Source organism: Oncorhynchus mykiss, chromosome 2, assembly GCF_013265735.2.
Source record: "Oncorhynchus mykiss isolate Arlee chromosome 2, USDA_OmykA_1.1, whole genome shotgun sequence".
Taxonomy (NCBI): domain Eukaryota; kingdom Metazoa; phylum Chordata; class Actinopteri; order Salmoniformes; family Salmonidae; genus Oncorhynchus; species Oncorhynchus mykiss.
The window spans coordinates 29,147,155-29,219,243 of record NC_048566.1 but is presented as its reverse complement, the minus strand read 5'-3'; the positions used below and the strand labels follow the sequence as shown (position 1 = coordinate 29,219,243).

The following is a 72,089-nucleotide window of genomic DNA, read 5'->3' as shown; positions in this document are numbered from 1 at the left end:
ATAGAAACAGCACATTTGATGGTAATCATTCCAAATGTTGACAAAACATGCTAGACAAAGTGGGATCTTTTTTTGAGTCTAAATAAATAATGTGAGAAATGGCGGTGGAAACGCCTTTATGTGCAAATATCGATACAATAACCATCACAATGGTGTGTGGTCCTCTCATTACGACTAGGGAAAAGCATGCAGTTTATTAGGCTACAGATGCAATATGTTATAATGAACTAACTGGTGGTGAAAGTGCATGGTGATGAGCTTGATGCTCCTTTCCAAGAAGTATTGAAGATCTTATTCTGGTAATATGATGTTCGATGTGTTTGGCTGCCGTTTGACTCTTTTGTCCATGATAATCTCATCATGTAGGCTATACCCTAGCTGGGATTTTCTACAAGGAATTTGCCTCCTGAAAAAAAGCTTCTCCCAAGTGGGTGTGTCATCTACTTCCATTGCCTGTTGCACTGCTACTTGGATTCCACCTGGCGATCTGTTCACAGTCTGCCCTGGCCTGTCTCCCCCTGTCTGGTACAGGTACCCCCGCCACACTCTCTCCCCCGAGTTTTCTCTCGCCTCCAGCACAAACTCACTGTTAGCCCCAAGACGTTACATATATTTTTTTTGTGCTTTATGCTATTTGCCTCATGGCTCCTGTGTGCTTTGTTGACTATGAACTTGCTTGTTTACCCAACCGTGGGACAGAATAAGTTTGTTCCCACACTCGGGACTCTGACTCTCTATTGGTAACACAGACTCTTGGCCTCCCATCCTATTCTAACCACCTCTCGCCAGCTCTGTATTCATGTTACCTGTTGAAATTGTTGTAAAATATGATCTTGTTGCCATCTGATGCACATTCAGATGTCATGAATCAACACTGCAGAGCTCTCCCTGTCCTCTGTCGTACCCTGATTGTATTACTGCTGATGATATCTGGAAATGTGCATGTACACCCTGGCCCATCTATTGTTGCTAACCCAATTCTGACCCACAATCCTGACTTGTGCTCTGATATCTGCTTTGGTGATTTTTGCTTTCGTAAAAGCCTGGGTTTTCAGCATGTTAACACTAGAAGCTTATTACCTAAAATTGATCAATTGAAAGTGTGGGTTCACAGCTCCAATCCAGGTGTGTTGGTCTTTACTGAGACGTGGTCAAGAAAGAGTGTTTTGAACAGTGATGTTAACCTTTCTGGTTAAAATCATTTTCGGCTAGACAGATCTTCCAAAGCTGGTGGAGTGGCAATCTTAACCAAGGAACACCTTCAGTGCTTGTTTGTCTCCACCATGTCTGTCCCCAAACAATTTAATTTGCTGGTTTTAAGCATAAAATGTTCAAATAGCTATTTTATTTTACTGTTGCTGGGTGTTATCGTCCACCATCAGCACCGGCCTGTACCCTAAATGCCCTAAGTTCTCTCCTGGCCCCTTACACTAAGTCTGAATTTGTCCTGCTAGGTGACCTAAACTGGGACATGCTTAAACCACCTGACCAAGTCCTAAAGCAATAGGACTACCTAAATCTTTCTCAGATTATTACCAATCCCACAAGGTATGACTCCAAACACCCAGAAAAGGCTACTCTCCTTGATGTTATCCTCACAAATAATCCTGATAGGTATATGTCTGGTGTATTCTGTAATGACCTTAGCGATCACTGTTTTACATCCTGTGTTTGTAATAGGTGCTCAGTGAAACGACCTGTCCTGATTTGTCATAGACCCTTGCTAAAAAACTTTCATGAGCAAGCCTTCCTTCATGACCTGGCCTCTGTAAATTGGTATAGAATCAGCTTGATCCCCTCTGTCGAACACGCCCCCATAAAGAAAATGAGAATTAAAAGGAGGTTCAGACCCTGGTTCGACAGTGATCTGGCAAAGTTACTCCACCTCAAGAATTACATTTGGCGAAAGGCTTGGCACAAGCATACTCAGGCTGACTGGTTTTCGTTCAGGCAAATGATAAATAAGTGCACTCAGGCTATACAGAAGGCCAAAGTTAGCTACTTTAATTTAAGGAACAGTTCTCTTTCTGTGGGTCTAACCCAAGAAAATGGTTAAGACCTGGATAATAAACCCTCCTCCTCACAGCTGCCCATGTCCCTTAATGTTGATGATGTGGTTGTTACTGACAAGGAGCACATGGCTGAGCTCTTTAAATCACCACTTCATTAAGTCAGGATGCCTATTTTACTCAGCCATGTCTCCTTTCCTGTCCAACATTTCCTCATCTCCTACGCCTTCTAATGCGACCAGTCCCGATGCTCCTCCCTCTTTTCCCCTGCCCTGCTACAAAGTTTCTCCCTGCAGGCAGTCACTGAGGAGCTAAAGGAGCTCCTTAAACTTGACCCCCCAAAAACATCTGGGTCAGATGGTTTAGATCCTTTCTTATTTAGGGTTGTGGCCCCTATCATCACCAAGCCTATCTCTGACCTTTTTAACCTGTCTCTCCTCTCTGGGGAGGTCCCCATTGCTTGGAAGGCAGCCACTCTGCGTCCTTTATTAAAAGGGGGAGATCAAGCTGATCCTAAATGTTATACGGCAATTTCTATTTTGCCCTGTTAATCAAAAGTGTTGGAAAAACTTGTCAATAATCAACTGACTGGCTTTCTTGATGTCTATAGTATTCTCTCTGGTATGCAATCTGGTTTCCGCTCAGTTTATGGATGTGTCCCTGCAACCTTAAATGTCCTAAATGATGTCACCATTGCCCTTGAATCTAAGCAATGTTGTGCTCCTATTTTTATTGACTTGGCCAAATCTTTTGATACAGTAGAACAGTGGATCCCAAACTTTTTATAGTCTCGTACCCCCTTCAAACATTCAACCTCCAGCTGCATACCTCCTCTAGCACTCTCAAATGTTGTTTTTTTGCCATCATTGTAAGCCTGCCACACACACTATATGATACATTAACTGTCACAAACCGGGTCATTTTGCTAGAGATTGTGAGGCACCGCTCAAACACTGCAATAAAGTAGGCCATAATCACCGAGATTGTAAACAGATTGTAAACAGGTTGAGTCAGAGCATCTGACAGTAACTATCGGGGTAATTGAAGACAAACATAAAGGAGGCCTTAAGGGGAAGGGACCTAAGAGAGAAGGGAAAAATGGACAGGATCAGACGATAGAACATATTTCAATTGCGATGAGACAGGACATTTCGCCCGGGAGTGTAAGGCTCCCTGTAAACATTGTGACCGAATAGGACACAACCACCAAAATTGCAAACATAAGGGGAAGGACAGGCGCGACAATCGGGGGAGAAAGAGAGAGGCAGAGACACGAGAGCGAGATTAATGTAAATGCTGATTTAGAATTCCTCACAATCAAATGTAGACCGCATTATCTACCAAGAGAATTCTCTTCGATTATAATCACAGCCGTATATATCCCCCCCCAAGCAGACACATCGATGGCTCTGAACAAACTTTATTTAACTCTTTGCAAACTGGAAACAATTTATCCGGAGGCTGCATTCATTGTAGCTGGTGATTTTAACAAGGCTAATCTGAAAACAAGACTCCCCAAATTTTATCAGCATATCGATTGCGCAACCAGGGGAGGAAAGACCTTGGATCATTGTTACTCTAACTTCCGCGAGGCATATAAGGCCCTGCCCCGCCCCCCTTTCGGAAAAGCTGACCACGACTCCATTTTGTTGATCCCTGCCTACAGACAGAAACTAAAACAAGAGGCTCCCACGCTGAGGTCTGTCCAACGCTGGTCCGACCAAGCTGACTCCACACTCCAAGACTGCTTCCATCACGTGGACTGGGAGATGTTTCGTATTGCGTCAGATAACAACATTGATGAATACGCTGATTCGGTGTGCGAGTTCATTAGAACTTGCGTTGAAGATGTCGTTCCCATAGCAACGATTAAAACATTCCCTAACCAGAAACCGTGGATTGATGGCAGCATTCGTGTGAAACTGAAAGCGCGAACCACTGCTTTTAATCAGGGCAAGGTGTCTGGTAACATGACCGAATACAAACAGTGCAGCTATTCCCTCCGCAAGGCTATCAAACAAGCTAAGCGCCAGTACAGAGACAAAGTAGAATCTCAATTCAACGGCTCAGACACAAGAGGCATGTGGCAGGGTCTACAGTCAATCACGGACTACAGGAAGAAATCCAGCCCAGTCACGGACCAGGATGTCTTGCTCCCAGGCAGACTAAATAACTTTTTTGCCCGCTTTGAGGACAATACAGTGCCACTGACACGGCCTGCAACGAAAACATGCGGTCTCTCCTTCACTGCAGCCGAGGTGAGTAAGACATTTAAACGTGTTAACCCTCGCAAGGCTGCAGGCCCAGACGGCATCCCCAGCCGCGCCCTCAGAGCATGCGCAGACCAGCTGGCCGGTGTGTTTACGGACATATTCAATCAATCCCTATACCAGTCTGCTGTTCCCACATGCTTCAAGAGGGCCACCATTGTTCCTGTTCCCAAGAAAGCTAAGGTAACTGAGCTAAACGACTACCGCCCCGTAGCACTCACTTCCGTCATCATGAAGTGCTTTGAGAGACTAGTCAAGGACCATATCACCTCCACCCTACCTGACACCCTAGACCCACTCCAATTTGCTTACCGCCCAAATAGGTCCACAGACGATGCAATCTCAACCACACTGCACACTGCCCTAACCCATCTGGACAAGAGGAATACCTATGTGAGAATGCTGTTCATCGACTACAGCTCGGCATTCAACACCATAGTACCCTCCAAGCTCGTCATCAAGCTCGAGACCCTGGGTCTCGACCCCGCCCTGTGCAACTGGGTACTGGACTTCCTGACGGGCCGCCCCCAGGTGGTGAGGGTAGGCAACAACATCTCCTCCCCGCTGATCCTCAACACTGGGGCCCCACAAGGGTGCGTTCTGAGCCCTCTCCTGTACTCCCTGTTCACCCACGACTGCGTGGCCACGCACGCCTCCAACTCAATCATCAAGTTTGCGGACGACACAACAGTGGTAGGCTTGATTACCAACAACGATGAGACGACCTACAGGGAGGAGGTGAGGGCCCTCGGAGTGTGGTGTCAGGAAAATAACCTCACACTCAACGTCAACAAAACTAAGGAGATGATTGTGGACTTCAGGAAACAGCAGAGGGAACACCCCCCTATCCACATCGATGGAACAGTAGTGGAGAGGGTAGCAAGTTTTAAGTTCCTCGGCATACACATCACAGACAAACTGAATTGGTCCACTCACACAGACAGCATCGTGAAGAAGGCGCAGCAGCGCCTCTTCAACCTCAGGAGGCTGAAGAAATTCGGCTTGTCACCAAAAGCACTCACAAACTTCTACAGATGCACAATCGAGAGCATCCTGGCGGGCTGTATCACCGCCTGGTATGGCAACTGCACCGCCCTCAACCGTAAGGCTCTCCAGAGGGTAGTGAGGTCTGCACAACGCATCACCGGGGGCAAACTACCTGCCCTCCAGGACACCTACACCACCCGATGTCACAGGAAGGCCATAAAGATCATCAAGGACATCAACCACCCGAGCCACTGCCTGTTCACCCCGCTATCATCCAGAAGGCGAGGTCAGTACAGGTGCATCAAAGCTGGGACCGAGAGACTGAAAAACAGCTTCTATCTCAAGGCCATCAGACTGTTAAACAGCCACCACTAACACTGACACTGACTCAACTCCAGCCACTTTAATAATGGGAATTGATGGGAAATGACGTAAATATATCACTAGCCACTTTAAACAATGCTACCTTATATAAATGTTACTTACCCTACATTATTCATCTCATATGCATACGTATATACTGTACTCTATATCATCGACGGTATCCTTATGTAATACATGTATCACTAGCCACTTTATACTATACTATGCCACTTTGTTTACATACTCATCTCATATGTACATACTGTACTCGATACCATCTACTGTATCTTGCCTATGCTGCTCTGTACCATCACTCATTCATATATCCTTATGTACATATTCTTTATCCCCTTACACTGTGTACAAGACAGTAGTTTTGGAATTGTTAGTTAGATTACTTGTTATTACTGCATTGTCGGAACTAGAAGCACAAGCATTTCGCTACACTCGCACTAACATCTGCTAACCATGTGTATGTGACAAATAAAATTTGATTTGATTTGATTTGATTTGATTTGCTCGCTGGGGAAACGCTTGGACCTTTAAATTAGGGTTATTTTCTGGTAATTGTCTCGGTAGTACGTGCCAGAGTTAACGACTACAGACAATTATAATAATAGGGTCATCTGCGTCTCCATCATTTCAGTAGTGTTGGTGGTCCAGCGGTTGAATTCTTGCCTACAACGTGGGAGAATTGGGTTCGAATCCCAGCCTATGCACCAATAAACTAAAATTCATTCTGATTGTAATACAACTATTGATATGTTTTGCCTGGAAGGTTACATTTAGTGTTTGTTTAAGATATAAACTGAAGGTTTTAATAGCATCTCTAGGGGCGCTATTTCATTTTTGGATAAAAAACGTTCCCGTTTTAAGCGCGATATTTTGTCACGAAAAGATGCTCGACTATGCATATACATTGACAGTTTTGGAAAGAAAACACTCTGAAGTTTCAGAATCTGCAAAGATTTTGTCTGTAAGTGCCCCAGAACTCATTCTACAGGCAAAACCAAGATGATACTTATGGAGTTAATTTGGAAAAAAGTTTGCGTTTTGAGGACTGAATTTTCGTTTTTTTTTGGTAGCCAAATGTGATGTACAAAACGCTATTTCTAATACACAAAGAATCTTTTTGGAAGAACTGAGCATCTGCTATCTAACTGAGAGTCTCCTCATTGAAAACATCAGAAGTTCTTCAAAGGTAAATGATTTTATTTGAAGGCTTTTATGTTTTTGTTGAAATGTTGCGTGCTGGATGCTAACGCTAATGCTAACACTAAATGCTACGCTAGCTAGCTACTTTTACACAAATGATTGTTTTCCTATGGTTGAGAAGCATATTTTGAAAATCTGAGATGACAGTGTTGTTTACAAAAGGCTAAGCTTGAGAGATGGCCCTGACCAAACCAAAAATAGAGACATTAAATAGGAACTAAGGTCAGGACGTGACACTGATGTCGGATAAAAGTTTTGTGATAGTTTCTGGTTATTGTTTTTTTGGTTTGATTGTTTAGGTAACACCAGTGAATTGGAACAGGAAGTTAAGGTATTCTAACATTATAATCTGTTTCCATTACGTGGAACAATGTCAGGTCAGTAAAGGGGATTGCAGGTCGAGTTAATTTTATTTTACAGTGCACATTAATCACAGTTGTGTGGGTCTAATGGCAAGTTATTCCTATCAAGCATTTTGAGAAACTGTTTGCAGACAGACTGAATGGGTTTTAATGTTGCAAAGCAAGCTTGGGCCGACAGAGATGGCCGCCTCGCTTCGCGTTCCTAGGAAACTATGCAGTTTTTTGTTTTTTTACGTGTTATTTCTTACATTAGTACCCCAGGTCATCTTAGGTTTCATTACATACAGTCGAGAAGAACTACTGAATATAAGATCAGCGTCAACTCACCATCAGTACGACCAAGAATATGTTTTTCGTGACGCAGATCCTGTGTTCTGCCTTACAAACAGGACATTGGAGCGGATCCCATGCAGCGACCCAAAAAAACGACTCAGAAAAAGAGGGAAACGAGGCGGTCTTCTGGTCAGACTCCGGAGACGGGCACACCGTGCACCACTCCCTAGCATTCTTCTTGCCAATGTCCAGTCTCTTGACAACAAGGTTGATGAAATCCGAGCAAGGGTAGCATTCCAGAGGGACATCAGAGACTGTAACGTTCTTTGCTTCACGGAAACGTGGCTCACTGGAGAGACGCAATCCGAGGCGGTGCAGCCAACGGGTTTCTCCACGCATTGCGCAGACAGAAACAAACATCTTTCTGGTAAGAAGAGGGGGGGGGGGGCGTATGCCTTATGGCTAACGTGACATGGAGTGATGAAAGAAACATACAGGAACTCAAATCCCTCTGGTCACCTGATTTAGAATTCCTCACAATCAAATGTAGACCGCATTATCTACCAAGAGAATTCTCTTCGATTATAATCACAGCCGTATATATCCCCCCCCAGGCAGACACATCGATGGCTCTGAATGAACTTTATTTGACTCAGGCAAACTGGAAACCATTTATCCGGAGCCTGCATTCATTGTAGCTGGGGATTTTAACAAGGCTAATCTGAAAACAAGACTCCCTAAATTTTATCAGCATATCGATTGCGCAACCAGGGGTGGAAAGACCTTGGATCATTGTTACTCTAACTTCCGCAACGCATATAAGGCCCTGCCCCGGCAGGCCCTCCCAGGCAGACTAAATAACTTTTTTGCCCGCTTTGAGGACAATACAGTGCCACTGACACGGCCTGCAACGACAACATGCGGTCTCTCCTTCACTGCAGCCGAGGTGAGTAAGACATTTAAACGTGTTAACCCTCGCAAGGCTGCAGGCCCAGACGGCATCCCCAGCCGCGCCCTCAGAGTATGCGCAGACCAGCTGGCCGGTGTGTTTACGGACATATTCAATCAATCCCTATACCAGTCTGCTGTTCCCACATGCTTCAAGAGGGCCACCATTGTTCCTGTTCCCAAGAAAGCTAAGGTAACTGAGTTAAACGACTACCGCCCCGTAGCACTCACTTCCGTCATCATGAAGTGCTTTGAGAGACTAGTCAAGGACCATATCACCTCCACCCTACCTTACACCCTAGACCCACTCCAATTTGCTTACCGCCCAAATAGGTCCACAGACGATGCAATCTCAACCACACTGCCCTAACCCATCTGGACAAGAGGAATACCTATGTGAGAATGCTGTTCATTGACTACAACTCGGCATTCAACACCATAGTACCCTCCAAGCTCGTCATCAAGCTCGAGACCCTGGGTCTCGACCCCGCCCTGTGCAACTGGGTACTGGACTTCCTGACGGGCCGCCCCCAGGTGGTGAGGGTAGGCAACAACATCTCCTCCCCGCTGATCCTCAACACTGGGGCCCCACAAGGGTGCGTTCTGAGCCCTCTCCTGTACTCCCTGTTCACCCATGACTGCGTGGCCACGAACGCCTCCAACTCAATCATCAAGTTTGCGGACGACACAAGAGTGGTAGGCTTGATTACCAACAACGACGAGACGGCCTACAGGGAGGAGGTGAGGGCCCTCGGAGTGTGGTGTCAGGAAAATAACCTCACACTCAACGTCAACAAAACTAAGGAGATGATTGTGGACTTCAGGAAACAGCAGAGGGAACACCCCCCTATCCACATCGATGGAACAGTAGTGGAGAGGGTAGCAAGTTTTAAGTTCCTCGGTATACACATCACAGACAAACTGAATTGGTCCACTCACACAGACAGCATTGTGAAGAAGGCGCAGCAGCGCCTCTTCAACCTCAGGAGGCTGAAGAAATTCGGCTTGTCACCAAAAGCACTCACAAACTTCTACAGATGCACAATCGAGAGCATCCTGGCGGGCTGTATCACCGCCTGGTACGGCAACTGCTCCGCCCTCAACCGTAAGGCTCTCCAGAGGGTAGTGAGGTCTGCACAACGCATCACCGGGGGCAAACTACCTGCCCTCCAGGACACCCACACCACCCGATGTCACAGGATGGCCATAAAGATCATCAAGGACATCAACCACCCGAGCCACTGCCTGTTCACCCCGCTATCATCCAGAAGGCGAGGTCAGTACAGGTGCATCAAAGCTGGGACCGAGAGACTGAAAAACAGCTTCTATCTCAAGGCCATCAGACTGTTAAACAGCCACCACTAACATTGCGTTGCTGCTGCCAACACACTGACACTGACTCAACTCCAGCCACTTTAATAATGGGAATTGATGGGAAATTATGTAAATATATCACTAGCCACTTTAAACAATGCTACCTTATATAATGTTACTTACCCTACATTATTCATCTCATATGCATACGTATATACTGTACTCTATATCATCGACTGTATCCTTATGTAATACATGTATCACTAGCCACTTTAACTATGCCACTTTGTTTACATACTCATCTCATATGTATATACTGTACTCGATACCATCTACTGTATCTTGCCTATGCTGCTCTGTACCATCACTCATTCATATGTCCTTATGTACATATTATTTATCCCCTTTCACTGTGTACAAAACAGTAGTTTTGGAATTGTTAGTTAGATTACTTGTTATTACTGCATTGTCGGAACTAGAAGCTCAAGCATTTCGCTACACTCGCATTAACATCTGCTAACCATGTGTATGTGACAAATAAAATTTGATTTGATTTGATTTTATAGTAGGGGAATTTCATAGATTTAAAGTACAGTATTGTAACCAAGGGTTCAATTAAGTACACATCACCATTGAGGAAATTTAAAACTAATGATTGGAGGGAGTACAATGGAATTATCATTATTATTATGTTTTATTTGTAGTCAACGTTTGGGTTTCTGAATCGGGGTAGTATAATGAAGGCTGAACAAGTGTTTTTTTCTGGGAGAAGGAGTGCTTCATTGTCTCTCTTCGGAAATGTTTTCTGGGGGCTGTAATCTTGAAGGGAGCGAGTTTAGATAGAGGCATGTTTCTACCAAATTGAAAAGGCCTGGAAATGTTTTGTTTGTTTTTAGCCTTTTGGTTTGAGGAGATTTCCATTTTTTCCTAGAGACACGATATCTTAAAGGGGTACACACACATATGGAATATTAGAAGTTTTATTTTCTGAGTTTTAATTAAACACGTGAATTATTTTGATAAAGGGAATGTTCTGGGAATCTAGGATACAACATGTAGAAAATGTTTGATGTTTTTTCTTTAATTTGTATTATATAGTAAGAAACACTACTGTGAAAGGGTGGTATGACTTTTGACCTCTATCGTGGCTTTCCTTTGTGGTCTGATCAGCCTCATGGGAGGGCCATTTGGATAATGAATTTAAGGTAATTTGTGATACTGATTTTAAGGTCATTTGTGTAATTGATAATGAATGAATGAGTTTATAGTTCTTTGACATATTTCTAATTTGGCCCGATGAGAAGAAAGAAATGGCATAGCCTTAGATTAATGGTAGACTTGTGTTAAGTATTTATAACCTAATCCAAGCCAACAGGACAGGGATATATGACATCTGTGGTGATTCAGGATCATTGAGAGCATCGAGATAACCTTAATCAAACTATGTAATAACATTAGAGATTGCCACCATAGACAGGTGATTTTTCTAAAAATCCATGAGTTCAGACAGGGTGACAGTGAGACATTTAGTTAATATTTGGAAACAACCCATATTTGATACTGACTGTTATTAGAAAGAACGACGGACAGATAGAAGAAAGGGCAGACAGAGAAGCTCTCCCTGCACTGCTGAGACCTTGATGGTTGGGGAGTAGCCTGAGGAGAGAAGATAGAAGTGACACAGAATGGGTAGATAACAGTTACTGACTGGAGACAAAAGGGGAATGAAAGCTTAGTTGGTTTCAGGAAATAAGGTGTTAGACACTGAACCATTGCCTAGAAATGATTCGGCACAACAGACCGAAATTGTAGCATTGACTAGTGCCTGCGAAATAAGAAAGAAGAGAAAGGTTACTATTTACACAGGCAAGCACATAGGCATTTAAAACCATAAAAAGCAGCACAGATAAATCTTAAAGAAGATAAGACACTTGACAGAGAATTGTTACAGGATAGCCATGAATGAACGCCCCAGGGAGAATTGGACATGTGGAAAATGAAAGGGGCGATCCTACTAGATAATGTCAGACATAAGGATAATTTACTAATCTTACCTGTCATTGTTTAGATATGCAGCATATTGATACATGGGCAGAGCCAGGTATCAACCGGATGGAGGGTACAGTTAATTAGACAACACTTTGGAGCATACGGAAATATTTGTGCACAGAATAAGCACCAGGGTAGACAGAAAGCAGGTTAGAGGAAGGATGGTAGAGCAGGTTAGGAAACACTGCAGGTTAGGAAAGAAGTTGTGGCCTATGTGATAATGAACTACTAATTGTATTTTATTTTTTATAATTGATAAATATAGCAAATGGGTAGAAGCGTTCCCAACTTACTTGGCGGACACGATTTGGTAACTAAAATATTAGGTCAAGATATTAGCCCTAGAGTTGGTTTACTAGGATCTATGTCTTTAAATAATGGATGACATTTTAGCTAATCAGGTTGAACAAATAGCAGGCCAGAGTTAGGGACCAGAACAAATAGACATAGAAGTTGAAGATATACTAGCAGAACACATGAGAAGACTGTTTGTTAACCAAACCCGTACGTCCAAGATTTTGTGTCCAACAGGTGAATTACAGGAGAAGGTGATTCACTCAATCCATAAACTATATAATACACTGATGAGTGACTTACAGAATAAGGAGTCGAAGAAGATCAAGATGTAGGATTTAAGGTAAACATTAAACAATTCCCTAGGAAAGAAAATACCTTTACAGGGATTGGGTGGGCCAGATTGAAGTACTCGGCCAACCCACCTCTGTTCCCTTTAACTCCTGAGGAGCATCAGTGTTATAGATACAAGAATGGCACCGAGAACTTAGATGATTTTAATGGCTTATATTCTTAGAAATGAGGGAGTAAGACCAATCTGAACGAGTGGACCCTAACGTGACGCAAAGTTTTTTCAGGCGCATGTGCATTTCTTGTTTACCTTTTATATTGACGACTTTATTGTCCGATTGAAATATTATAGATCATTTAGGCTAAAAAAAAACAACCTGAGGATTGATTATAAACATCGTTTGACATGTTTCTATGAAATTTACGGATGCAATTTGGATTTTTTTGTCTGATTGTTTTGACTGAGTTTGAGCCTGTGGATTTCTGAAGAAAACGCGTTAACAAAACGGAGGTTTTAGGATATAAAGAGACTTCATCGAACAAAAGGAACATTTATTGAGTAAATGAATGTCTTCTGATTGTCACCATATGAAGATCATCAAAGGTAAGGGATTAATTTGATCTCTACTTCTGAGTTTTGTAACGCTTCTGCTTGGCTGGTTACTGTTTGTAATAATTTGTCAACTGGGCTATGTTTTGGGCTAGGTATGTTCCGGGCTAGATATGCTTTCGCCGAAAAGCATTTTTATAAATACGACACTGTGGTTGGTTTAACAAGAAGTTAATCTTTAAACCTATGTAAAATATGTTTTGTTTTCAGAATTTTCATAATCAGCATTTCTGTAATTGAATTTGGCACTCTGCAACCTCACTGGATGTTGGCCAGATGGGACGCTAGCGTCCCACATACCCTAGAGAGGTTAACCTCATATCTGATTTAGGGTGGGCTCGAACCAGAAAAGGATGCATATGACAGAAACTACCAAAAAGGGTGGTTAGGAACTTGCGCCCCGGTGTTATTGGTCCAATCAGTTCGAGTTAGTCATCAGAGGCCAGTTATAGGAGGCTAAAGTAGGCACAGGAGGAGTTTTGACCAGGATGGGAGTAGCTTTGTCTAGATGGATGCTATTGGCATCCTCAGGGAAGTTACAGATTAATACAAAGCTATGAATTAAATAGGTGAAGACTTTACCACTACATTATTTTGGTGGTTGACAATATATAAAAATGTGGATTGGATTAATGACATCTATATTATAATCAACAGAGATTCGTGAATGATACTGGGGATGCAGGAAAGGGGTTCTCTGACCAATTATCCGCCACCTCCCTCATGACCTGGTAAAATAGACTGACTCTCGATATGTTAATTGGCAGAAAAGGGCGGGGTAGGTAGAATGATTGGGGTTCATTGCTGTACGTTTATTTTATGATAACACAGCTCCAGATGGATCAGTGACCAAGGCCCTGGCTGGTTTAACCACATTAGCTCACGAATTAGCAGAGAACTCTGGGGTGGATAACGCTCTAACAAAGTGGTTTGACAGTGTACTATGGAAATGGAAACATTTCATAATCACTGTGTTGTGGGCAACTTTCACCTGTATGAGTGTTTTGGTTCTTTGTGGATGTTGTTTGATTCCATGTATGAGAGGTTTGATCACCAGGACTCTGGAGAGGTCAATGACGCAACAGATGGTGGGGTACGGACCGATTCCGAGCACTGGTCAGTGGGATGACGAATACAGGCCTCCAGGCCTAGGAGATGGCTCTGTTTCTTTTAACTACGAGGAGCCAATGTTGGATGAGACAATTTCTTATGTTTAGACTGTTTTTTTATGAAGATGGGATTTTTATTACAAACAGGAAACGTTATAATTGAATATAGGCCTATAACAGTCATTGATGAATATCGAATATACATACATGTATTGGTTTGAAATATTCTTGAAACCAAGACATATTCTTGTGTATTAGTGTGTATTATTTAGTCAACCTCTTGGAACCACCCATCCCAGATCCGGGATAATTGTCATCAACTATGCTAAATAGCATAGTGCAACGGTCAAATAATCTTACTAGAAAATATTCATATTCATGAAATCACAAGTGAAATATAGTGAAACACAGCTTAGCCTTTTGTTAATCACCCTGTCGTCTCAGATTTTGAAATTATGCTTTACAGCGAAAACAATACAAGCGTTTGTGTAAGTTTATCGATATATCAACAAAACATTATGTACACCTAGCGGCAGGTAACTTGGTCACGAAAATCAGAAAAGCAATCAAATTAATCGTTTACCTTTGATGAGCTTCGGATGTTTTCACTCACGAGACTCCCAGTTAGACAGCAAATGTTCCTTTTGTTCCAAAAATATATTTTTTATATCCAAATACCTCCGTTAGTTTGATGCGTTATGCCTAGGAATCCACTGGAAATAGCGGTCACGACAACGCAGACAAAAATTCCAAATTATATCCATAATATCGACAGAAACATGTCAGACGTTTTTTATAATCAATTCTCAAGGTGTTTTTCAAATATCTATTCGATAATATATCAACCGAGACAGGTGGCTTTTCACTCGGACCGGGAAGAAAAAATGGCTACCTCTCTGTTTTGCACAAAAGTCACACTGAGAGCCAACAACTGACCACTTACGCAATTTGGACGTTTACGCTCATTCTTCAAAATAAAGACCTGAAACTACGTCTAAAGGCTGTAGACACCTTAGGGAAGCCACATAAAAAGCAATCTGGTTGATATCCCTTTCAATGGGCAATAGGGATGCATAGAAAGACCGGGGTTTCAAAATAATAGTCACTTCCTGATTGGATTTTTCTCAGGATTTCGCCTGCAATATCAGTTCTGTTATACTCACAGACAATATTTTTACAGTTTTGGAAACTTTAGAGTGTTTTCTATCCTAATCTGCATTATTATATGCATATTCTAGCACCTGGTCCTGAGAAATAGGCAGTTTACTTTGGGAACGTTATTTTTCCAAAAATAAAAATAGTGCCCCCTAGCTTCAAGAGGTTTTAAGGGTTGATTGTTAAAGTTAAGCATTAGGGGGCGCTATAAAAATTTGGGATGAAAAACGTTCCCGTTTTAAACAAGATATTTTGTCACAAAAAGATGCTTGACTATGCATATAATTGACAGCTTTGGAAAGAAAACACTCTGACGTTTCCAAAACTGCAAAGATATTGTCTGTGAGTAACACAGAACTGATGTTACAGGCGAAACCCAGATAAAAATCCAACCAGGAAGTGTCGCATTTTTTGAAACCGCATCATGCCAATGACTCCTTATATGGCTGTGAATGAGCTACGAATGAGCTTACGTGTTCCACGTATTCCCCAAGGTGTCTACAGCATTGTGACGTCTTTTTACGCATTTCCATTGAAGAATAGCCGTAAGGGAGCATATTTAGCAAGTGGTCACATGGTGTCTCCCGCAGAAAATCTTGCGTAAAATACTGAGTTAGCCATTTTTCCAATCGCTTCTTATGAGAAACCAATTGCCTCAACGGATATATTATCGAATATATATGTTAAAAACACCTTGAGGATGGATCCTAAACAACGTTTGCCGTGTTTCTGTCGATAGTATGTAGCTAATTTTGAAAAAAGTTTGGCGTTGTAGTGGTAGCATTTTCCGGTCGATTTCCCAGCCAAGCATGATGAACAAACGGGAGCTATTTCGCCTACAAAAATAATATTTTTGGAAAAAAGGAACATTTGCGATCTAACTGGGAGTCTCCTGAGTGAAAGCATCCGAAGTTCTTCAAAGGTAAATGATTTAATTTGGTTGCTTTTCTTATTTTGGTGAACATGTTGCCTGCTGCCAGAAGAGCCTAGCATAGCATTATGCCATGATAAACTTACACAAATGCTTGTCTAGCGTTGGCTGTAACGCATATTTTTAAATTCTGAGATGACAGTGTTGTTAAATGTTGAAAGATAATGATGAAATAATTCCACTCTGAAACCTTATAACTGTATGAAATTGATTAGAATCATACAATTATTATCTGATGGTTTTGTGTAGTTTTAGTCAGCAGGTAACTCTCACATGAACGCGTGTCACGAGGCCATGGCACTCTTCCAGACAGCTGGCTCAATCCCCTCTCATTCAGCCCCCCTTCACAGTAGAAGCGTGAAACAAGGTTCTAAAGACTGTTGACATCTAGTGGAAGCCTTAGGAAAATGACCCCACAGGCACTGTATATTGGAATGGCAATGAGTTGAAAAACTACAAACCTCAGATTTCCCACTTCCTGGTTGGATTTTTCTCAGGTTTTTGCCTGCCATATGAGTTCTGTTATACTCACAGACATCATTCAAACAGTTTTGGAAACTTCAGAGTGTTTTCTATCCAATTATAATAATAATATGCATATATTAGCATCTGGAACAGAGTAGGAGGCAGTTCACTCTGGGCACGCTATTCATCCAAAAGTGAAAATGCTGCCCCCTATCCCAAAAAGGTTATTAAGGAACAGCATTTTTTCTGGCCACTCTTCCATAAAGGCCAGCTCTGTGGAGTGTACGGCTTAAAGTGGTCCTATGGACAGATACTCCAATCTCCGCTGTGGAGCTTTGCAGCTCCTTTAGGGTTATCTTTGGTCTCTTTGTTGCCTCTCTGATTAATGCCCTCCTTGCCTGGTCTGTGAGTTTGGTGGGCGGCCCTCTCTTGGCAGGTTTGTTGTGGCGCGATATTCTTTCCATTTTTTAAATAATGGATTTAAATGGTGCTCCGTGGGATGTTCAAAGATTCAGATATTTTTTTATAACCCAACCCTGATCTGTACTTCTCCACAGCTTTGTCCCTGACCTGTTTGGAGAGCTCCTTGGTCTTCATGGTGCTGCTTTCTTGGTGGTGCCCCTTGCTTAGTGGTATTGCAGACTCTGGGGCTTTTCAGAACAGGTGTCTATATACTGAGATCACGTGACACTTAGATTGCACACAGGTGGACTTTATTTAATTAATTATGTGACTTCTTAAAGGTGATTGGTTGCACCACATCCTATTTAGAGACTTCATAGCAAAGGGGGTGAATACATATGCACCTCTCTACTGTTAGAAAGCCGGATCAACTCAGAATACCTAAGAGTGAATTAAACTATTTTGAAAAAGCAATTAAGGGAATAAACTGGAATGATCTCTTGTCCTATACAGACGTGGAAGCTGATAGTCAGGTTTTTCTATCCACAATCCAGACTACAATAAATGGCTTCCTAAAGAAAATCAAATCCAAACCTGGCCAAAAGAGCACTCTTCCTTGGCTAAATGGAGAAATCTGGAAATTGATGAAAGAACGAGATTATGCTCTAAAAATAGCCCTAAAATCTTAATTAGAGCATGACAGACGTAGGTTTACCATGTTGAGAAATAAGGTGATGAAAGAAATCAGACAGGCCAAGGCAAACTTTTTTATTAACATAATTGGTGAAGCAAAGGGAAATTCTAAATTGATATGGGAGAATCTAAAAAAAAATTTAAAAAAAAAAAGTTAACAGGGAAAGACCATAGTAACACTGCAAAAAGACTAGAAATCATGGTGAATAACAATCTAACACAGGATGCAGTTGAAATAGCAATAGCCTTCAATTCCTACTTTATTGACTCTGTCAGGGTACTGACACAGAACCCCTCCACTTGTTTCTTGGGCTCAGTGCTAGTGAATGACACTCAACCTGTCTTCATCATAAGGGAGGTTTCTGAGTCAAAGGTGAACAAGGTGATTAGCTCACTAAAGAACTCTAAAGCCAAAGATGTGTTTGGGATGGACTCTACCTTTCTTAAAAACTACAAAGAGTCACTCATTGGCCCCATTACTAAGGTCACCAACACATCTATTGGTCTCGGTGTGTTTCCAAGGGTATGGAAGTCGGCCATAATAACGGCCATCTTTAAATCAGGCGACCCTGCTGACGTGAGTAACTACAGGCCCATTAGTATACTACCTGTGGTGTCAAAGGTTGTTGAAAAGTGTGTAGCAGAACAACTGATTGCCCACCTCAACAACAGCCCCTTCACATTACACTCCATGCAGTTTGGCTTCAGAGCGAAACACTCCACAGAAACGGCCAACTGCTTTCTTCTGGAAAATGTGAAGTCCAAGATGGACAAAGGGGGTGCTGTTGGGGCTGTGTTTCTGGACCTAAGGAAGGCTTTTGATACTGTTAACCATGAGATTCTCATCACAAAATTGTCCAAGTTCAACTTTTCCCCTGATACCTTGAGATGGATGAAATCATACCTTGAAGGCAGAACTCAGTGTGTCAGAGTGAGCAATGAGCTGTCGCCCACTCGTAGCTATGATGTGGGCGTGCCCCAAGGGTCAATACTGGGGCCCCTCCTGTTCAGCCTGTACATTAATGATCTGCCTTCTGTCTGTACTGGGTCTGAAGTTCAAATGTATGCAGATGATACAGTGATATATGTGCATGCAAAGAGCAAACAACAAGCTGCACAAGAACTCACTACTGTAATGGTCCAGGTTACAAAGTGGCTCAGTGATCTCAATGTGAAAAAAACTGTTTGCATGTTCTTCACAAAGAGGGCAACAGATGCTACTGAGCCAGATGTCTATGTGTCAGGGGAGAAGCTCCAGGTGGTATCCGATTTTAAGTACCCTGGCATCATACTTGATTCCAACCTCTCTTTCAAAAAGCATGTGAAAAAGGTCATTCAAATAACCAAATTCAACCTAGCTAATTTCCGATTTATACGAAATTGTTTGACTACAGAGGTAGCAAAATTGTACTTCAAATCTATGATACTCCCCCACTTAACATACTGCTTGACTAGTTGGGCCCAAGCTTGCTGTACAACATTAAAACCTATTCAGTCTGTCTACAAACAGGCTCTCAAAGTGCTTGATAGGAAGCCCAATAGCCATCATCATTGTCACATCCTTAGAAAGCATGAGCTCTTGAGTTGGGAAAATCTTGTGCAATACACCGACGCATGTCTTGTATTCAAGATCCTTAATGGCCTGGCTCCCCCTCCACTCAATATTTTTGTTAAACAGAAAACCCAGACATATGGCAGCAGATCCACAAGGTCTGCCATGAGAGGTGACTGTATAGTTCCCCTAAGGAAAAGCACCTTTAGTAAATCTGCATTCTCTGTGAGAGCTTCCCATGTCTGGAATACACTGCCACATAACTGCACCACATATCACACTTTCACAAAATGCTTGAAGACATGGCTAAAGGTCAATCAGATTTGTGAACATGGTCCCTAGCTGTGTGTTGCCGCTTTCCATGTTGTCTGTTGTCTGTAGCTTGTGAGCTGTGGAAACACTTTGTTGCTTTTATGAATTTTGTCTTGCTGCTTTTTATTTTATGTTGCTCTGTCTGTATGCTACGTCTTGCTTGTCCTATGTTGCTCTGTCTGTATGCTATGTCTTGCTTGTCCTATGTTGCTCTGTCTGTATGCTGCGTCTTGCTTGTCCTATGTTGCTCTGTCTGTATGCTATGTCTTGCTTGTCCTATGTTGCTATGTCTTGCTTGTCCTATGTTGCTATGTCTTGCTTGTTCTATGCTGCTATTGTCTATATTGTAATTGTTTTTAATAACCTGCCCAGGGACTGCGGTTGAAAATTAGCCGGCTGGCTAAAACCGGCACTTTTACTGAAACGTTGATTAATGTGCACTGTCCCTGTAAAAATAAAAAATAAACTCAAACTCAAACTCAACCTTTCCGTTTTTTTTTTTTTGCATTTTTTAAAAACTTCTAATGGCCGGGGGCAGTATTGAGTAGCTTGGATGATTAACCTTTTGAGGGCATGGCAGATTTACGCCCCCTTTGGAGAAATTGGGTACCCCTAGTAAACTGAAAAAAAATATATAAAAAATTGCTAATATATGCATATAATAATTATTATTGGATAGAAAACACTCTAAAGCTTCTAAAACCGTTGGAATTATGTCTGTAAGTATAGCAGAACTCACAGGGCATGCATTCTTCCAAACTAGTTTTTGTGGCCATGAAAGTTGGAGCAACTTTGACGTCATGCCCCCACCCTTCCCGACCACTTATGGATCTGGGGACACTTTCCATCTCTTCCACTAGATGTCCTCTTTCTTTGGAGCATTCAATCGTTCAAATCGCGCGAGAATTGGCCCTATAGGAGTGATTGGAGTAAGTGTCGCGATAAAAAAACCTGTGCGTTAGGGCGCGAATTGGTCACAGCCATTCCTTTGTTCCAGCACTCCTGGGAAGAGCAAACGATGCCCGGTTGAATTGAAGTTTGTTTTGCACGTCTAAAACATCATAAAGCTTGCTTCTGCACTTAGTTTGACCTGTTTAGTCGACATATAATGTGTAATTTTGAAGTTTTGATGCGCAACTTATCCGGACCGGAGGACGTTTTGGGTGCATTTCAGCTGATGTTATTAGCAGTAGCTAATACAAAGACGCAAGACTTGAAACCAAACGATGTATTGGGTAAGTATGAACCCTTCCAGAACATTCTGAACGAAGACCATCGAAGGTAAGGGAATATTTATGCTTAAATCTGTGTTTCTGTTGACTCCAACATTACGTGGAAATGTAGCTTGGAACTGAGCGCTGCCTCAGCATATGAAATAGTGTGCGATTTCTGTAACGTTAAAAATAAATCTAACACAGCGGTTGCATAAAGAAGCAGTGTATCTTTCTAACTATATGTAGAACATGTATATTTAGCCAAAGTTTATGATGTCTATTTACGTTATCTTGCCGAGCTACCTAGGTTTCCTGCGGGCATTTTTGAGTAATTTCTGAACATGAGTACACTGTAAATGGACATTTATGGATATATATGGCATATTATTGAAAAAAAAAAAATGTACTGTGTAACATGTCCTATCACTGTCATCTGATGAAGATTTTCAAAAGGTTAGTGAGCGATTTATTTTTTAATCCTGCTTTTATAATTTTATATTTTCTGGGACAAAATGGCTGCCGCTTGTCTTTGTTTCGGTGGTGGTCTAATATAAATGTGTGGTGTGTTTTCGCCGTAAAACATTTTAAAAATCTGACATGCTGGGTAGATGAACAAGGTGTTTATCTTTCATTTGAGCTATTGGACTTGTTAATGTGTGGAGGTTAAATATTTTTAAGAATATTTTTGCGTTCCATGCGCCACCGTTTGAGCTGAACGGGGGGGAGGGTGTTCCTCCAGAGGAACTCCTGGCATCAACAGGTTGCCCAGAGGTGCCCAGAGTAAACTCAGTCCCAGTAGCTAATATATGCATATTATTAGTACATTTGGATAGAAAACACTCTGACATTTCTCAAACTGTTTGAATGATGTCTGTGAGTATAACATAACTCATATGGCAGGCAAAAACCTGAGAAAAAACAGGAAGTGGGAAATCTGAGGTTGGTCGATTTTCAACTCAGCCCCTATTGAATACCCAGTGGGATATTGGTCAAGTTTCACTTCCTAAGGCTTCCACTAGATGTCAACCGTCTTTAGAAACTTGTTTGATGCTTCTACTGTGAAGTGGGGCCGAATGAGAGCTGAATGAGTCAGGTCTCTGGCAGTGTGCCACAGGCTGGTCACGTGCATTTCACATGAGAAGTAGCTGCGTTTCTTTGCATTTCTGAAGACAAAGGAATTCTCCGGTTGGAACATTATTGATGATTTATGTTCCTAAAGATTGATCCTAAAGATTGATTCCACACATCGTTTGACCTGTTTCTAAAGGACTGTAACAGAACTTTTTGACATTTCCTCTGCAACTAGTGAACGTGCTTCGTGAGTTTTGATTTGTTTACCAAACACGTTAACAAAAGTAGCTATTTGGACATAAATGACGGACATTGTTGAACAAATCAAACATTTATTGTGTAACTAGGATTCCTGGGAGTGCATTCTGATGAAGATCATCAAAGGTAAGTGAATATTTATGTGTTATTTCTAACTTCTGTTGACTCCAACATGGTGGATATATGTAAATGTTTTCTGAGCGCCATTCTCAGATTATTGCATGGTGTGCTTTTTCCGTAAAGCTTTTTTGTAATCTGACACAGCGGTTGCATTAAGGAGAAGTGGATCTATAATTCCACACATAACACTTATAACTCTTATCAATGTTTATGAGTATTTCTGTAAATTGATGTGGCTATGCAAAATCACTGGATGTTTTTGGAACTACTGAACATAATGCGCCAATGTAAACCAATGTAAACCCCCCTGGAGATGTATGAAACAGACACAAAATATACATTTAAAAACGTTTATATGTCTCTGAAACCTGTGTTTCATCCGGGGATAACTGTACAGTCAGTCAAAGAAGAGAGAGGATGTACAGTAAGAGAGAATATGAGAGAGTGATAGAGAGAGCTTTCACCAGTGAAAACTAGTGTCTGGTTTGTGTACTGTTGAAAATATATGTATTAAAATGCTACAATGTTTACAGTGTAATATAAAAATAAATACGACTGCATATCAATTAAATGTTATTGTTGGGTTTTGATCCCAGAAACATGGCAAACGATGATTGAATGGTAGCCAACCTCTGAGGGTACAATAGCAAAGAAATTAGAGTTCATGCCTCAAAGACAAAGCTGTCATCACACTGAGGGTGTTATTGTGTGTGTGTGTGTGTGTGTGTGTCCTCTAAGGTATCAGTGGTTGGCTGTCTTTAGGGTTCCTCTGATCTGCCCCCCTCTCCCAGCCCTGTCGTATGCGGGTGATGGTTCGGTCCACACAGGGGGTTATGAGCAGCAGCTTGAGTAGCAGCACCACAGAGGGAAGCACCAGACACAGCATGTAGCCCGGTGGGGTGTACCACTTGTAGGTGGAGGAACTCAGGAATCTGTTCCAGCCGTACAGGTAGGTGTGCGCCGTACAAAACAGCAGAGTCAGGTGACCCAGCTTGGACTGGTGGGGGAGAAAAGAACACATGAACCACACACACACACACACGTGCCAGGTACGTGCACAGATAGAGGTCTAAGGGAGCTTGAGCACCTGCACTTTTGACCTCCCATTATGAATTTCACTTTGTTTACATTTTAGTCTATTGCCAATCAAACTAGCTAATTTCTAATTGTTTTCATTTTGGAAAGTTTCCCCTCCCTAGCCATTTCCGGCTATCAATCAAGTTAAAGTTGCTAGCAATCTTAGTTGGCATGCCTGCTGGCAAGGTTGGTAGACTTGAAAAAAGCAAGCATTACTAAATGTACTGAATAAGACTCACATTCCTTTCAAGCTTTTACCCAAATTTTAGCATAGATGCAGAGAATAATATTTTGTTTATTTAAAAAAAGAACCACCACCCCTGGAATTAAGCATGATGATTCTGGCTCTAGATTACAGGAAAAAGCTGCTTCAGGTGTTTGACAAACACAAAATGCTCCAACGTCCGGATGCGGGGCCTAGCCGTCACCCAGCTATCCTCACGCATCTTCTGCCCTTTCAAATGTTTTGGGGTGCATGCCGCCCCTGCGAGCGCACACACACGTGAATTCTCCTGGCCTGTTCTAATATATTCTTCCTAAATTACATTTGATGAATAACTTAACATTTAAATCACTGCTTCAATTTGAGGGAAATTAATGAATTAGAGAATGAGCCGGAGTTTCTCGTGACCCAGTTACATTATGAATGAGTGTGTGTGTTCCCTGTAGTGATGGGAATACAGCTTCATATCCCCAGCACATAACCTCTGGCTTGTCTGCTGAAAATTAGATTACTTTCCTGGAGTTTTATTGCATTCTGGCCTGGATGTTGGCTCTGCACCCCGCATGAATACGCTAATAGGGGAAATACTGAAGGGGGTAAGTGTACAAATTAGGGCTGGGAATTGCCAGGGACCTCATGATACAACATTATCACAATACTTAGGTGCGATACGGTATGTATTACAATTTTCACAATGTTATAACTATTGTGATTCGATACTTAAATTTTATTGCGATTTGATGTTCCAAACATATTGTTCATTATATGTCTGCTGCAGAAAGACAAGAGCGAGCATGAGAAAAATTGTTTTTTATCAGTCATGGAAATAATAAAACATTGTCTCACTATTTCAAAAGAAGATGGAGAACAAACTATAGGATGAAAAATACCAGAGGTACAGCCGACTAGCGCTAGCTAACGCTACCTAGGCAAATCGATACTTGGAGTCAAGGTATCAACATAATATTGTCCAAAATATTGTGATATACAGTGGGGCAAAAAAGTATTTAGTCAGCCACCAATTGTGCAAGTTCTCCCACTTAAAAAGATGAGAGGCCTGTAATTTTCTTCATAGGTACACTTCAACTATGACAGACAAAATGAGAAAAAAAAATCCAGAAAATTACATCGTAGGATTTACAAACAAGCAAGATTTCTGGCTCTCTCAGACCTGTAACTTCTTTAAGAGGCTCCTCTGTCCTCCACTCTTTACCTGTATTAATGGCACCTGTTTGAACTTATCAGTATAAAAGACACCTGTCCACAACCTCAAACAGTCACACTCCAAACTCCACTATGGCCAAGACCAAAGAGCTGTCAAAGGACACCAGAAACAAAATTGTAGACCTGCACCAGGCTGGGAAAACTGTATCTGCAATAGGTAAGCAGCTTGGTTTGAAGAAATCAACTGTGGGAGCAATTATTAGGAAATGGAAGACATACAAGACCATTGATAATCTCCCTCGATCTGGGGCTCCACGCAAGATCTCACCCCGTGGGGTCAAAATGATCACAAGAACGGTGAGCAAAAATCCCAGAACCACACGGGGGGATCTAGTGAATGACCAGCAGAGAGCTGAGACCAAAGTAACAAAGCCTACCATCAGTAACACACTACGCCGCCAGGGACTCAAATCCTGCAGTGCCAGACGTGTCCCCCTGCTTAAGCCAGTACATGTCCAGGCCCGTCTGAAGTTTGCTAGAGAGCATTTGGATGATCCAGAAGAAGATTGGGATAATGTCATATGGTCAGATGAAACCAAAATATAACTTTTTGTAAAAACTCAACTCGTCGTGTTTGGAGGACAAAGAATGCTGAGTTGCATCCAAAGAACACCATACGTACTGTGAAGCATGGGGGTGGAAACATCATGCTTTGGGGCTGTTTTTCTGCAAAGGGACCAGGACGACTGATCCGTGTAAAGGAAAGAATGAATGGGGCCATGTATCGTGAGATTTTGAGTGAAATACTCCTTTCATCAGCAAGGGCATTGAAGATGAAACGTGGCTGGGTCTTTCAACATGACAATGATCCTAAACACACCGCCCGGGCAACGAAGGAGTGGCTTCGTAAGAAGCATTTCAAGGTCCTGGAGTGGCCTAGCCAGTCTCCAGACCTCAACCCAATAGAAAATCTTTGGAGGGAGTTGAAAGTCCGTGTTGCCCAGCAACAGCCCCAAAACATCACTGCTCTAGAGGAGATCTGCATGGAGGAATCGGCCAAAATACCAGCAACAGTGTGTGAAAACCTTGTGAAGACTTACAGAAATCGTTTGACCTCTGTCACTGCCAACGAAGGGTATATAACAAAGTATTGAGATAAACTTTTGTTGTTGACCAAATACTTATTTTCTAACATAATTTGCAAATAAATTAATTAAATATCCTACAATGTGATTTTCTGGATTTTTTTTCTCATTTTGTCTGTCATGGTTGAAGTGTACCTGTGATGAAAATTACAGGCCTCTCTCATCGTTTTAAGTGGGAGAACTTGCACAATTGGTGGCTGACTAAATACTTTTTTCCCCCACTGTATGACTATCGATTTTATTCCCCCACTGCTAGTAAAAATGGGCAGAAAATGAGTGCCTCACAAGTGTGTCTGGCCTAAACATTCAGTGTGACCAGTCCTGGTGATCCCACCTGTATGAAGCTGAACTCCCTCCAGCTGAGAGCGTTACTGACGGAGGGAAGAGATGTGATTCCTAACAGAACGTACAGGCCAAATCCCAGAATCCCCAGGGATAAGTAGGAGTCACCACGCCAGGCCGTCGTCGTGTCAAACTCAGTGGTCCTGTTCTCTCTGATCTGAGAGAGAGAGAGGCGTGTTTATAATCAAAACCAGTGCCTGAATATTGCTATATACTGTAGGCGTGTGTCCAATGTACAGATGTAGGATCTTAATATGACCAGTATTGTCCCAGAAAAATAATCCTGCAGCGACAGCATTCAAACATTTACTCCGTTCCCACTTTTCTGCCAATGTAATGTTACTTGATTGGTGGTTAGGCTATTAGCTGGCCAAAATTAGTCTACCTGAAAAATGCAACACTGTTAAGACATGCTCCAGTTTCATGGCGACTAAGAAAATATTTTATAAACCTCCTGCTTTAGGCTAGATGTCTCAATATGTAGTTCATACATTCATATTCTATGAGCAGAATTACTTTCGTACCTCAATTATTAATGAAATACTTGAAAAGTGACCGTTTTCTTGAAGCTGTGCATCGCCATTTTCCCTACATTTCCCCCATATGGGCTAGCCACTTAGCAATTTGAGTTTGAGCAAAAGAGCTTCAGCCCCTCACATTTGAGTGACAGCTAGCAAGAGGCCCGCCCAGCATTAACCAATGAGGTTGCAGGGATTGCCCAACAGCTCAGTGGCCACAGCAGATACAGAGAAAGCAAGGACTTGGTATCACGTAGCACTCGTTTTCACCACTTTTGGCTCGTGAGTGCTGCTTTCAGAACTACTGGCCAAAAGGTATACAAAAGTTCCAGAGAATCTCTTTAAAATAAATTCACACTAATACATGGTTATAAAAATGCTGCAGCACAGGAAAATTCTCAGCGTCAACAGTGTTCAAATTAAGGTCTTAAATCTGGACACAATTTTGTCTATCCAATGTTCACTGTTTTGAAAGTGTTTAATTTGGCCTTAAAGCTAGGTAGGTGTTCTTACCACAGAGACAGTGCGTTCAGTGGCCTTGAACCTCACATAGTACCTGGGAAGAAAATCAATACTTTCTTTACTAAAATCCAACGGAAGACACAGTTCACTGTGTGTGTGTGTGTGTGTGTGTGTGTGTGTGTGTGTGTGTGTGTGTGTGTGTTCAACTGACCGTATGGGTATGATCAGTGTATAGAGCACGTGCAGAAAGGCGAACCCCAGTGCCAGAAGACCCAGTTGTTTCCTGCACAGCATCCAGCGGTCCAGCCAATCAGGGAAGCGCCTGATGTTAAACATACATAAACACTAATAATCAACATAAATACAGTACATATATACAAAAGTACACTCATTCAAGGGTTTTTCATTATTACTATTTTCTACATTGTAGAATATAGTGAAGACATCAAAACTATGAAATAACACATATGGATTCATGTCATAACCAAAAAAGTGTTCAATACATTTTCAAATAACCACCCTTTGCCTTGATGACAGCTTTGCACACTTGGCATTTCTCAACCAGCTTCATGAGGTAGTCACCTGGAATGCATTTCAATTAACAGTTGTGCCTTATTCAAAGTTAATTTGTGGAATTTCTTTCCTTCTTAATGCATTTGAGCCAACCAGTTTTTGGTAAAAGACCAAGTCCATATTATGGAAAGAACAGCTCAAATAAGCAAAGACAAACAACAGTCCAGCATTACTTTAAGACATGACGGTCAGTTAATCCAGAAAATGTCAAGAACTTTGAAAGTTTCTTCAAGTGCAGTCGTAAAAACCATCAAGCGCTATGATGAAACTGGCTCTCATGAGGACCACCACAGGAATGGAAGACCCAGAGTTACCTCTGCTGCAGAGGATAAATTCATTAGAGTTACCAGCCTCATAATTGCAGCCCAAATAAATGCTTCAGAGTTCAAATAACAGACACATCTAAACCAACTGTTCAGAGGAGACTGTATGAATCAGGCCTTCATGGTTGAATTGCTGCAAAGAAACGACTGCTAAAGGACACTAATAAGAAGAGACTTGATTGGGCCAAGAAACACGAGCAATGGACAATAGACCAGTGGAACTTTGTTGTTTGGTCTTGAGTCCAAATTAGAGATTTTTGTTTCTAACCGCTGTGTTTTTGTGAGACGCAGTGTGGTTGAACGGATGATCTCTGCATGTGTGTTTCTCACCGTAAAGCATAGAGGAGGAGGTGATATAGTGTGGGGGTGTTTTGCTGGTGACACTGTCTGCGAATTATTTAGAATTCATGGCACACTTAACAAACACGGCTACCACAGCATTCTGCAGCGATACACCATCCCATCTGGTTTGGGTTTAGTGGGACTATCATTTTTTAAATTTAAATTTTCACCTTTATTTAACCAGGTAGGCCAGTTGAGGACAAATTCTCATTTACAACTGCGACCTGGCCAAGATAACACAAAGCAGTGCGACACAAACAACAACACAGAGTTACACATTGAATAAACAAATGTACAGTCAAAAACACAATAGAGAAGAAAAAAAATCTATATACAGTGTGTACAAATGAGGTAAGATTAGGGAGGTAAGGCAATAAATAGGCCATAATGAAGTAATTACAATTTAGCAATTAAACACTGGAGTGATGGATGTGCAGAAGATGAATGTGCAAGTAGAGATACTGGGGTGAAAAGGAGCAGGACAATGACCCAACACACCTCCAGGCTGTGTAAGGGCTATTTTACCAAGAATGAGAGTGATGGAGTCCTGTCTCAGATGACCTGGCCTCCACAATCCCTCGACCACAACCAAATTGAGATAGTTTGGTCTGAGTTGGACCGCAGTGTGAAGGAAAAGGAGCCAACAAGTGCTCAGGCTTTGTGGGAACTCCTTCAAGACTGTTGGAAAAGCATTCTAAGAGAGAATTCCAAGAGTGTGCAAAGCTGTCAACAAGGCAAAGGGTGGCTTTTTGAAAAATCTCAAATATAAAATACATTTTGATTTGTTTAACAGTTTTTTGGTTACTACATTATTCCATATGTGTTATTTCATAGTTTTGATGTCTTCACTGTTATTCTACAATGTAGAAAATAGCAAAAATAAAGAAAAACCCTTCAATGAGAAGGTGTTTTAAAACATTTGGCAGGCAGTGTATGTGGACACCACTTCAAATTAGTGGATTCGGCTATTTCAGACACACCCTTTGCTAACAGGTGTATAAAATCGAGCACACAGCTATGCAATCTATGTAGACAAACATTGACAGTAGAATGGTCTTACTGAAGATCTCAGTGACCTTCAATGTGGCACATCATAGGATGCAACATTTCCAACAAGTCAGTTCATAAAATGTCTGCCTTGCTAGAGCTACCCTGCTCAACTTTAAGTGCTGTTATTGTGAAGTGGAAATGTCTAGGAACAACAATGGCTTCGCCGCGATGTGGTAGACCACACAAGCTCACAGATCGGGACTGCCGAGTGCTGAAACGCATCGTGCGTAAAGCCCGTCTGTCCTCGGTTGCAACACTCACTACAGAGTTCCAAACTGCCTCTGGAAACAACATCAGCAAAATAAGTGTTCGTTTGGAGCTTCATGAAATTGGTTTCAATGGCGAGCAGCCGCACACAAGCCTAAGATCACCATGTGCAAATCCAAGCGTTGGCTGGAGTGGTGTAAAGCTCGCCAACATTGGACTCTGGAGCAGTGGAAACGCATTCTCTGGAAGTCCAACGGACAAATCTGGGTTTGGCGGATGCCAGGAGAATGCTACCTGCCTGACTGCATAGTGCCAACTGCAAAGTTTGATGGAGGAGGAATAATGGTTTGGGGCTGTTTTTCATGGTTCAGTCAAGGCTTAGTTCCAGCGAAGGGAAATCTTAACTCTACAGCATACAATTACATTCTAGATGATTCTGTGCTTCCAATGTTGTGGCAACAGTTTGAGGAAGGCCCTTTGCTGTTTCAGCATGACAATGCCCCAGTGCACAAAGCGAGGTCCATTCAAAAATGGTTTGTCAAGATTGGTGTGGAAGTTCTTGACTGGCCTGCAAAGGGCCCTGGTCTTAACCCCATGGAACACCTTTGGGATAAATGGGAACTCCGACTGCTAGCCAGACCTAATCGCCCAACATCAGTGCCCAACCTCACTAATGCTCTTGTGGCTGAATGGAAGCAAGCCACTGCAGCAATGTTCCAACATCTAATGGAAATTCTTCCCAGAAGATTGGAGGCTGTTAAAATAGCATAAGGGGGACCAAGTCCATATTAATGCCCATGATTTTGGAATGAGATGTTCGTCAAGCTGGTTTCCACATACTTTTGGTCATGTAGTGTACATACAGTTGAAGTCGGAAGTTTACATACACCTTAGCCAAATACTTTTAAACTCAGTTTTTCACAATTCCTGACATTTAATCCTAGTAAACATTCCCTGTTTTAGGTCAGTTAAGATCACCACTTTATTTTAAGAATGTCAGAATAACAGTAGAGAGAAGGATTTATTTACACTTTATTTATTTCATCACATTCCCAATGCGTCAGTTTACATATGCTCAATTAGTATTTGGTAGCATTGCCTTTAAATTGTTTAACTTGGGTCAAATGTTTCAGGTAGCCTTCCACAAGCTTCCCACAATAAGTTGAATTTTGGCCCACTCCTCCTGACAGAGCTGGTGTAACTGAGTCAGGTTTGTAAGGCCTCCTTATTCGCACATGTTTTTTCAGTTCTGCCCACAAATTTTCTATAGGATTGAGGTCAGGGCTTTGTGATGGCCACTCCAATACCTTGACGTTGTTGTCCTTAAGCCATTTTGCCACAACTTTGGAAGTATGCTTGGGGTCATTGTCCATTTGGAAGACCCATTTGCGACCAAGCTTTAACTTCCTGACTGATGTCTTGAGATGTTGCTTCACTATATCCACATCATTTTCCTTCTTCATGATGCCAGCTATTTTGTGAAGTGCACCAGTCTCTCTTGCAGCAAAACCCCCCCACAACATGATGCTGCCACCCCCGTGCTTCACGGTTGGGGTGGTGTTCTTCGGTTTGCAAGCGTCTCCCTTTTTCCTCCAAACATAACGATGGTCATTACGGCCAAACAGTTCTATTTTTGTTTCATCAGACCAGAGGACATTTCTCCAAAAAGTACAATCTTTGTCCCCTTGTGCAGTTGCAAACCATAGTCTGGCTTTTTTTATGGCGGATTTGGAGCAGTGGCTTCTTCCTTGCTGAGTGGCCTTTCAGGCTATATTGATATAGGACTCGTTTTACTGTGGATATAGATACTTTTGTACCTGTTTCCTCCAGCATCTTCACAAGGTAATTTGCTGTTGTTCTGGGATTGATTTGCACTTTTCACACCAAAGTACGCTCATCTCTAGGAGACAGAACGCGTCTTGATCGGTATGACAGCTGCCTGGTCCCATGGTGTTTATACTTGGGTACTATTGTTTGTACAGATGAATGTGGTACCTTCAGGCATTTGGAAATTGCTCCCAAGGGTGAACCAGACTTGTGGAGGTCTACCATTTTTTTCTGAGGTCTTGGCTGATTTCTTTTGATTTTTCCCATGATGTCAAGAAAAGAGGCACTGAGTTTGAAGGTAGGCCTTGAAATACATCCACAGGTACACCTCCAATTGACTCAAATGTTTTCAGTTAGCCTATCAGAAGCTTCTAAAGCCATGACATAATTTTCTGTCATCATTTTTTTACAACTGGGGGGCGATATTTTAATTTTTGGATGAAAAATGTTCCCGTTTTAAACAAGATATTTTGTCACGAAAAGATGCTCGGCTATGCATATAATTGACAGCTTTGGATAGAAAACACTCTGACGTTTCCAAAACTGCAAAGATATTGTCTGTGAGTGCAACAGAACTGATGCTACAGGCGAATCCCAGATAAAAATCCAATCAGGAAGTGCCGCATTTTTTTAAACCGCCTCTTGCCAATGACTCCATATATGGCTGTGAATGAGCTACGAATGAGCTTACGTTTTCTACGTCTTCCCCAAGGTGTCTACAGCATTGTGACGTCTTTTTACACATTTCTGTTGAAGAATAGCCGTAAGGGACCACATTTAGCAAGTGGTCACCTGATGTCTCGCGCAGAAAATCTTGCGTAAAATACTGAGGTAGCCATTTTTCCAAACGCTTCTTATGAGAAACTAATTGCCTCGACGGATATATTATCGAATATATATGTTAAAAACACCTTGAGGATTGATTCTAAACAGCGTTTGCCATGTTTCTGTCGATATTATGTAGCTAATTTTGAAAAAAGTTTGGCGTTGTAGTGGTAGCATTTTCGGGTTGATTTCTCAGCCAAGCATGATGAACAAACGGGAGCTATTTCGCCTACAAAAATAATATTTTTGGAAAAAAGGAACATTTGCTATCTAACTGGGAGTCTCCTGAGTGAAAACATCCGAAGTTCTTCAAAGGTAAATTATTTAATTTGATTGCTTTTCTTATTTTTGTGAAAATGTTGCCTGCTGCCAGCAGAGCCTAGCATAGCATTATGCCATGATAAACTTACACAAATGCTTGTGTCTCAATATATTTCATTTGTGATTTTCATTAATAGAAAAGATTTCTAGGCGTATTTATGTCCGGTGCGTTATGCTAATTCGTTTGAGGCTATGATTGCACTCCCGGATCCGGGATTGCTAGTCACAAGAAGTTTTAAAGGCACAATCATTGCACAATCAAGTATATGTAAACTTCTGACTCACTGGAATTGTGATACAGTGAAATAATCTGTCTGTAAACAATTGTTGGAAAAATTACTTGTCATACACAAAGTAGGTGTCCTAACCGACTTGCCAAAACTATAGATTGTTTACAAGAAATTTGTGGAGTGGTTGAAAAACAAGTTTTAATGACTCCAACCTAAGTGCATGTAAACTTCTGACTTCAACTGTACGTACACAACATTGATTAAACATACATGTATGCAACCACACTCACATACACACAAAGGTCTGACCTGTACTTGGTGCCTCTGTAGAGCTGCAGGAAGGAAGCCAGGACACCAGGCAGGTAACAGAGAGACAGCATGATCAGAGACACGATAGGACACACCTGGGGAGAACGCACACACCTTGAACAGCTGGTAACACACAGAGAAACACAAACACAACCACTCAGAGGGCCTGTGGCCAGTACCTTGTTGGCCAGTGAGACCATGATTCTGAAGGAGATGTCTTTGCTCTGGGTGACGTATGCATAGATGATGTCTCTGATCAGCAGGTAGAAGAAGAAGGCAGCACTGAGGCCAATGGCGATGCGCAGGGGGAGCCTCCACTGGGGGAACAGCTGTAGGGGGAAGTCCTCCAGCTCCCGGGCCACTGAGAGAAATCCCCGGTCCAGGGCACTGAAACCCAGCTTGATGGCTACCGCTATCACCGCCTGCTTGGCCTCCACACTTTCCCCGCAGATATACACCTGACATATATTTATACACATACAGTGGGGTCCTGAAATTGACACCATTGATAAATATGAGCAAAAATGCCTGCATAAAATAAATCATTCAAATACTCAGCTACATTGTGTGCTCCACAAATGTGGAAAATTACATTATTTTATACTAATAAATGCTCAGTGAAAGATATGTTTAACAAGTAATAAAAAAATCTTAGAAAGGTATTGACACCACTGTTTTCAATACCCCACTTTGTGAGGATAACGACACTGAGCCTTTTTCTGAAATATACCCGTTTCAGGAAACTAGTTGTATGTCGTGGGTCACCATTTCAATTTTTTTTTTAGCAAAATGCGTTTTTTGGCAGAAATGCCTTCTGGAACATGTTACCTTTCATGTGCCTTAATAACAAACATGTATGCCATCTGTAAATACTAATACATTTTTAAAATGACCAGTCTAGTTGTTTTAGCCACTGAAAAAGTCAGCAACCTTCCCGCTAGCCATGATTGGCTGTGATAATGATTGGGATGGACTTGTCGAGAGATGAATTCGGATTGGACTGCCATATTGCACGCTTCTGTCTATTTGAGCTGGTTAGTATGTGTAGGTAATCCCATCTTTTAAAAAATATATATTGCTCAGTAGAACTGCTCAAGTTCCTCTCTAACTTTAATCATCAGCTGTCAGAGCAGGCAATCACTGTACCTGTACACAGCCAATCTGTAAATAGCACACCCAACTACCTCATCCCCATATTGTTTTTCATCTTCTTGCTCTTTTGCACCCCAGTATCTCTGCTTGCACAGCATCGGCACATCTATCACTCCAGTGTTAATGCTAAATTATAATTATTTCACCTCTATGGCCTGTTTATTTCCTTACCTCCCTACTGTTCTAAGGCACAACTTTCATGTGCCTTAATAACAAACTTGTATGCCATCTGTAAATATGAATAGAATTGCCAAGTTGATTTATCTACGGAAAAAAGATGGGAACCTTCCCGTTCGCCATGATTGGCTGAGATAATGGATGGGCTAGACATGCCCATATAATATTCGGATTGGTTGCCATGTAGCACTGTCTATAACATGAGCTGGTCGGTTTGTGTAGGTAATCCTTTCTAAAGCGTTTAAAAAAAAAGATATCACGTAGTACATGTAAAACTGCAAAAGTGTTGTTCACCACTTTCTGGAGGACCAAGTTTTGAAATCAGTGGAATGCCCGGTGGAATTAGATTATGATAGTTAAGGAGATGGAGAAAATTCTGCCGTTTGATTGCAAATATGCTGAGGGAGTCGAAAAGAGAACACGCAGAAGGCTGTTGTATAAGACACCTGTCTCTGGATTACATCTTAAAACTAAGGGCAACCATGGCATATCTAAATATCTAATTTACATATATATTCACGCCCTTGAGTAAGTACTTTCAAAACTTTCTTGGTAAGTCTCTAAGAGCTTTCCACACCTGCATAGTGCAACATTTGAACATTATGCTCTGTGAAATTGGTTGTTGATCATTGCTAGACAACCATTTTCAGGTCTTGCCATACATTTTCAAGCAGATTTAAGTCAAAACTATAACTCAGCCACTCAGGAACATTCACTGTCTTCATGGTGAAAAGCACCAGTGTAGATTAGGTCTTATGTTTTAGGTTATTGTTCTGCTGAAAAGGTGAATTAATCTACCAGTGGCTGGTGGAAAGCAGACTGAACCAGGTTTTCCTGTAGGATTTTTCTTATGCTTAGCTCTATTCCATGAATTATTTATCCTGAAAAACATCCCAGTCCTTAACGATTACAAGCATACTCATAACATGATGAAGCCACCACTATGCTTGAAAAATAGGAAGAGTGGTACTCAGCAATGTGTTGCATTGGATTTGCCCCCAAAATATAACACTTTCTATTCAGGATAAAAAGTTAATTGCTTGCCATATTTTTGCATAATTACTTTAGTGTCTTGATACAAACAGGATGCACGTTTTTGAACATGTTTTATTCTGTACAGGCTTCCTTCTTTTCACTCAACTACAATGTTGTTCATCTATCCTCAATTTTCTCATATCATAGCCATTAAAAGCTGTACAGACGCCTGTATCTTTGTATTGACTGTGTGTATTGACACACCATAAAAGTGTAATGAATAACTTAACCATGATCAAAGGGATATTCAATGTTGGCTTTTTTTTACCCGTCTAACCAATAGGTGCCCTTCTTTGCGAGATATTGGAAATCAAATGACATTTTATTTGTCACATGCGCCGAATGCAACAGGTGTAGGCCTTACAGTGAAATACTTACTTACAAGACCTTAACCACCAATGCAGCTTTAAGAAAAATACAACAAAAAAAGTACGAAATAAAAGTAACAAATAATGAAAGAGCAGCAGTAAAATAACAATAGCGAGGCAGGGGGTGCCGGTACACATGGGGTACCGGTACAGAGTCAACTTGCAGACTTGTTTACACGTTGCTGTGCTTTTTGTTGCCAACCTTACTTTGCTACCTGACAACTTTACGGTTTTTACTCTTTAATTACCGTTTATATTTTTGTTTTTTCCCCTTTTTCACTCCGTACGATTTATCTGGACGTGGTTCGTCAGGACCTCCAACAGCCGACGCTAAGTAGTAACATTAACATGATGCCTTCTAATTGCAGTCGCTGTACTCATAATATACAGGAGAACGATCGCCTTACGGCGATGATAGCTGTGCTGCAAGCCCAGCTTCAGACGCAATCGTTAGGCAAGGGTAATTTCAGTGTAGGAAAGGATGAAACAGCGTCTTTGCCACCAGTAAGTACAGATGGTAACGTTAGTATAAATCCCCTCGCACGGTCCCTAGCAGCCAGACAACTTTCTCATGGTTTCTGGAGGGGAATGCTGTAGGAATGCTCAGCCGGTGTCGCTCATTCAGCCGACAGAAACTTTCGGTTTTCCCAGCCATTTTGTGATCCCACTTTTTCCTCATGGTAGTCACTTGCGTTCCATTGCTCACGAAGACAAGAAAGAATACTCCGGTTGGATCTTTATTGAAGCTATATGTTAAAAACATCCTAATGATTGATTCTGTACTTAGTTTGAAATGTTTCTTCAACCGGTAATATCACTTTTTGAAGTTTTTGTCCGATATTACGCTCTAACAAAAGAAGGTATTTGGACATAAATAGCGGACATTTTCGAACAAAACAAACATTAATTGTGGACCTGGGATTCCTGGAGTGCTTTCTGATGTAGATCATCAAAAGTAAGGGAATATTTATCATGTAATTTCTTGTTTATGTTGACGCCATCTTTGCGGCTGTGGTGTTTTTAAATTGAGCGTCGTCTCAGATTATTGCATGCATTTCTTTTTCCGTAAAGTTTAAAAAAGAGAGAGAGAGGTATATCTATAATTCCATGTGTATATTATCATCTACATTTATGATGAGTATTTCTGTTGAATGATGTGGCTATGCAAAATCACTTGATGTTTTTGGAACTAGTGAATCTAACGCGCCAATGTAAACTGCGATTTTTTAAAATACAAATATGAACTTTATCAGACAAAACTATTTGAAATCGGACACTTTGGTGGGATTAACAATGAAAATAGATTTAAAATTATATAAAACACATGTATGTTTTAGGAATTGTAATTATGATATTTCTGTGGTTTGAATTTTTGCGCCCTCTATTTTCACTGGTAGTTGTCATATCGATCCCGGTATCGGGATTGCAGCCATAACAGGTTTTAAGCAGCGAGTCGGAGTCTGAGCCTTATCTTGTCTCTACTCCTCCCATTACAGGGTCTGAGACGCCGAAGCTTCCCACCATTAGCTCTGACAAATTGAAAACCCTAGTCATTGGCGACTCCATTACCTGCAGTATTAGACTTAAAACGAATTATCCAGCGATCATACACGGTTTACCAGGGGGCAGGGCTACCGACGTTAAGGCTAATCTGAAGATGGTGCTGGCTAAAGCTAAAACTGGCGAGTGTAGAGAGTATAGAGATATTGTTATCTACATCGGCACTAACGATGTTAGGATGAAACAGTCAGAGGTCACCAAGCGCAACATAGCTTCAGCGTGTAAATCAGCTAGAAAGATGTGTCGGCATCGAGTAATTGTTTCTGGCCCCCTCCCAGTTAGGGGGAGTGATGAGCTCTACAGCAGTCTCACAACTCAATCGCTGGTTGAAAACTGTTTTCTGCCCCTCCCAAAAGATAGAATTTGTAGATAATTGACCCTCTTTCTGGGACTCACCCACAAACAGGACCAAGCCTGGCCTGCTGAGGAGTGACAGACTCCATCCTAGCTGGAGGGGTGCTCTCATCTTATCTACCAACATAGACAGGGCTCTAACTCCTCTAGCTCCACAATGAAATAGGGTGCAGGCCAGGCAGCAGGCTGTTAGCCAGCCTAGCCTGCCAGCTTAGTGGAGTCTGCCACTAGCACAGTCAGTGTAGTCAGCTCAGCTATCCCCATTGAGACTGTGTCTGTGCCTCGACCTGGGTTGGGCACAACTAAACATGGCGGTGTTTGCCTTAGCAATCTTACTAGGATAAAGACCTCCTCCATTCCTGTCATTATTGAAAGAGATTGTGATACCTCACATCTCAAAATAGGGCTACTTAATGTTAGATCCCTTACGTCAAAGGCAATTATAGTCAATGAACTAATCACTGATCATAATCTTGATGTAATTGGTCTGACTGAAACATGATGAATTTACTGTGTTAAATGAGGCCTCACCTCCTGGTTACACTAGTAACATATCCCCGTGCATCCCGCAAAGGCGGAGGTGTTGCTAACATTTACGATAGCAAATTTCAATTTACAAAAAAAAAAACGTTTTCATCTTGAGCTTCTAGTCATGAAATCTATGCAGCCTACTCAATCACTTTTTATAGCTACTGTTTACAGCCTCCTGTGCCGTATACAGCGTTCCTCATTGAGTTCCCTGAATTCCTATCGGACCTTGTAGTCATAGCAGATAATATTCACATTTTTGTTGACTTTAATATTCACATGGAAAAGTCCACAGACCCACTCCAAAAGGCTTTCGGAGTTTTGTCCCATGGAATAAATGTTGTGGATCTTAATGTTTTTCCTCATAATCCTGGACTATCGGACCACCATTTTATTACATTTGCAATTGCAACAAATAATCTGCTCAGACCCCAACCAAGGAGCATCAAAAGTTGTGCTATAAATTCACAGACAACAAATCATCCTATTTTTCCAACGTAATTGAGAAAATAAGAACAATCCGAAATTTATTTTTGATACTGTCGCAAAGCTAACTAAAAAGCAGCATTCCCCAAGTGAGGATGGCTTTCACTTCAGCAGTAATAAATTCATTAACTTCTTTGAGGAAAATATCATGATTATTAGAAAGCAAATTACAGACTCCTCTTTAAATCTGCGTATTCCTTCAAATATCAGTTGTCCCGAGTCTGCACAACTCTGCCAGGACCTAGATCAAGGGAGACACTCAAGTGTTTTAGTATTATTTCTCTTGACACAATGAAAATAATCATGGTCTCTAAACCTTCAAGCTGCATACTGGACCCTATTCCAACTAAACTACTGAAAGAACTGCTTCCTGTGCTTGGCCCTCCTATGTTGAACATAATAAAACTACTCTCTATCCACCAGATGTGTACCAAACTCACTAAAAGTGACAGTAATAAAGCCTCTCTTGAAAAAGCCAAACCTTGACCGAGAAAATATAAAAAACTATCGGCCTATATCGAATCTTCCATTCCTCTCAAACATTTTAGAAAAGGCTGTTGCGCTACAACTCACTGCCTTCCTGAAGACAAACAATGTATAAGAAATGCTTCAGTCTGGTTTTAGACTCCCTCATAGGAACATTGCAGAAATCAGAAACTTTCTGTCCAACAATGATGCAGAAAAATTAATCCATGCTTTTGTTACTTCTAGGTTAGACTACTGCAATTCTCTACTTTCCGGCTTCCCGGATAAAGCACTAAATAACCTTCAGTTAGCACTAAATACGCTGCTAGAATCCTGACTAGAACCACATTTTTTTATCATTTTAATCCAGTGCTAGCCTCTCTACACTGGCTTCCTGTCAAGGCAAGGGCTGATTTCAAGGTTTTACTGCTAAGCACTACAAAGCATTACATGGGCTTGGTCCTAACTATCTCTCTGATTTGGTCCTGCCGTACATACCTATGGGACTATGGTGGTCTGCTTGAAACATGTTGGTATTACAGACTCAGACAGGGAGAGGTTGAAAATGTCAGTGAAGACACTTGCCAGTTGGTCAGCGCATGCTCGGAGTATACATCCTGGTATTCCGTCAGGCCCTGCGACCTTGTGAATGTAGATGTGTTTAAAGGTCTTACTCACATCGTGGTCCCAGTCGTCTGGAACAGCTGATGCCCTCGTGCATATTTCAATGTTACTTGCCTCGAAGCGAGTGTAGAAGTAATTTAGCTCGTTTGGTAGGCTTGTGTCACTGGGCAGCTCTCGGCTGTGATTCCCTTTGTAGTCTGTGATAGTTTGCAAGCCCTGCCATGTCCGACGATTGTCAGAGCCGGTGTAGTACAATTCAATCTTAGTCCTGTATTGGCACTTTGCCTGTTTAATGGTTTGTCAGAGAGCATAGCAGAATTTCTTATAATTTCTTATATTCCGCTCCTTGAAAGCGTAAGCTCTACCTGTTAGCTCAGTGCGGATGTTGCCTGTAATCCATGGCTTCTGGTTGGGATATGTACGTACAGTCACTATGAGATGATGTCATCACTGCACCAGTGACTGATGTGGTGTACTCCTCAATGCCATTGGAAGAATCCCAGAACATATTCCAGTCTGTGCTAGCAAAACAGTCCTTTAGCTTAGCATCTGCTTCATCTGACTACTTTTTTATTGATCGAGTCAACTAGTGCTCCCTGCTTTAATATTTGATTGTAAGCAGGAATCAGTAGGATATAATTGAGGTCAGATTTGCCAAATGGAGGGTGAGGGAGAGCTTTGTACGTGCCCCTGTGTGTGGAGTAAAGGTGGTGTACAGTTTTTTCCCCTCTGGTTGCACATTTAACATGCTGATAGAAATTAGGTAAAACTGATTTGTTTCCCTGCATTAAAGTCCCCAGCCACTAGGAGTGCTGCCTCTGGATGAGCTTTTTCAAGTTTGCTTATGGCGGTTTAAAGCTCATTGAGTGCGGTCTTAGTGTCAGCATCAGTCTGTGGTGGTAAATAGACAGCTACAAAAAATACAGATAAACTCTTTAGGTAGATAGTGTGGTCTACAGCTTATCATGAGATTTTTATTTTACTAGGCAAGTCAGTTAAGAGCAAATTCTTATTTTCAATGACGGCTTAGGAACAGTGGGTTAACTGCCTTGTTCAGGGGCAGAACGACACATTTTTACCTTGTCAGCTCAGGGATTTGATATGGCAACCTTTAAGTTACTAGTCCAATGCTCTAACCACTAGGCTACCTGCTCTACCTCAGGTAAGCAAAACCTCAAGACTTCCTTAGATATCGTGCATCAGCTGTTTACAAATATACATAGGCCGCCACCCCTTGTCGTACCAGAGGCTGCTGTTCTATCCTGCCGATACAGTGTAGAACTTTGACATTATGGGGTATTGTGTGTAGGCCAGTTAGACTAAATGTAATCCATTTTAAATTCAGTCTGTGACTCAACAAAATGTGGAAAAAGTAAAGGGGTATGAATACTTTCTGAAGGCGCTGTATATAAACTATTTATACAAAAGCATGTGGACACCCATTCAAATTAGTGAATTCGGCTAATTCAGCCACACCCATTGCTGACAGGCGTATAAAATCAGCACACAGCCATGCATTCGCCATAGACAATCATTGACAGTAGAATGGTCTTACTGAAGAGCTCAGTGACTTTCAAAGTGGGACTGTCATAGGACGCCATCTTTCCAACAAGTCAGTTCATCAAATTTCTGCCCAGCTAGAGCTGCCCCGGTCAACAGTAAGTGCTGTTATTGTGAAGTGGAAATGTCTAGGAGTTACAACAACTCAGCCGCGACGTGGTAGGCCACACAAGCTCACAGAACGGGACGGCTGAGTGCTGAAGTGCGTAGCGTGTAAAAAAATGTATCTATCCTCAGTTGCAACACTCACAACGGAGTTCCAAACTGCCTCTGGAGGCACCACACTGCTTATTGAAGCAACATCAGCACAATAACTTTTCGTCGGAAGCTTTATGAAATGGGCTTCCATGGCAGAGCAGCCGCACACAAACCTAAGATCACCATGCTCAATGCCAACTATCGGCTGGAGTGGTGTAATGCTTTCCACCATTGGACTCTGGAGCAGTGGAAACACGTTCTCTGGAGTGATGAATCCCACTTCACCATCTGGCAGTCCAACTGATGAATCTGGGTTTCGCGGATGCCAGGAGAACGCTACCTGCCCCAATGCATAGTGCCAACTGCAAAGTTTGGTGGAGGAGGAATAATGGTCTGGGGCTGTTTTTCGGGGTAGGCCCCTTAGTTCTAGTGAAGGGAAATCTTAATGCTATTGCATACAATGACATTCTAGATGATTTTGTTCTTCCAACTTTGTGGCCCTTTCCTATTTCAACATGACAATGCCCCTGTGCACAAAGCGAGCTCCATACAGAAACGTTTTGTCTATATTGATGTGGAAGACATTGACTGGCCTGCACAGAGCTCTGACCTCAACCCCATTGAACACCTTTAGGGTGAATTGAAACACTGACAGCGAGCCAGGCCTAATCGGCCAACATCAGTGCCTGACCTCACTAATGCTTGTGGCTAAATGGAAGTCCCCGCAACAATGTTCCATCATAGTAGAAAGCCTTCCCAGAAGAGTGGAGGCTGTCATAGCAGAAAATTGGTGACCAACTCCATGCCTATATCATTTTGAATGAGATGTTCGACTATTAGGTGTCCACATTGTCATGACGTTGCCCTGTTGGTGACCCCTCATAAATACCTTTCCCCCCCTTTTCTCTCCACTCTACACAATGGACTCTTGGCAAGCCCTGTGTTACCACAGAGAAAGTATGGTACCATCAAAAGGTTGGGGAATGAAACAATATTTCCCTTTCTCAACCAGTTGAAAGTGTCCTTTGGTACTTAAAGAATATGATGTCAGATCAGTTGTTGTCTGATGATAGGATGACATAAATTGTATCTTGGAAAGTCTACACATTCTAGCTATCAGATTCAGATGGAATTGTTGTGCAATTTTAATGTTTAAATATGAAACTATTGGTGAGAACATGGGAGTTTAGCTTCTAAATGAGAGAATTGTTTTCATAAGTAAATTTATGCTCACACAGTGGCCACGCCCAAGTGAACAGACGTTGGTTGAGAACTATGAAACATGCCCTTCTCTCCCCCAGTATAAAAGCCCGTTGACGGAAGTCAACCTCCGTTCCCGATGACGTGAGGACTGTTGTCCGTATGTTTAAAACTGGCTAATTTCAACTACAACCTAACGAAATTAACATTTAGTTCCATAAATGTTAGGACTACTGTCCTATTGTTTAAAAGGGTGCATTTCAATGCGGAGGTGACAATCACCACACTGGAATGGTGAATTTCGACTAGACCAGCCAGAATACAGCACAAGCTGATTATGGCAACTTGGTGTGAACTTTGAACGATTATTAACTAAAGAAGTGATACATCTTAGACGTCGGTTTATCAGCTGCAGCTGTAAACGTACGTGGCCTAGGAAAGGAAAGACTCTCAAGAATCTCCAAAGAATGACAGGGTACTTTAACGTATTCCGCTCTACAACACTACGACCAGAAAGATTCTTCAAAAGGACAATGACGATCTCTGCTGGGTAAACCAGTCTTCTGTCTTCGACCCATCTATCGAAGCGCAGCTCGGACTAAATACATATCTTGCATTTTTATTAGATTCTGTATTTCGGTAGCATAGCTTCTCAAGGTTTGAAAGAGACCCAATCCCTTTGTCCCTTAGTCTTTCCGCTCTTTCATTCAAACCCAACCCCCTTCCTTTGTGTAACCAGCCGTCATATTGAGTCAGCCCACTAGGGGCTTTCATGACTTGATTTGTAATCGATGTATGATCTATCCTGAGTATGTGTGTATATATATATATATATATATATACATAAATGTGTAATTCTGTGTGATTATTTTGGTATTTAGTGTCATGACGTTGGCATCTTTGGGTATAGCATCCCCCTCTCCCTGCCTCCCCCTTGCCTCCTTCAACTAGGCTGCTGTGGTCAGAGGTCGTAAATTCCTGAGAAGACCCTGCCACATGGCCACATAGTAGAGAGAGAGTAAACTTTCACAGAAGGATAAAGGAAATCCTTCCACCTCACAGAACTTGAGTTACGAACCAATTTCATGTTCCGGAGAATGTATAAAAGATCGGTGAAGAATCCAGCTACGAACTGGTCTGTTTGTCACAACTTGGGAAAGCTCATGGGAGACGGTGTGGCCACATTACCATAACGCTGTTTATATAATAGCCTCATATGAGGTTTACATCTAAGTGTTGTATAAGATGAATGAGTGAGTATGATACTGTTTGTATAATTGTGTCATATGATTTTGGACTGTTTAATGAAGAAAAATACAATTCCCTTTTGATTTGAACTAAATCAGAGGACCGCCCCTGAGCCCAGTTAGGGTCGGACATCCTGGGACAGCCTTTTCTGCCATTCCCAATAAAAAACCCACTCGGGTTTTCGATCAGCAGACCAAGCTTACCTCAATTACGAGAGACCATGTTTTTCTCCATTAGGAGGACAAAGGTTGTAGACCATAGCTGAATCTTTTAACCATACCACGTGGTTAAACTCTTAGACCATCGATACCAACAGAATAAGAACAAGTCTTTGATGCTAATTATTAGTCTGCAGCTAGGAATTCGGTATCATTGAACGCGAAGAACAACAACCGCCGAAACATCCATTCTATAACTAATGTCACTTTGAACTATCCCCTCTAACCAAGACAGAGAGAGAGAGAGAGGGAGAGAGACGGACAATTCTACAAAATACACAAACTTTTCACCAGCGATCAAGATGACACACTGAGCGTAAATATATATATTGATTGCAATTGTTCCCGAATGAGTGAGCGTTCATGTGTAAAGGATTAGCATTTCAATTGTTGTAATTATCACTCTGTAGTGACTTCTTAGTCAACCCCCACTTCCCCTTTTGTCTAACAAGCCGCCATGCCGGTTTAGCCCACTATAGCACATTCTCCAATCATTACATTTACCTTGTTTGTTTGTTTATGCATTTCTGTGAATTACTTAGTTAGTAATAAATAAATGATTTAAGACAATTGATGTATGGATGACTCATAGTGAAGACTGGGTTCGTGCAGATAACCAACAATTTACGATGTTTGGAATGAGACTAACGTGAGGTAAAGTAAATCATTAATTAATTCAAAGACTAATTGATCAGATAAAATATCTGAAAAGTTATTTTAGGAAATGATAACTTTTTAATCTGAATATTTTTCCTTGGTGCCCCGACTTCCTAGTTAATTAGTTACGTGATTAAGCAGTTGATCGTGTAGTAACTAATTGCAGAGAATCTTTGATAAAAACTATCAGTCTTCAGTTAGTGATAGTAAAGACACGACATTAGTAAATAAATAATAATAAAAAATAAGCCAATTTGTGTATTGCTGAACTTATTAGCTAGGGTTTGTGCAGATAACCAAGTACTTACGACAATCAGAAGGAGACGGATCGAGGTGATGATGAATAATTGACTGCTATTGATATAAAAGATCTTCAGATTTTTAAGAGAGTGGATTCGGGAGATAACTGCTCTATATAATGAATGCTTCTGTTGTACCCCAGGATATTAATGGTTTAATTGTTGCATGGTTTAATTCAATCACGTAATCAATTAAACATTAGGTAATCAATGTAATAAAATAGCATGTCATATAATTTAATCAGAGTCAGAGACATGACAACATACTACCACATACTTTTGGTCATGTAGTGTATATAGAGTTGAATCTAGTAGCCAATTGGTTTCATGGGCATGGTTTAAACCTCGGTGTGTACCTGTCTGTTGGCATCTGAAGGTCCATTCTGCAGACTCCAGGCAGACAAGGTGTTGAAGCCTTTAACCACCTCAGCTCCAGGAACCAGACTGTTCAGGTACATATAACCACATTTACATTATATCAACATACACATTATATACATACACATTATACACAACATACACAAAAACATTCCTCATTAACAAAAAAACATACACATAATAACAACCTACACTGTATAGCTCTCACCTTTGCAGGTACTCTGCGTTGGCCTCTGGGTACTGATTCTTCCTCAGGTTGTTACTGAGGTCCACCAACACCTGCAATCCAACATGGCATCATATACACTGGTTCATACTTTATATTTGCCAAAATCACTGGAATATATATACATACTATTGGCTGAATGCAATGGTACGTACAATATTTTTGCTAAATACACAAGCATTTCGCTACACTCGCAATAACATCTGCTAACCATGTGTATGTGACCATTAAAATTTGATTTGAAATACACTGGAACATAGAATATATTGGCTAAATACGCTGGGACATACATTATATTCGGCAACTTTACAGTTGCATGGTGACAAAACAGATATTCATACATATAGCAGAAGTAATAAAACATATATGCTACCTTTCCCTTCAGCTGATTGGCCAGTGGTACCAGGAAGTCGTAGTGTTCTCTCTGGACAGCGATGAAGATCAGATGGGCTGACTGAGCAGCTGCAGCATGACCCAGGACCTGCATATACATCATCAACATATTGATACACACTTAAACACAAATACAGTATATTGACATATACTCCCTCAAACATAAAGAAATATATTGAAATACATTTTCAACAAAGTAAAAACCCATATCCACATTTAACATATCACCACATAAATCCAGATCTACTTTATTTTGTACCTGTGCTCCGTGGGGTAGGAGGCTGCTGCGGCTGTGGGGGCGTCGGCTGCCGAACACCACACCGTACCCCGCCTGCAGCAGACGCAGGCCCAGAGAGCGCCCCAGGTCCCCCGTCCCAAACACACACACCCTCTCACTCTCAGGTGGGGCAGGGACAGCCTCCATCATCGGAGACAGGGACACACACTCACTCTTCTCCTCACTCCTCTCCTGACCCGTCATGCCTGAACAGAGACAGGCAAAGACCTCCTTGAGTCGTAGATAGAATCAACAGAAAGTGTCAAAAAGACCAAAGAGTTTAAAATACCTTCCTGAAGTTTCAATCACAGAAAAAGTATATTCACATAAATGGAGCTCGCAGGATGAACGTCCCTTTCACTTCGCGAAGTTCTATAGCAGACACCTCTAGACACGACTGACTGAATCTCTATTTGTGTCTGGGCGTGCTCCTGGAGGGAGGAGGAAAGGGAGTAGTCTCTCTGCCAAGGTGGAAATTCCGTTGGAGGGGTTTTGCTTGTTTGTGTGTGTGTGTGTGTGTGGGCAGGAAAGCCCATGGCACTAACTCTGTGTTGTCTCTGAGGACAGGCCAGTGGTTTCTGGGAAGCAGGGATGTTACATAATAGTGGAATTCCAGACCTGGAAAGATGCCAGATCACTGTGGTCGTTCTGGGTTCACACAAGCACAGGTCCACAGTTCATGACAATAACACAACAGCTGATGCACTTTGGTTTGTTGTAATACTACCTTACCCCAGATGGCTTTTGTTCAAAGATGTGACAACATTCCATTGTGTGCAACAATAAGCTTGTAACTCCAAAAATCACAGAATGTGAAATACCAGAAGAACTGTGTTACATCACCATGAACAGTGTTTCCCAAATACAGCAGTTGGTGACCTTGAGCTCAAATGTTTCTTTAAACACTGGTTTCATCACAGCAAGAGCAATCTAAATGCTTGAGGTGGATCAGAGCACAGAATAATTAGTGAACCCAAGCTTTAGACTGGGCTTAGTTTACAGTAAACCAGTAGCGGTAAAATCACTGGGGAAGCCAAGCCAGTAAAAAATGGCCATATTACAACCGTTGTTTTCTCTATAACCTGTTAGTTCATATGCCTTGGGACCTTGATATATAGGCCTAAGTCTGAGACAATATGAAGACACAGTGGCAGAATAAATTCAACCACACATTTTTTTCATCACAAAGCCGGAGAGCGAGCTCTGTTCGGTGAAGTCCGCAAAGCATATTGCATGTAACAACAGTTACGTGACCTAGAGTATGGTCAAGCAAGTTAATGTTTCTGACATTTTCAGACGACTAAACAATCATGGATTTAGAACCACAGAGTTAACGCAAAGAAAACAGGAGCTGCCTCCACTATTCCAGCACCATTTCAACATCAACATCATCTAATCACCCATGCTTAGTCTAATACAGTGACAACTAAAAGATACCAAAAACAATTTAGTCCAATCAATGTAAGCTAAATATGATGTGGCTGTCAATGGTTCTGATTTGTGTGTGTGTGTGTGTGTGTGTGTGTGTGTGTGTGTGTGTATAGTGCATGAATGAATCCTGATCTACAAAATTAGATATCAGTGCATATCTTCAGGACGGTATTAAGTTGTAACAACATCAGTAACATTGTGAAAAACACTGGCTTACATCCTGCCTTTGCACTAATGTTTAATTTCACGCCTTAGAGCAGCTCTTACAGCCGTAGCAAGGTTATATTTATCCTAGCATGATAGAACCACTGACAGCTAATTCACGCAACCGACACCGTTTAGTTACATTGTCAGTTTCTTATGGTATACTATCGTGATATGGCCTTTTCAATTTACACAATTATGGAAAGTTACCAGATAGCATAATAGACACTTGATTATTATTTGTTTGAGTGATAATGGTTGTCCAAGGCCTTCCAGTTGAGCATGTCGCCGGTGGTCAAGTTCATCTGGTTGATGCACCTCTGGATCTCACAGGGAGACAACACGTAGTCCCAAATGTGGACATTTGTCAGCAGACCAACACATGACTAATGCTGGTTGGAACGCCCGCTGAACGAATCCTGATCCTGAAACAGGAAACAACAACATGTTGTGTTCTGTAATGGAATGTCATGTACTGTCATGTTGTCTTGTCTCTGTCCTTTCCCTTCACCCTGTCTCCCTCTGCTGGTCGTTGTTATGTTACCTTTTCTCCCCCTCTTTTCCCCAGCTGTGCCTTGTCTCCTCCTAATTACCCATTCACCCCGTTCCCCACCTGTTCCCTTTTTCCCTCTGATTAGGTCCCTATATCTGTCTCTGTTTCTGCTCCTGTCCTTGTCGGATTCTTGTTTGTTTGTTTGTTTATGTGTCTCATGCCTGAACCAGACTATCATCGTGTGTGCTGCAACCTTGTCCTGTCCTGTCGGAATCTACCTGTCCATCTGAGCCCACGTATGTTCGTCATTAAAGTACTCTGTTTGTTAATTCGCTTTTGGGTCCTCATTCACGCACCATAACAGAAGAATCCGACCAAGAATGGACCCAGCGACTTCGGATCCTCTCCACTCAGCCGTCGAGATCCAGGGAGCGATGCTAGGCAGACACAAGCAGGAATTGTCTGCTGCTCGACATGCCGTTGAGACCCTGGCCACCCAAGTCTCCAACCTCACAGAACAGGTTCACCATCTCCGCCTCGATCCACCGGCCACTTCCAGGGCTTTCGAATCTCCGGAGCCCAGAATCAATAACCCGCCGTGTTACTCTGGGGAGCCCACTGAATGCCGCTCGTTCCTCACCCAGTGTGATATTGTGTTTTCTCTCCAGCCCAACACTTACTCCAGGAGCACTGCTCGTGTCGCCTACGTCATATCTCTCCTTATTGGACGGGCTCGTGAGTGGGGCACGGCAATCTGGGAGGCAAGGGCTGAGTGTATTAACCAGTATCAAGACTTTAAGGAGGAGATGATACGGGTTTTTGATCGATCTGTTTTTGGGGAGGAGGCTTCCAGGGCCCTGTCTTCCCTATGTCAAGGCAATCGATCCATAACAGACTACTCTATTGAGTTTCGCACTCTTGCTGTCTCCAGTGGCTGGAACGAGCCGGCCTTGCTCGCTCGTCTTCTGGAGGGTTTCCGCGCAGAGGTAAAGGATGAGATTCTCTCCCGGGAGGTTCCTTCCAGCGTGGATTCCTTGATTGAACTCGCTATTCGCATTGAGCGACGGGTTGATCTTCGTCACCGAGCTCGTGGAAAGGAGCTCGCGCTCTCCGTCGCCTCCCTCTCCGCATCACTACCATCTTCCTCTGCCGGCTCGGGTGCTGAGCCCATGCAGCTGGGAGGTATCCGCATCTCGACTAAGGAGAGGGAACGGAGAATCACCAACCGCCTCTGTCTCTATTGCGGTTCCGCTGGTCATTTTGCCACTTCATGTCCAGTAAAAGGCCAGAGCTCGTCAGTAAGCGGAGGGCTACTGGTGAGCGCTACTACTCCTGTCTCTCCTTCAAGATCCTGCACTACCTTGTCGGTCCATCTACGCTGGACCGGTTCGTCAGCTTCCTGCAGTGCCTTAATAGACTCTGGGGCGGAGGGCTGTTTTATGGACGAGACCTGGGCTCGGGAACATGACATTCCTCTCAGACAGTTAAAGGAGCCCACGGCCTTGTTCGCCCTGGATGGTAGTCCTCTCCCCAGGATTCAGCGTGAGACGCTACCTTTAACCCTCACTGTTTCTGGTAATCATAGTGAAACCATTTCTTTTTTAATTTTTCGTTCACCTTTTACACCTGTTGTTTTGGGCCATCCCTGGCTAGTTTGTCATAATCCTTCCATTAATTGGTCTAGTAATTCTATCCTCTCCTGGAACGTCTCTTGTCATGTGAAATGTTTAATGTCTGCTATCCCTCCTGTTTCCTCTGTCTCTTCTTCACAGGAGGAGCCTGGTGATTTGACAGGGGTGCCGGAGGAATATCACGATCTGCGCACGGTGTTCAGTCGGTCCAGGGCCACCTCTCTTCCTCCACACCGGTCGTATGATTGTAGTATTGATCTCCTTCCGGGAACCACCCCCCCCCGGGGTAGACTATACTCTCTGTCGGCTCCCGAACGTAAGGCTCTCGAAGATTATTTGTCTGTAGCTCTTGACGCCGGTACCATAGTCCCCTCCTCCTCTCCCGCCGGAGCGGGGTTTTTTTTTTGTCAAGAAGAAGGACGGGTCTCTGCGCCCCTGCATAGATTATCGAGGGCTGAATGACATAACAGTGAAGAATCGTTATCCGCTTCCTCTTATGTCTTCAGCCTTCGAGATCCTGCAGGGAGCCAGGTTTTTCACTAAGTTGGACCTTCGTAACGCTTACCATCTCGTGCGCATCAGGGAGGGGGACGAGTGGAAGACGGCGTTTAACACTCCGTTAGGGCACTTTGAATACCGGGTTCTTCCTTTCGGCCTCGCTAACGCTCCAGCTGTCTTTCAGGCATTAGTCAATGATGTCCTGAGAGACATGCTGAACATCTTTGTTTTCGTTTACCTTGACGATATCCTGATTTTTTCACCGTCACTCCAGATTCATGTTCAGCACGTTCGACGTGTCCTCCAGCGCCTTTTAGAGAATTGTCTTTTCGTGAAGGCTGAGAAGTGCACTTTTCATGCCTCCTCCGTCACATTTCTCGGTTCTGTTATTTCCGCTGAAGGCATTAAGATGGATCCCGCTAAGGTCCAAGCTGTCATTGATTGGCCCGTCCCTAAGTCACGTGTCGAGCTGCAGCGCTTTCTCGGCTTCGCGAACTTCTATCGTCGTTTCATCCGTAATTTCGGTCAGGTGGCAGCTCCTCTCACAGCCCTTACTTCTGTCAAGACGTGCTTTAAGTGGTCCGTTTCCGCCCAGGGAGCTTTTGATCTCCTCAAGAATCGTTTTACATCCGCTCCTATCCTTGTTACACCTGACGTCTCTAGACAGTTCGTTGTCGAGGTTGACGCGTCAGAGGTGGGAGTGGGAGCCATCCTTTCTCAGCGCTCCCTCTCTGACGACAAGGTCCACCCATGCGCGTATTTTTCTCATCGCCTGTCGCCGTCGGAACGTAACTATGATGTGGGTAACCGCGAACTGCTCGCCATCCGGTTAGCCCTAGGCGAATGGCGACAGTGGTTGGAGGGGGCGACCGTTCCTTTTGTCGTTTGGACTGACCATAGGAACCTTGAGTACATCCGTTCTGCCAAACGACTTAATGCGCGTCAGGCGCGTTGGGCGCTGTTTTTCGCTCGTTTCGAGTTCGTGATTTCTTATCGTCCGGGCTCTAAGAACACCAAGCCTGATGCTTTGTCTCGTCTCTTCAGTTCTTCAGTAGCCTCCACTGACCCCGAGGGGATTCTCCCTGAGGGGCGTGTTGTCGGGTTGACTGTCTGGGGAATTGAGAGGCAGGTAAAGCAAGCACTCACTCAAACTCCGTCGCCGCGCGCTTGTCCTAGGAACCTTCTTTTCGTTCCCGTTCCTACTCGTCTGGCCGTTCTTCAGTGGGCTCACTCTGCCAAGTTAGCCGGTCACCCTGGCGTTCGGGGTACGCTTGCTTCCATTCGCCAGCGTTTCTGGTGGCCCACCCGGGAGCATGACACGCGTCGTTTCGTGGCTGCTTGTTCGGTCTGCGCGCAGACTAAGTCCGGTAACTCTCCTCCTGCCGGCCGTCTCAGGCCGCTTCCTATTCCCTCTCGACCGTGGTCTCACATCGCCTTAGATTTTGTCACCGGACTGCCTTCGTCAGCGGGGAAGACTGTTATTCTTACGGTTGTCGATAGGTTCTCTAAGGCGGCTCATTTCATTCCCCTTGCTAAGCTTCCTTCTGCTAAAGAGACGGCACAAATCATCATCGAGAATGTTTTCAGAATTCATGGCCTTCCGTCAGACGTCGTTTCGGACAGAGGTCCGCAATTCACGTCTCAATTTTGGAGGGAGTTTTGCCGTTTGATTGGGGCTTCCGTCAGTCTCTCTTCCGGCTTTCACCCCCAGTCTAACGGTCAAGCAGAACGGGCCAATCAGACTATTGGTCGCATCTTACGCAGTCTTTCTTTTCGCAACCCTGCGTCTTGGTCAGAACAGCTCCCCTGGGCAGAATACGCCCACAACTCGCTTCCTTCGTCTGCGACCGGGCTATCTCCTTTTCAGAGTAGCCTCGGGTACCAGCCTCCGTTGTTCTCATCTCAGTTCGCCGAGTCCAGCGTCCCCTCCGCTCAGGCTTTTGTCCAACGTTGCGAGCGCACCTGGAAGAGGGTCAGGTCTGCACTTTGCCGTTATAGGGCGCAGACTGTGAGAGCTGCTAATAAGCGTAGAACGAAGAGCCCTAGATATTGTCGCGGTCAGAGAGTTTGGCTCTCCACTCAGAACCTTCCCCTTAAGACGGCTTCTCGCAAGTTGACCCCGCGGTTCATTGGTCCATTCCGTATCTCTCAAATCATTAACCCTGTCGCAGTGCGACTTCTTCTGCCGCGATATCTTCGTCGCGTCCACCCGGTCTTCCATGTCTCCTGTGTCAAGCCCGTTCTTCGCGCCCCCGCTCGTCTTCCCCCCCCCCCCCCCCATCCTTGTCGAGGGCGCACCCATCTACAGGGTCCGTAGGATTTTGGACATGCGTCCTCGGGGCCGTGGTCATCAGTACCTAGTAGATTGGGAGGGGTACGGTCCTGAGGAGAGGAGTTGGGTTCCCTCTCGGGACGTGCTGGACCGTGCGCTGATCGATGATTTCCTCCGTTGCCGCCAGGCTTCCTCCTCGAGTGCGCCAGGAGGCGCTCGGTGAGTGGGGGGGTACTGTCATGTACTGTCATGTTGTCTTGTCTCTGTCCTTTCCCTTCACCCTGTCTCCCTCTGCTGGTCGTTGTTATGTTACCTTTTCTCCCCCTCTTTTCCCCAGCTGTGCCTTGTCTCCTCCTAATTACCCATTCACCCCGTTCCCCACCTGTTCCCTTTTTCCCTCTGATTAGGTCCCTATATCTGTCTCTGTTTCTGCTCCTGTCCTTGTCGGATTCTTGTTTGTTTGTTTGTTTATGTGTCTCATGCCTGAACCAGACTATCATCGTGTGTGCTGCAACCTTGTCCTGTCCTGTCGGAATCTACCTGTCCATCTGAGCCCACGTATGTTCGTCATTAAAGTACTCTGTTTGTTAATTCGCTTTTGGGTCCTCATTCACGCACCATAACATGGAATGCTTTCTTGTTCTTTTCAATGTTGGACGCTTTATATACAAGCAGAAAAGACTATGTGCATCTTTCAGCTTACATTTCATTCGGAAAATAAACAGGTGCTAATTGTGCACTGTAGCAAAAGTTTAAATAGTAGTGAGCAAAACCAAAGCCGCTAAACATGTCAAAACAGAATAAGTTTTACTCTCTACTATTTACTGTCATATTTCATTGCAGTTATCACAGTGACTATCTTACTTTGAGTTACAGCACAGCATGTTGTAATCACTTCAAGTACTAGTAGGAATTTCTCCATCTGGAAAGAATTAAAAAACGTATTTTGTCTTAATTAATGAACTTTTTTAATGCATATGAAAAACATCTGCCCTTTATGCTACTGAGCAGAACGGTAGTATACAAGTTATCATAGCTGTGATGAAAAACGTTTGCCGTGTATGCTAAAAAGCAGACCATTTTAGTTAGATTCAAGGTGCTGTTATTAGCATTGCAACAGGTTTCAAATAAATTTGTGAAAACACATGATCTTACCTCGTGGGTTGTCAGAGTGCCTTGTTGGTGTGTGTGAGGGAGAGAGCTGAATACTTATCTTCTACTAGTTTCCTCATTCATTTATATCATCAGCGGTTACAGCGCCTTGCAAAAGTATTCATCCCCCTTGATGTTTTTCCTATTTTGTTGCATTACAACCTGTAATTTAAATGGATTTTAATTTGGATTTCATGTAATAGACATACACAAAATAGTCCAAATTGGTGAAGTGAAATTAAAAAAATAACTTGTTTCAATAAATTATAAAAAAATAAAAAACAGAAAAGTGGTTTGTGCATATGTATTCATCCCCTTTGCTATGAAGCACCTAAATAAGATCTGGTGCAACCAATTACCTTCAGAAGTCACATAATTAGTTAAATAAAGTCCACCTGTGTGCAATCTAAGTGTCACATGATCTGAGTATATATACACCTGTTCTGAAAAGCCCCAGAGTCTGCAACATCACTAAGCAAGGGGCACCACCAAGCAAGCAGCACCATGAAGACCAATGAGCTCTCCAAACAGGCCAGGGACAAAGTTGTGGAGAAGTACAGATCAGGGTTGGGTTATTAAAAAAAATATCCGAAACTTTGAACATCCCACAGAGCAAACCTGCCAAGAGAGGGCCGTCCACCAAAACTCACAGACCAGGCAAGGAGGGCATTAATCAGAGAGGCAACAAAGAGACCAAAGATAACCCTAAAGGAGCTGCAAAGCTCCACAGTGGAGATTGGACTATCTGTCCATGAGACCACTTTAAGCCGTACACTCCACAGAGCTGGGCTTTATGGAAGAGTGGCCAGGAAAAAAGTCATTGTTTCTTGTGACTAGCAATCCCGGATCCGGGAGCGTAATCATAGCCTCAAACGAATTAGCATAACGCAGCGGACATAAATACCCCTAGAAAATGTTCCTATTCATGAAAATCACAAATGAAATATATTGAGACACAGCTTAGCCTTTTGTTAATCACACTGTCATCTCAGATTTTCAAAATATGCGTTACAGCCAATGCTAGACAAGCATTTGTGTAAGTTTATCATGGCATAATGCTATGCTAGGCTCTGCTGGCAGCAGGCAACATTTTCACGAAAATAAGAAAAGCAATCAAAGTAAATAATTTACCTTTGAAGAACTTCGGATGTTTTCACTCAGGAGACTCCCAGTTAGATAGCAAATGTTCCTTTTTTCCAAAAATATTATTTTTGTAGGCGAAATAGCTCCCGTTTGTTCATCATGCTTGGCTGAGAAATCGACCGGAAATGCTATCACTACAACGCCGAACGGGAGACATCAGGTGACCACTTGCTAAATGTGGTCCCTTACGGCTATTCTTCAACAGAAATGCGTAAAAAGACGTCACAATGCTGTAGACACCTTGGGGAATACATAGAAAACGTAAGCTCGTTCGTAGCTCATTCACAGCCATATAAGGAGTCATTGGCATGAGGCGGTTTAAAAAAATGTGGCACTTCCTGATTGGATTTTTATCTGGGTTTCGCCTGTAACATCAGTTCTGATGCACTCACAGACAATAGCTTTGCAGTTTTGGAAACGTCAGAGTGTTTTCTATCCAAAGCTGTCAATTATATGCATAGTCAAGCATCTTTTCATGACAAAATATCTTGTTTAAAACGGGAACGTTTTTCATCCAAAAATGTAAATATCGCCCCCTAGTCGTAAAAGAAAAAAAATAAATAAGCAAACAGGTTTGGTGTTCACCAAAAGGCATGTGGGAGACTCCCCAAACATATGGAAGAAGGTACTCTGGTCAGATGAGACTAAAATGTAGCTTTTTGGCCATCAAGGAAAATACTATGTCTGGCACAAACCCAACATCTCACATCACCCCGAGAACACCACATCACCCCACAGTGAAGCATGGTGGTGGCAGCATCATGCTGTAGGGATGTTTTTCCATCGGCAGGGACTGGGAAACTGGTCAGAATTGAAGGAATGATGGATGGCGCTAAATACAGGGAAATTCTTGAGGGAAACCTGTTTCAGTCTTCCAGAGATTTGAGACTGGAACGGAGGTTCACCTTCCAATGACCCTAAGCATACTGCTAAAGCAACACTTGAGTGGTTTAATGGGAAACATTTAAATGTCTTGGAAAGGCCAACACCCAGACCTCAATCCAATTGAGAATCTGTGGTATGACTTAAAGATTGCGGTACACCAGCGGAATCCATCCAACTTGAAGGAGCTGGAGCAGTTTTGTCTTGAAGAATGGGACACAATCCCAGTGGCTAGATGTGTCAAGCTTATGGAGACATACCCCAAGAGACTTGCAGCTGTAATTGCTGCAAAAGGTGGCTACAAAGTATTGACATTGGGGGGGTGAATAGTTATGCACACTCAAGTTTTCAGTTTGTCTTATTTCTTGTTTGTTTCACAATAAAACATATTTTGCATCTTCAAAGTGGTAGGCATGTTGTGTAAATAAAATGTTACACCCCCCAAAAAAATATTTTATTTTCAGGTTGTGAGGCAACAAAATAGGAAAACTAGGGGGTGAATACTTTCGCAAGCCACTGTATGACACAAAAAGGAAACAGGTTTATTATGCAAACACGACAGGCATTATTGACCTAAACAGGTATTATTATTCACCAGTTTCCTTACTCATAGAAATATTGACTCAGTCACACAAGAGGAAACATCAGCATAATAAACAACTAGAACTTGAATATGCAGTGCCTTGCGAAAGTATTCGGCCCCCTTGAACTTTGCGACCTTTTGCCACATTTCAGGCTTCAAACATAAAGATATAAAACTGTATTTTTTTGTGAAGAATCAACAACAAGTGGGACACAATCATGAAGTGGAACGACATTTATTGGATATTTCAAACTTTTTTAACAAATCAAAAACTGAAATTGGGCGTGCAAAATTATTCAACCCCTTTACTTTCAGTGCTGCAAACTCTCTCCAGAAGTTCAGTGAGGATCTCTGAATGATCCAATGTTGATTTGGTGAAATTACACTGGCAAAAACTACAGGAAAGAAGACTCTGTCACCAGTCATGGTGTGTCACTTTTGCCTCACAAACTGTTCTTCCAGGAAGGCACACAGGCTAATGGAATTTCATACAATGTTTTGTTTGTGTAGTATTTTATGAAGTAAGTGAGTGAAGGAAAATATATACCCATTTATTTTATTGATGAAATAAAAATAATTATTACAAAAGATCCCACTTGTCAGACACTGGTTGAATCAACATTGTTTCCACATTGTTCCTGTATTTTTAATGTTGGTACAAGCTGTTTCTGGGAATATGTCTTTCTGCGTGCACCTAAAAGTTAATCTATGTATTTAGGTATTTGGCATCTACACAAACAACCAGCTATATCCAGAACAAATGGAAGTGCTCCCCATAACAGAAGACACTGTGGGCCACTCTGTCTATCTAGTGATGAAAGGGAAGCCTGTTGCTGGGTTTCAGAGAGTCTGTTTTCTGGAGGAAATAATAACACTCTGCCCCAGAGAGGATCACACTGATAGATGTGTTTTTATGTGTCTGACCTGCCCCTGGAGATGTATGAGACAGACACAAAATATACATTTAAAAACATTTATATGTCTCTGAAACCTGTGTTTCATCCGGGGATAACTGTACAGTCAGTCAAAGAAGAGAGAGGATGTACAGTAAGAGAGAGGATATAAGAGAGAAAGAGCTTTCACCATTCTCTTTACGTAAGAGAGAAAACTCATGTCTGGTTAACATACGGTTGAAAATATATGCATTAAATGCAACAATGTTTACAGTGTCATATAAAAATAAATACGACTGCATATCAATTAAATGTTATTGTTGGTTTTTGATCCCAGAAACATGGCAAACGATGATTGAATGGTAGCCAACCTCTGAGGGTACAATAGCAAAGAAACAAGAGTTCATGCCTCAAAGACAAAGCTGTCATCACACTGAGGGTGTTATTTTGTGTGTGTGTGTGTGTGTGTGTGTGTGTCCTCTAAGGTATCAGTGGTTGGCTGTCTTTAGGGTTCCTCTGATCTGCCCCCCTCTCCCAGCCCTGTCGTATGCGGGTGATGGTTCGGTCCACACAGGGGGTTATGAGCAGCAGCTTGAGTAGCAGCACCACAGAGGGAAGCACCAGACACAGCATGTAGCCCGGTGGGGTGTACCACTTGTAGGTGGAGGAACTCAGGAATCTGTTCCAGCCGTACAGGTAGGTGTGCGCCGTACACAACAGCAGAGTCAGGTGACCCAGCTTGGACTGGTGGGGGAGAAAAGAACACATAAACACATGAACCACACACACACGCGCCAGATACGTGCACAGATAGAGGTCTAAGGAAGTTTGAGCACCTGCCTTTTTGCTCTCCTATGAGAAAATAGGAAAGCAAATGTCTATTTAGGAAAGCATATGTATATTTTCTCTGTTGCTATTTAAATTAATTGCCCATCAAACTAGCTAATTTCTGCTTTTTTTATTTTGGAAAATGTCCCCTCCCTACCATTCTGCCCCCAGTAGGCCTGAGGCTGATGTTAGCAGCAGAACATACTCCAATCACAGGTAAAGTCTAGTTAGATTGTTTCAACAGAATAACTAGCTAACTAGCTAGCTAACTAGCTCCTTCTACATTCACTATGATCAGCTGATAGCCCACCCCTCATTGCCCTCTCTCTAAGCAGTAGGCTATAAGCTTGCTTACAGTGGCGTTAGTGGGATTTGCATAAAATAAAGGTCTACTCCATGCTTTTCTATGGGGGGCTTTTTTCACATTGAGCACGTCCCATCCAAAGGTCTGTGCATGGCCCTGACACACGCACAAGCACACCCAAACTCACACACTTTTGACAATTATCTTAAATATATAGTTTAGCTTTAGGATAGCCTATTGGACATGCACACGTTTATCCCAGATAGGGCTAATAACACTCTGGGTATTGGAGCTGTGCAAGGAGAAGCCTGGAGAAACCTCGGAAACAGGCTGGCCAGATAAATCTCCCTTAATTGACCCTTAGCTAAGCTTCACCCCAGAATATTAGGCAACCAATCGCAGTGCTCCGTTGGATAGTGTTTTTTCTCCAATTTATGCTTTGGCCACAAATACTGGTATAGGATGAGTCAACAACCTTATCTAGTTAAGAGTTAACAGAACATAAACTTTTAAAAGTGAGATTTTCACTGGACAGTTACTTTAAAACACAATTTAAGATCATCCTAAGTGGTTTTCTCCAATGGTGGTATGAACAGGGAGTTGGACTTCCTGGAAGATTGCTGCCCAAGTTTGCTAAGTAATGAAGGGGACGTGGCTTAGCGAAGGGGCAATCGTTGTATAATTTAACTATGATCAAATATGGAACTGACCTTCACAGAGACCGACCTCCAGAGGTGGGACCAAGTCATTGTTTAACAAGTCACAAGTAAGTCTCAAGTCTTAGCACTCAAGTCCCAAGTCAAGTCCCAAGTCAAGACCGACAAGGCTCAAGTCCTAAACTTTGAGTTTCGAGTCCTAAACAAGTCATAATGTGCTCTTCACCAAATGTAATACCATTTCATATTTTTAACAAGAGTAATAGTTAGTATATTACATTACGCAAATCATGAATGCTTTTAAAAATATATATATTTATTACTTTCCATGGAAATACATGGGTTGCCATTAGAAAGTCCCCCCCCACATTGCGATTGACTATCGAGGATCACTATGGGGCCCAACCTTACCACACACACACACAACACACAACATACACACACACCCTCTCTGTGTGTGGTTACAGTAGGCTAACGTATGTCAATGGTTTTATATATAATATAAATAAATATAAATTATATAGCTGTCGGCTATATTAGCCACGACTTACTGTTCTTTGTGCAACTTCAAATGTTGAACAAAGTTGTTGCGCCTCCGCATGTTTTGCAAGTTGCAATCTGTTTTTTGTTGATACAGCGAAGTCTTTATATCCAAAAAATAATAATTTGGGGTATCATCTTTCCAAGGGCTCCATCTGAATTCACCCGCCAACATTCCTCTGCACAGCCACGCGCAACTTTTTATCAACTGGCACAATTTGATTGGCTGCTTTCCGATAAAAACTTTAATCTGTTAAGTGAAGAGTTGATGCACTGCACACTTTTTTTTAATAGCATCATTTTTAATATTTGGGCTTGGGGAGGGTATCAAGTCAGGGCGAGTCAAAAGGCTCGTCCAAGTTAAGTGACGAGTCATTGGTGTTAAAGTCAAAGTCGAGTTGCAGGTCATCATATTTGTGATTTGAGTCTGACTCGAGTCCAAGTCATGTGACTCGAGTCCACACCTCTGCAGACCTCTGGCCTACCTTAACAGACACACACATACACACACGTGCACACACACACAGACAGAGGCGTCGGGCCAATATGCGCACCACAGATTTGTCCGGTTTAAACATTTTTTATAATATAGGTTCTCTGTAATACTACTAGCCTCCTAGCAATTTTAGGTTCCCAATCTCACAACCTCATTTATAGCCACCAATAAGTTATTTCAGGCTATCAATCAAGTTAGTGTAGCTAGCTTGTGTAACTATCTTAGGTGGCACACCTGCTGGCACACCTGCTGGCAAGGTTTCACCCGGATTTGAGCAGAGATGCAGAGAAACATTTTGTTTCTTAACAAAAAGACTCACCAGTCAGACAGCTCAAGAGGTATGCTTAGATATGTTTTACATATAATTAAGTATAATGTTTATGGTTCCAGATTACAGGAAACATCTGTTTCAGATGTTTGAAAAATTCTCCAACTTCAGACCCCCAGTCCGGACCATCACCAAGCCATCCTCAGACACTGTAATTTGTGCCCCCTCAAATTTTGGGGGCAGATGATGCCCCTGCACATACATCTCTAGGTGAGTTCTCCTGGCCTGTTCTAATATATTCCTCCGAAATTATATCTGATGCATAACTTAACATTTAAATCCCTGCACCAATTTGAGGGGAATTAATGAATTAGAGAATGATCCGGAGTTTCTCCTTATTATCCCCAGCACATAACCTCTGGCTTGTCTGCTGAAAATCAGATTACTTTCCTGGAGTTCTATTGCATTCTGACCTGGATGTTGGCTCTGCACCCCGCATGAATACGTCAATAGGGGAAACACCGAAGGAGATTAGTGTACTAATTACTAATTAATTGCCAGGGACCTCACGATACGATATTATCACGATACTTAGGTGCGATACAATAGGTATTGCCATTCTCACGATTCTATGTATATTATGATTCGATACATCGATTTTATTGCGATTTGATGTTGTCATATTGTTCACTATATGTCTGCTGCAGAGAGACAAGAGGGATCATGAAATAACGTTTTTTTAGCAGTCATGGAAATAAAAGGGCTGAAAACATTGTCTCACTATTTCAAAAGAAGATGAGAACAATCTATAGGATTACAAATACTAGCGGTACAGCCGACTAGCGCTAGCTAACGCTACCTAGCAACAAGAAAAGGGGAGGGGGTGGTTACAAATCAATACTTGGAGTCAAAGTATCAATATACTATAGTCCAAAATAATATTGCGATATTTAACTGTATCGATAACTCCACCGCTAGTGAAAATGGGCAGAAAATGAGTGCCTCGCAAGTGTGTCTGGCCTAAACATTCAGTGTGACCGGTCCTGGTGATCTCACCTGTACGAAGCTGAACTCCCTCCAGCTGAGAGCGTTAATGACGGAGGGAAGAGATGTGATTCCCAATAGGACGTACAGGCCAAATCCCAGAATTCCCAGGGACAAGTAGGAGTCGTCATGCCAAGCTGTTGTAGTATCAAACATTGTGGTCCTGTTCTCTCTGATCTGGGGGAGAGAGACCGAGAGAGAGAGCAAGAGAGAGAAGAGAAAGAATGTGAGAAAGAGGAAGCGTGAGAGCAAGGGAGAGGCGTAAATCCAGTATAATCAAAACCAGTGCCTGAATCCTGCTATATACTGTAGGTGTGTGTTCAATGTACAGATGTATGATCTTAATATGACCAGTATTGTGTCACAGCAAAATAATCCTGCAGCAACAGGATTTTAATGTTTTGTCCATTTACACTTTTCCGCCAATGTAATGTTACTTGATTGGCGGCTAGGCTATTAGCTGGCCAAAATTAGGCTACCTGAAAAGTGCAACACTGTTAAGACATGCTCTGGAACTTAGGTGTTTTTGAAACCTCCTGCTTTGGGCTGGATGTCTCAATGTGTAGTTCATACATTCATAATCAATGAGCAAAGTTACTTTCTTACCACAATTAGCCACAAAATACTTAGTTTGAAAGCGACTGTTTTCTTGAAGCTGTACAACGCCATTTTCCCTACATTTCCCCCATATGGGCCAGTCCCTTAGCAATTCAAGTTTTAGCCAAAGAGCTTCAGCCCCTCACATTTGAGTGACAGCTAGCAAGAGGCTTGCCCAGCATCATCCAATTAGGTTGCAGGGTGGGCCCAACGGCTCAGTGCCCACAGTAGAGAGAGAGAGAAACCAATGACGTGGTGCACATATCTGCACAAATGTGACACGTTTTTGGGGACCACTTTTGGCTCGTGAGTGCTACTTTCAGGACTACTAGCTAAAAAGTATACAAAGGTTCAGGAGAATCTCTTTAATGTAACCATGTATTAGTGTGAATTTATTTATGTAAATCCTGCGGTGCATGAAAATTCTCAGCGACAACAGAGTGGTCAAATTAAGATCCTACATCTGTACATTTTGTCTATTCAATGTTCACTGTTTTGAAAGTGTTTAATTAGGCGTTACAGCTAGGTAGGTGTTCTTACCACAGAGACAGTGTGTTCAGTGACCCAGAACATCACAGAGTACCTGAGAACAAAATCAATACTTTCTTTACTAAAAACTAAAGGACAATACATGCCACTGTGTGTGTATTAGAGTGTTTGCTCCACTGACCGTATGGGTATGATCAGTGTATAGAGCACGTGCAGAAAGGCGAACCCCAACGACAGTAGACCCAGTTGTTTCCTGCACAGCATCCAGCGATCCAGCCAATTAGGGAAGCGCCTGATGTTAAACATACATAAACACTTATAATCAACATAAATATATATGCAACCTCGTGTGAACATACATGCATGCAAACACACACATACACACAGAGGTCTGACCTGTACTTGGTGCCTCTGTAGAGCTGCAGGAAGGAAGCCAGGACACCAGGCAGGTAACAGAGAGACAGCATGATCAGAGACACGATGGGACACACCTGGAGAGAACACACACACACATCTTGAACAGCTGGTAACACACATAGAAACAAACAGAACACAAACACTCAGAGGGCCTGTGGGCCAGTACCTGGTTGGCCAGTGAGACCATGATTCTGAAGGAGATGTCTTCGCCCTGGGTGACGTATGCATAGATGACGTATCTGATCAGTAGGTAGAAGAAGAAGGCAGCACTGAGGCCAATGGAGATGCGCAGGGGGAGCCTCCACTGGGGGAACAGCTGTAGGGGGAAGTCCTCCAGCTCCCGGGCCACTGAGAGAAATCCCTGGTCCAGGGCACTGAAACCCAGCTTGGTGGCTACCGCTATCACTGCCTGCTTGGCCTCCACACTTTCCCCGCAGATATACACCTGACATATATTTATGCACATACAGTGGGGTCCGAAATCATTGACCCTTGATAAAGATGAACAAAAATGCCTGTACAAAATAAATCATTCAAACACTGAGCTTTTGTATGCTCCAAAAAAAAGGGGAAATTATAAAATGTTGTACTAATACAATTCCTGAGAGAAATGTATTTTGTTTAACAAGTAATAAAAAAAATCTCAAAAATGTATGGGTCAAAATTATTGACACCCCTGTTATCAATACTTTTCAATAGCTCACTTTGCGAGGATAACAACACTGAGTCTTTTTCTAAAATGATATAAAAATGCAAATGACTGGAGTTTGCTTAACGGCATTGGTACTTGGATTGGGACAGGTGCTTTTGTCAGATGACATGACAGAGCTCCTTGACCGAGCATGACAGTTGTGGATTTGGTGTTGAAAAACAGAAGGGGCATCCAGCCTGGAGGAGTGCTCCCCCCCAGCCCGGTCCATCCGGTGCCTCCTCCATGCACCAAGCCTCCTGTAGGTCTCCCCAGCCTGGTGGGCCCCGTGGCAGCCCCACGCAACAGGCTGTCTCTGTCTCCTCCCTGCAGGTGCTCCCGCCTGGCCGGCGCTGCCGGGATTCTCCCGCCTGGCCGGCGCTGCCGGGATTCTCCCGCCTGGCCGGCGCTGCCGGGATTCTCCCGCCTGTCCGGCGCTGCCGGGATTCTCCCGCCTGTCCGGCGCTGCCGGGATTCTCCCGCCTGTCCGGCGCTGCCGGGATTCTCCCGTCCCTTCGGGACCCGTGGCTTGGGTCCCCAGTCCGAGGTCGGCGGCGAGGGTCGCCGTTTTTAAGAGGCCACGGAGGCGGATAAAGACGCAGAGAAAAACTATGGTGAAGTGGGGTCCACGTCCCGCGCCAGAGCCGCCACCACGGACATACGCCCACCCAGACCCTCCCCTATAGGTTCAGGTTTTGCGGGGGGGGGGGGGGCGTGAGTTGGGGTGGGCAGTCTGTTTGTTTTTGTATGTTGGTTTCTGTGTTCGGCCTAGTATGGTTCTCAATCAGAGGCAGGTGTCGTTAGTTGTCTCTGATTGAGAATCACACTTAGGTAGCCTTTTTCCATCTGTGTTTCGTGGGTGTTTATTTTTCCGTGTTAGTGTTTGTGCCACACGGGACTGTTTCGGTTTTGATTACTTCACGTTTATTGTTTTGTTCAGTGTTCGTTATTCATTAAAAAACTATGAACACTTTCCACGCTGCGCATTGGTCCTCCGATCCTTCATACTACTCCTCTTCGTCAGAAGGAGGACGAAAACCCTTACATTAGTGAAATACCTGGTTGCCTCTGCCAGGATGTCATCAAGTGGATCTTCCAACGAGACAATGACCCCAAACACTAATAAAAATCCACAAAGAAATTGTTAATTGGCCCAAAATAATTGCTCTGAATGTGTTCTCCAACTCATTAAACATATTAGAAAAAGGCTCCGTGTCTTTATCCTCACAAGGGGAATGTGCTAGAGTATTAAAAACAGCGGTGCCAATACAATTGTTTTATTATTACTTTCTCTGAGCAATTGTATTAGTATAAAATAATATAATTTCCCAAGGAAATTTGCATTGACTATAGCTCAGTAATTGAATTATTTATTTTCAACAGTCTTTATTGCAATTTTTTTTGCTCAAGGGTCCCAATAAATATTGACCTGTTGGTATTTGTACCAATTCAACTAACTGTTGTGGTTTATATTCAGCGGCAAAACAAATAAATATTTTTTATTTTCAAATAACTCAAATATTATTTGGTTTTCTGAGAGCTGCATTTGAATATCAAAGAAAAGTATTGCCTTTGAAAACTATATTCAACTACCCAAAGAATTTGAAAAGCTGGTATTTTCAAATAAAATACAAAATAATATTCCCAGGTCTGGTGTGTGTGTGTGTGTGTGTGTGTGTGTGTGCAAGCTTCTCTTTACAGAGGATACACAATACCGGTTTCTAGCTCCAGAATGAAGATGTTCTTATTTAGCACAGAGGAGTCAAAATGTACAGTGCCTTCAAAAAGTATTCCACCCCTTGACTTTCTCCCCATTTTGTTATGTTACAACCTGCATTTGTTATGGATTACATTGAGATGATGTGTCACTGGCCTACACACAATACCCCATACTGTCAAAGTGGAATTATGTTTTTAGAAATTAAAAAAAATGTATACAAAATGAAAACCTAAATTGTGTTGAGTCAATAAATTATGGCAAGCCTTAACAAGTTTAGGAGTAAATATGTGCTTAACAAGTCACATAATAAGTTGCATGAACTCACTCTCTGTGCAATAATAATGTTTAACATGTTTTTTGAATGACTACCTCATCTCTGTAACACACACATACAATTATCTGTAAGGTCCCTCAGTCAAGTTCGGTAGAGGGGGAATAATGGTCTGCAGATGTTTTCATAGTTCGGGCTAATGCTTTCAGCATACAATGACATTCTAGATGATTCTGTGCTTCCAACATTATGGCAAAAGTTTGGGGAAGGCCCTTTGCTGTTTGACAATGCCCCTGTGCACAAAGCGAGGTCCATAAAGAAATGGTTTGTCAAAGATCTGTGTGGAAGAACTTGACTGGCCTGCACAGAGCCCTGACCTCAACCCCATGGAACACCTTTGGGATAATTTGGAATGCCAACTGCAAGCCAGGCCTAAACGTCCAACATCAGTGCTCAACCTCACTAATGCTATTGTGGCTGAGTGAAAGTAAGTCCCAGTAGCAATGTTCCAGCATCTAGTGGAAAGCCTTCCCAGAAGAGTGGAGGCTGTTATAGCAGCAAAGGATAGACCAACTCCATATTAATGCCCATCATTTTGGAATGAGATGTTCGATGAGCAGATGTCCACATACTTTTGATCATGTAGTGTACAGTATATAGACTTGAAACGAGTAGCCAATTGGTGTCATGGGCCTGGCTTAAACCTCGGTGTATACCTGTCTGTTGGCATCTGAAGGTCCATTCTGCAGACTCCAGGCCGACAGGGTGTTGAAGCCTTTAACCACCTCAGCTCCAGGAACCAGACTGTTCAGGTACATATAACCACATTCACATTATATCAACATATAAAAACATCCCTAATTAACAAAACATACACATAATAACAACCTATACTGTATAGCTCTCACCTTTGCAGGTACTCTGCGTTGGCCTCTGGGTACTGATTCTTCCTCAGGTTGTTACTGAGGTCCACCAACACCTGCAATCCAACATGGCATCATATACACTGGTTCATACTTTATATTTGCCAAAATCACTGGAATATATATACATACTATTGGCTGAATGCAATGGTACGTACAATATTTTTGCTAAATACACAAGCATTTCGCTACACTCGCAATAACATCTGCTAACCATGTGTATGTGACCATTAAAATTTGATTTGAAATACACTGGAACATAGAATATATTGGCTAAATACACTGGGACATACATTATATTCGGCAACTTTACAGTTGCATGGTGACAAAACAGATATTCATACATATAGCAGAAGTAATAAAACATATATGCTACCTTTCCCTTCAGCTGATTGGCCAGTGGTACCAGGAAGTCGTAGTGTTCTCTCTGGACAGCGATGAAGATCAGATGGGCTGACTGAGCAGCTGCAGCATGACCCAGGACCTGCATATACATCATCAACATATTGATACACACTTAAACACAAATACAGTATATTGACATATACTCCCTCAAACATAAAGAAATATATTGAAATACATTTTCAAAGTAAAAACCCATATCCACATTTAACATATCACCACATAAATCCAGATCTACTTTATTTTGTACCTGTGCTCCGTGGGGTAGGAGGCTGCTGCGGCTGTGGGGGCGTCGGCTGCCGAACACCACACCGTACCCCGCCTGCAGCAGACGCAGGCCCAGAGAGCGCCCCAGGTCCCCCGTCCCAAACACACACACCCTCTCACTCTCAGGTGGGGCAGGGACAGCCTCCATCATCGGAGACAGGGACACACACTCACTCTTCTCCTCACTCCTCTCCTGACCCGTCATGCCTGAACAGAGACAGGCAAAGACCTCCTTGAGTCGTAGATAGAAGCAACAGAAAGTGTCAAAAAGACCAAAGAGTTTAAAATACCTTCCTGAAGTTTCAATCACAGAAAAAGTACATTCACATAAATGGAGCTCGCAGGAACTTCGCTAAGTTCTTCAGCAGACACCTCTAGATGGAGTTACAGTACTGTCCAGACAGAGCACTGTCAATCAATGCTAGGACAGCTTACTGTAGTTGAAATCCTGCAATGAAATGTTTTCTGCATTACATGTCCCAAAACAATAGTATTCAGAGTTGGAGCAGATCCTCTGAGTTATCCAGATTAAAGTCCTGACTGACTGACTGAGATACTACAGACTGAGTCTCTATTTGTGTCTGCGCTCCTGGTCTGAGGAGGGAAGGGATTAGTCTCTCTGCCAAGCTGGAAACTTTGTTGGAAGAGGAGCGGTGTGTTTTTGCTTGTGTGTGTGTGTGTGTGTGTGTGTGTGCATGACAGCCCATGGCACTCAGTCTGTAGTGTCTCTGAGGAGAGGCCAGTGGTTTCTGGGAAGTAGGAAGGTTACATAATAGTGGAATAGTCTGTGCTCTATCATGTCTGTGCTCTATCATGCAGAAATATTAACATTAAATACATATTCAAAACAGTATGTACTTTGCAACAAGAGTTTACTAAATGGCATACGAGCACAGGTCCTTTCACAGTTCAGGACAATAACACAACAGCTGATGCACTTTGGTTTGTTGTAATACTACCTTACCTCAGATGGCTTTTGTTCTAAGATGTGACAACATTCCATTGTGTGCAACAATAAGCTTGTAACTCCAAAAATCACAGAATGTGAAATACCAGAAGAACTGTGTCACATCACCATGAACAGTGTTTCCCAAATACAGCAGTTGGTGACCTTGAGCTCAAATGTTTCTTTAAACACTGGTTTCATCACAGCAAGAGCAATCTAAATGCTTGAGGTGGATCAGAGCAGAGAATGATTAGTGAACCCAAGCTTTAGACTGGGCCTAGTTTACAGTCACCCCACCCCCTCGCTCATCTTGTACAACTACTGCTGTACACACCTTTCCTATTCACATAATGTCTATGCACACCATTATATATACATATACACTGAGTGTACAAAACATTAGGAACACCTTTTGCTCACCGAACAGCCTCAATTCGTCAGGGCATGGACTCGACAAGGTGTGGAAAGAAATCCATTGTGATGCTGGCCCATTTTAACGCCAATGCTTCCCATAGTTGTTTCAAGTTTGCTTAAATCTTTCATCTTGCCTAGTCACACTCTGAATAGCACACACACACACACAATCCATGTCTCAATTGTCTCAAGGCTTAAAAATGCTTTTTTAATCATCTACACTGATTAAAGTGGATTTAACAGGCGACATCAATAAGTGATCATAGCTTTCACCTGATCAGGCTTTGTCTTTCTGTTTGTAAACTCAGTGGATGTACTTTGTATAATATATATATATATATATAGAGAGAGAGAGTGCATTCGGAAGGTATTCAGACCCCTTGACCTTTTGCACATTTTGTTACGTTACAGTCTTATTCTAAAATAGATTAAATTCAAAAGATAGAATTTGTAGATAATTGGCACTCTTTCTGGGACTCACCCACAAACATGACCAAGCCTGGCCTGTTGAGGAGTGACAGACTCCATTCTAGCTGGAGGGGTGCTCTCATCTTATCTACGAACATAGACAGGGCTCTAACTCCCCTAGCTCCACAATAGGGTGCAGGCCAGGCAGCTGTTAGCCAGCCTGCCAGCTTAGTGGAGTCTGCCACTAGCACAGTCAGTGTAGTCAGCTCAGTTATCCCCATTGAGAGCATGTTTGTGCCTCGACCGAGGTTGGGCAAAACTAAGCATGGCGGTGTTCGCCTTAGCAATCTCACTGGAATTAAGACCGCCTCCATTCATGCCATTATTGAAAGAGATTGTGATACCTCACATCTCAAAATTGGGCTACTTAATGTTAGATCTATCACTTCCAAGGCAGTTATAGTCAATGAACTAATCACTGATCATAATATTGATGTGATTGGCAACCCTATTACAGGGGCTGAGTCACTGGCTTACTGGTGCTCTTCCATGCCGTACCTACGAGGGATGCGCCACTTCAGTGGGTTGAGTCACTGACGTGGTCTTCCTGTCTGGGTTGGCACCCCCCTTGGGTTGTGCCATGGCGGAAATCTTTGTGGGCTATACTCGGCCTTGTCTCAGGATGGTAAGTTGTTGGTTGAAGATATCCCTCTAGTGGTGTGGGGGCTGTGCTTTGGCAAAGTGGGTGGGGTTATATCCTGCCTGTTTGGCCCTGTCCAGGGGTATCATCGGATGGGGCCCACAGTGTCTCCTGACCACTCCTCTCTCAGCCTCCAGTATTTATGCTGCCGTAGTTTATGTGTCGGGGGGCTAGGGTCAGTCTGTTATATCTGGAGTATTTCTCCTGTCTTATCCGGTGTCCTGTGTGAATTTAAGTATGCTCTCTCTAATTCTTTCTCCCTCTCTCTCTGAGGACCTGAGCCCTAGGACCATGCCTCAGGACTACCTGGCATGGTGACTCCTTGCTGTCCCCAGTCCACCTGGCCGTGCTGCTGCAAAAACTTGGAGATGGCTGATGCAGCCATCTTATACAATGCAGTCTACTGAACACACTAACTAAACAAGTCATCCAAACTCACAACCTACCATCACTAACCACAGAGAGCTCAGAGCAGCAGGGTCCGGTGGGTTTAATGGAAAGATCCCGGATGAGCCCCCATTATGTTACGCACGCCTCTATGAAGAGGGAACGCAACACCCTGCTACAACTAAACTCTCTGTGAAGTGAAAAAGGTATGGACTGTAGGTTCGAGTAAGGATGACAGACAGAATGTGGTACCGTTTACAAGGACTTTATTCCTTTACACGGTAATATGGGGAAAAGGGGCTGGACGGAACCAAAGCAAAGAAAGTAAATCTCAAAGCCCCCCCTCTCCTATCTTACCTGCCTACCCACTACTTACCTAATTTAGCACCACCTGGTGCCCTAACCAAAATACAGAGAGTGGTCCGCCCAGGTCTTACCTAGTGTGCCTAGACAGTGAATATACTATGGGTATATGTATGCCCGCGGGCCTCTTGCCTAAGCACTCCCAAGGTGCCTTCCCCTTCCCCCCTGGGAACAAATGAAACAGAATATTACACAATTTTACAAACAGAGGACGTCAAATAAGCTCTACCTGAGCAACAAACTCACAGAACATACCAACTTCCCAGCAATGAACTCCCATCAAAATCAACCTCTAGCAAAAAAACTCTCTATCACAAACAATCGCTTTGCAATGACCTCAGCAAAATCTCTCTCAGCAATCCCTACCTCCAAAATCTCTCAGCAATCCCTACCTCCAAAATCTCTCAGCAATCCCTACCTCCAAAATCTCTCAGCAATCCCTACCTCCAAATCTCTCTCTCCTGAACAGAACACTGGCTTTTATGTAGCTTCAGAATTAATGTGTAATTGGAGACAGCTGTGTCTTGACGAGGGGGCGGGGTCAGCTCTCCAATTAGCCCTGGAGTCGACCAATCAGCTGCTTGAGGATTTCAGGAAGCCATTTCCTGAAATAAAACACATGCAAATACACAAACTACAACACATAAACTGGGGAACGTAACATCCAGTTTCAACTGTTCTGCCTGCGGCTATGGAACCCTGACCTGTTCACCGGACGTGCTGTTTTCAACTCTCTAGAGACAGCAGGAGCGGTAGAGATACTCTCAGTGATCGGCTATGAAAAGCCAACTGACATTTACTCCTGAGGTGCTGACCTGTTGCACCCTCGACAACTACTGTGATTATTATTATTTGACCATGCTGGTCATTTATGAACATTTGAACATCTTGGCCATGTTCTGTTATAATCTCCACCCGGCACAGCCAGAAGAGGACTGGCCACCCCTCATAGCCTGGTTCCTCTCTAGTGCTTCTACACCTGCATTGCTTGCTGTTTGGGGTTTTAGGCTGGGTTTCTGTACAGCACTTTGAGTGATCAGCTGATGTAAGAAGGGCTATATAAATACATTTGATTTGATGTATTCCTCATCAATCTTCACACGATACCACATAATGACAAAGTGAAATGTATTCAAAATAAAAACACGGACATAACTTATTTACTTAAGTA

The 72,089-nt window shown here is 42.7% G+C and overlaps 2 protein-coding genes and 1 long non-coding RNA gene across 5 annotated transcripts; all 3 read right to left on the bottom strand.

The window, feature by feature from the left end:
- Positions 1-22,603: 22,603 nt before the first annotated feature.
- LOC100136336 (metalloreductase STEAP4) lies at positions 22,604-47,146 on the bottom strand. Of its 3 annotated transcripts, none has more exons than XM_021557405.2 (11): positions 46,898-47,144; positions 46,591-46,814; positions 46,312-46,419; positions 45,921-45,991; positions 45,691-45,778; positions 33,385-33,663; positions 33,206-33,300; positions 27,410-27,520; positions 27,250-27,292; positions 26,211-26,375; positions 22,604-23,264 (listed from the first exon to the last, which is right to left on the bottom strand). In XM_021557405.2, exons 2-11 carry the CDS (start codon positions 46,810-46,812, stop codon positions 23,001-23,003), a joined length of 1,446 nt encoding a protein of 481 aa, XP_021413080.1. In that variant the 5' UTR covers positions 46,813-46,814; positions 46,898-47,144; the 3' UTR covers positions 22,604-23,000. The 3 variants fall into 3 exon arrangements, with proteins under 3 accessions (XP_021413080.1, XP_021413091.1, XP_036800446.1); XM_021557416.2 differs by having other exon boundaries at positions 46,935-47,133; XM_036944551.1 differs by having other exon boundaries at positions 46,591-47,146.
- A 978-nt stretch (positions 47,147-48,124) lies between these two features.
- On the bottom strand, positions 48,125-54,446 carry LOC110486065. Its single transcript, XR_002468027.2, has 3 exons — positions 54,293-54,446; positions 54,002-54,059; positions 48,125-48,668 (listed from the first exon to the last, which is right to left on the bottom strand). It is a non-coding gene; the product is annotated as an uncharacterized LOC110486065 (long non-coding RNA).
- A 2,988-nt stretch (positions 54,447-57,434) lies between these two features.
- On the bottom strand, positions 57,435-68,367 carry LOC110486049 (metalloreductase STEAP4). Its single transcript, XM_021557368.2, has 11 exons — positions 67,991-68,367; positions 67,684-67,907; positions 67,408-67,515; positions 67,017-67,087; positions 66,825-66,912; positions 63,596-63,874; positions 63,409-63,503; positions 63,194-63,304; positions 63,064-63,106; positions 61,939-62,103; positions 57,435-58,534 (listed from the first exon to the last, which is right to left on the bottom strand). The coding sequence occupies exons 2-11, from the start codon at positions 67,903-67,905 to the stop codon at positions 58,271-58,273; spliced, it is 1,446 nt and encodes a 481-aa protein (XP_021413043.2). The 5' UTR covers positions 67,906-67,907; positions 67,991-68,367; the 3' UTR covers positions 57,435-58,270.
- Between the last annotated feature and the right edge of the window lie 3,722 nt (positions 68,368-72,089).

Coding starts and splice junctions, on each gene's coding strand:
- LOC100136336 (XM_036944551.1), bottom strand. CDS start 46,812: ATGACGGGTCAGGAGAGGAGTGAGGAGAAGAGTGAGTGTGTGTCCCTG. Junction 26,376..27,249: donor CTGAACGCACTGTCTCTGTG/GTAAGAACACCT, acceptor TCTCTCTCTCAG/ATCAGAGAGAACAGGACCAC. Junction 23,265..26,210: donor GGGAGTTCAGCTTCATACAG/GTGGGATCACCA, acceptor CTCCCCCACCAG/TCCAAGCTGGGTCACCTGAC.
- LOC110486049 (XM_021557368.2), bottom strand. CDS start 67,905: ATGACGGGTCAGGAGAGGAGTGAGGAGAAGAGTGAGTGTGTGTCCCTG. Junction 63,305..63,408: donor TACAGAGGCACCAAGTACAG/GTCAGACCTCTG, acceptor GTTTAACATCAG/GCGCTTCCCTAATTGGCTGG. Junction 63,107..63,193: donor ACACTGATCATACCCATACG/GTCAGTGGAGCA, acceptor TTTTGTTCTCAG/GTACTCTGTGATGTTCTGGG.